The 63,528-nt window shown below is 40.8% G+C and overlaps 4 protein-coding genes across 5 annotated transcripts in view; 3 read left to right on the top strand and 1 right to left on the bottom strand.

Annotated features, from left to right (window-relative positions):
- Positions 1 to 4,059: 4,059 nt before the first annotated feature.
- On the top strand, positions 4,060 to 12,708 carry LOC121318548 (serine-threonine kinase receptor-associated protein-like). 2 transcript variants are annotated; one of them, XM_041255330.1, is made up of 10 exons: positions 4,060 to 4,295; positions 4,408 to 4,587; positions 5,065 to 5,200; positions 5,625 to 5,706; positions 6,512 to 6,584; positions 6,945 to 7,044; positions 8,454 to 8,591; positions 9,405 to 9,541; positions 11,360 to 11,509; positions 12,026 to 12,708. In XM_041255330.1, the coding sequence occupies exons 2-10, from the start codon at positions 4,476 to 4,478 to the stop codon at positions 12,085 to 12,087; spliced, it is 990 nt and encodes a 329-aa protein (XP_041111264.1). In that variant the 5' UTR covers positions 4,060 to 4,295; positions 4,408 to 4,475; the 3' UTR covers positions 12,088 to 12,708. The 2 variants fall into 2 exon arrangements, with proteins under 2 accessions (XP_041111264.1, XP_041111263.1); XM_041255329.1 differs by having other exon boundaries at positions 4,063 to 4,295; positions 4,468 to 4,587.
- Positions 12,709 to 14,042: 1,334 nt separating this feature from the next.
- On the top strand, positions 14,043 to 24,825 carry dera (deoxyribose-phosphate aldolase (putative)). Its single transcript, XM_041255328.1, has 9 exons — positions 14,043 to 14,195; positions 16,675 to 16,772; positions 17,913 to 18,060; positions 18,705 to 18,800; positions 19,869 to 20,003; positions 20,462 to 20,590; positions 22,098 to 22,210; positions 22,583 to 22,732; positions 24,262 to 24,825. Exons 1-9 carry the CDS (start codon positions 14,165 to 14,167, stop codon positions 24,316 to 24,318), a joined length of 957 nt encoding a protein of 318 aa, XP_041111262.1. The 5' UTR covers positions 14,043 to 14,164; the 3' UTR covers positions 24,319 to 24,825.
- A 10,588-nt stretch (positions 24,826 to 35,413) lies between these two features.
- On the bottom strand, positions 35,414 to 49,022 carry slc15a5 (solute carrier family 15 member 5). The gene is made up of 9 exons (XM_041253985.1): positions 48,876 to 49,022; positions 43,290 to 43,512; positions 42,718 to 42,887; positions 41,593 to 41,813; positions 40,679 to 40,865; positions 39,944 to 40,132; positions 38,036 to 38,167; positions 37,138 to 37,246; positions 35,414 to 35,861 (listed from the first exon to the last, which is right to left on the bottom strand). Exons 2-9 carry the CDS (start codon positions 43,502 to 43,504, stop codon positions 35,735 to 35,737), a joined length of 1,350 nt encoding a protein of 449 aa, XP_041109919.1. The 5' UTR covers positions 43,505 to 43,512; positions 48,876 to 49,022; the 3' UTR covers positions 35,414 to 35,734.
- A 13,275-nt stretch (positions 49,023 to 62,297) lies between these two features.
- Positions 62,298 to 63,528, top strand: part of mgst1.1 (microsomal glutathione S-transferase 1.1) — a 2,211-nt gene continuing 980 nt past the window's right edge. Inside the window, exons 1-3 of the mRNA XM_041255326.1 lie at positions 62,298 to 62,455; positions 63,020 to 63,117; positions 63,514 to 63,528. The exon at positions 63,514 to 63,528 is cut by the window's right edge and continues 980 nt beyond it. Coding sequence (XP_041111260.1) covers positions 62,330 to 62,455; positions 63,020 to 63,117; positions 63,514 to 63,528 — 239 coding nt within the window. The 5' untranslated portion in view covers positions 62,298 to 62,329. The remainder of the gene's footprint in view (positions 62,456 to 63,019; positions 63,118 to 63,513) is intronic.

The raw sequence follows: 63,528 nt of genomic DNA, 5'->3' as shown, positions 1-63,528 counted from the left end.
CTGTTTCTGAAAACCCTTGACGACAGGAATATTGTCATCACATCCGTGAACAACAGCTTTCTGATCCCTGTCAGATGGCCGTGCTATTTATTCATAACCTTTCCATCCCAGCATGTACGACACCCTGCTCTAATAATCAGATAGCCTGAGTCATTCCACATTACGATTTACGCCTAGAACAGAACGTTTTGTAGAATGTTGTTTGCTGATTCAGAATTGACTTTCCTCTGTTACCTTTATTACATTTAAATGGCTTTGTTTAGCTCTTGAAATGTAAGGTCCAGTGGATCTTCCTCATGTGTCTGTATATGCAGCAACCGTTCAACCCAGAGAACTCCAGCATGGCTGGATTCAACAGGGCTTTTGGCAGCGCAGACTTGTTGAATAGCTCAAGCAAACTTCCTGATGTGATCTCCCAGTAACCAAAGCAGTGTCAACAAAGATACATAGGCATCACCAAGCTTGATTGATCTGTTCCCTCACCTTCACAGGGGTCGGGTCATTTTATCAGTCAATCTCAGCCACCTATCAAATGTTGCATAACTTTCAGTTGATATCAACTAATTGATTATTTCACTATTGGAGTCAATATTCCTTTTAGAGTCTCTGATATCAGACAATACTATAATTGATATATAAAAAAAGAGTTTGATAGCTGATATCAAGACTTTCTGTTCTGGATATCAAAAATGAGTTGTTCACTTTGAAATCAATATATTTTTTGAAGTAATACTTTACATTAAAAGATATCCGAATATTTATTTTGATTTCAGAAATGCATTTTGCTTTTTAGGTATTAGTAGGTTTCAGGCGTATCATATAATAAACTAGGACTGTATTTTAAAAGTATTTTAAAATGCCAGTATTGGCCAAGGTTATTGACGTTTGACAAAATGTTTAGGACTGATTTAAGGAATACTAAATAGCCCTGTGAATAGGACCCCGTATTAAGAGGGTAGGATTGGATATATTTATAGATTCTCCGATAAACATGGGTGGTCCTGGAGAGCACTTGGCTCCTTATGAAGCATCAACAGTTAATAAAAGTCTTTGACTTTTGTACCCCTGGTATTGCAGTATCCCAAAGTGGCTGCACATTCCCAAAGCAGTGAGAGTCAAACAATATACTGTCAGTGAATCCACCCAATTTCACAAGTATGCAGTAATATGATTGGCTGTAAGTGGGTGCATGTTAGAGTTGCTGTCTAATGTAAGCATGTGTAAACAAATTGCATTCTAATTGGTGGATACGATTCTGGGGCTACTTCTGATTGGCTGGATGGACAATCAGAATCCACTAGAGGCCAATAGCGTACGGGGGGAGCTTGCTTGTAGGGGATGGCAGATGCTTCACTGAAAAAACCATTATTGTGTTAAAAGGCTACACTAAAATAATAAGCATCACATAGCCCCTTTCCTGATCTGTTAATGCACTTGCATTTGATGTGAAACAGCTGCCCCTGCTCAACTCTGCCAAAGACAGCATGTGTGGATTATAACCTTGATACATCCCCTGGAATCCTGGCTATGAGGCTAACAGAGGGAGCTGGGATTTTCTGCATACCTGCATTACATAAAGCTGCCAAAGAAAAACACTAAGCTGTTTAAACACCAGGTTGCTAGCAAGCAGAATGTGAGCATAAACTCGCATGGTATTCAAAGCGATTGCAGCTCACATAATAATTCCATGAAGCTGACCTCGCTCACACCTCTATAGCTACACAGCTCTCTATATATTAAAACACGAAATCTGGTACTTACAGTGGCTCATTGAGGACACAGAGAAAAAATTAAATGTGCTATGTTGAGCTCACAAGATAAATTATCTCAGGATCTCGACATAAAGGTGAAACAACCTAGGAAGTGCAGCACTGTTGAAAGCATGGCTTGCAAACTAAGATTTCTGCACTATCACATGTGTTTCTTTCAAAACTGCACATTGGAGACCTATATAACAAATGGAAGAGAACAACGGGTACGATCTGTGGAATTATTTTGTTAGCTACAATCATTTTCAATTTCATCTGAAGCTACCATAATTTGGTGCCCATATAGCGCCCCTAGTGGTCATTTTAATTCTGTCCTCATTTCAAAACTTCCACCTTGCTCATGAGTACAGAAAACCCTTCAGAATAGTTTAGGGGTCTGTTTTCCCCCCACTTTATACAAACCACCTTACACAAGCTTGTCACCATTTCACATGGAACTAATATCAGCCAATATGATGAAAAACAATCCAGGCTAAAATACTGAGACTATCATAATGATAGTAGCCCCACTCCATAGCTTACCACATGGAAAGGTATGTTTGTGTATAATCTACTACTCCACAAAATCTAGACATACAGTATTCACAACATCTGGAAAAGATGCAAGTGGATAACTGTTGATTTCACAGTGTAACAATTTTACGATTATACTGTATTTACAGTATAACCGTAAATCTCGAAAAACTACTCACTTCTAAATCTTTTGTAGTCATTTTTGTATTACTTTAGTATAAATACATGTTAATTTGGATTCATATGTTGTTTTTTTCTGACTTTATGTGAACGAAAAGACACACATTTGCCCGTTTTCCCATTGGAAATAGTGATATGTTGAAATATCACTGTCCTGGTCACAAAAGCAAAGTCTGTGGGGAATAATAGCCATTTTCTATACTTTTGAGGCATGAGCAATTAGGAAATAACACTTACTACCCAGGAACAAAAATTGTGTTACATAGTGTTTTCAAATCCAATTTATAACTTTGAGAACAGTGACATTCAGTGGTGAAAAAAGTGTATTACAAAGGTGATATTATTAGCAACTCACTAAAGCAGGGATAAGATAAATACTGTTTTAATATTAAAATTATGCTAGTAATGTATTGTTATAATAAAAGGGTGTTTTTAAAAAGTATTTTCAGCTTACATCCACTTAAAATATTCAGATATAGCTTGAACCTCAAACCGCAGTGCATCGCTGATAATGTAAAAAACACCAGGACTGAGTCTGAGAAGCCCTGCTCTAGACAATGAGCTTCAAAAGTGTTCCTGTTTACACAGGTAAGAACAACTTTACTATGATGAATACGATAATGTTCTTTAAGGTAATTGTTTATTTATTAGTTTTAAAATGTTTAGTAAAATGTACCAAGAGTGAGTTTTTGAAAAAGTGAGGGGGATATGTCCCCACGTCCCCTGTGTAAATTGCGTCTATGAGTGGAATGGCCCTACAGGACCGTGAGTGATTGGACACCCCTGCACTAAAGAAAAAGCAGCTTCAAAAATTGTACCAATAGTAATGAGGGTTGCAATCCTTCTGAGGGGTTCCTTATACCAGAATGGATGAGCAGTGGTCTCTGTTGCCTGTCGTATTTGCATACATATGTAACCCAGTGTAGGTCAGTCATAGTGTCATTATAGAAAAAAAGTAAGAGTTAGCACTAGCTATTGAACTCAGCCAACACTAAGGATCAAGTTTCTCTTTGTATTGCTGTGACTGAAGTACACAGCTGTGCACTAGATGGCGCTGTCTCCTACTGCTATAAAGAAAGCTTTGGGTGATGCTTACAGTAGGGCAGACACTTGGAACTGAAGCATTGATCTTGATTTCTGCCAGAACACCTTCACCTTTCTCAAAAACAATAATAATAATAATAATAATAATAATAATAATAATAATAATAATAATAATACTCTTTGATGTTAATAGGTAATATAATTACATTGGGTATAAATTCATCTGGCTATCTAAATTAGATAGTGATTAAAGTATTGTTCATTGGTCTCTTTTACTTCTCTTTCAAAGCGCACCCTCCAGTATGCACTTACAGTCTAAATAATACGGTATTATACAGTAATTGTTTGTTCTGACTTAATGAAATTTGGGTAGCCTGATGTTCACAATAAATCAAAGAATGCAGCATTAAATGTAACACCAATGCACAGTTAACCGCAAAACAAACAGTACACCGGGACGTACAGACATGAGCCGCGTAATGCGTACTTATTTACGCACTAACCACCTATGGCGTCAGTTTTCTCGTGTTTCTGCCCGGACAATAATGTTTGTTTCTTTCCCTTCCTCTGCTGCCCATGCGTCAATGCTTTCCTCCTTTTCACTTCCTGCTGATCCTGAGCTGCTTCTGTGTGTTTCTTCCCAGCCCTGCTCCCCATCGCCTGTGGACACTGCAGCCGGCAGCACAGTGCTGTCCGTTGGGCAAGCCTTCCTACTCCAGTACCCGGGATCCTAAGAACGAGCCGACTAGGTCCTTTTCCCCAATCCTCTCGCCAACTCAAATCTCTCAGGTGAGTCTCCTGCGTCCGATTAAACCGGCACAACACAATGTGATGCCGCGTGTAAATAATTCGATCTGTGCATAACGGTCCCTTCCCCCCCTTTTTTGTCATTTCTTTGCAGGTTGCAGGCCCGGTTTCGTTTTATTTATTTGCCGTTTGTTGTTATTGGTATTGCTTTTAGGAACCATCATGGCAATGAGACAGACCCCGCTGACTTGCTCTGGACACACTAGGCCCGTGGTTGACTTAGCTTTCAGCGGAATCACGCCATACGGTTATTTCTTAATCAGTGCTTGTAAAGGTAGGTCTGTTACAGTAGATGCATCTTACAATACAGTAGTGTCGTTTGGCGTGCCATTGCATTCAATGACGCATCCAGTGTACCCGCATCCTTTCTCTTGCCAGTTAATCACGCCAGCCAAGATTTTTGTTTGTTTGGGTTCCATAAACTTTACAGTAAAATACAAGTATGCGCCAGTGTGTAATTGTATTCTTTTAAATACATGTTATTCAGTTAATTTTGTTTATATTTGTAATGTTTTAACATACTGTGTTTTGTATGCGTTTCCTTATTAAGTGCTGCGTTCGTTTCCTTATTAAGTCCTGCCTTCATTTGAGTTGGGGAAGGGGAAATAGTATACATGTTTCGTTGTTGAGAGTGGTGTTTATTTAAAAATCTGATAGCTGAGTGCAGCACTTATTAAAGGTAATACAGTATTTTCTGTTTTGGGTAACCCTTTTGCATTTTCTATTTTTCCTGCATCATTTCCTACCTAAGATGGCAAACCTATGCTGCGCCAAGGAGACACAGGGGACTGGATTGGAACGTTTCTGGGTCACAAGGGTGCTGTTTGGGGAGCCACCTTAAACAAAGAGGCCACCAAGGCGGCCACTGCTGCTGCAGACTTTACTGCGTGAGTGCTGACCACGATGTACAATTACCATTTTATGTTATTTTAATAGTGGATTATTTTATTAATAGACGAAACCTAAATAGATTAGGTAGCGTATGTAGTCCATACCTATACCTATTATTTCTTAGTTCAAAAACAATTTGCTGAACTACATTGAGCTCTGTTGTGCTTTTGGTCTCACGATACAAATGATTCATACTGCAGTTGTGATGCATCTTGTCAAGAAAGTCATGATTCATTGGTACTCAATGAAATGTGACACCTAGCATACAGTCTGTGTGTCACGGTTAGTTTTCTGTGCACATGCAGTGGATGCAGCTCATGGTAATCTACTTCATGATACTAATTACTATTGTGTTAATAGCCATGGCAGGTATATGTGTTTTACTAACTCAGGTGTATGGTGGTTTTTGTTTTTTTGCAGCAAAGTGTGGGATGCTGTGACAGGGGATGAACTCCTCACTCTAGCCCACAAGCACATCGTCAAATCTGTAAACTTTACTCAGGTACTTGGGTCATTGTGCTGGATCGAAGACTCATTGCAATGCAGCTTGAGCCATTCTAGGTTTTACTATGAGTTTGAATATCAAACAATCAATCGATCATGTTTATTTTATATAGCCCCTTTCGTAGTGGACCACCATCACAAAGCGCTTTACAGGATACAGAAAAACAAAGCAAGTCACAGTGTATACACTCATGTATGCCTAATTTTAAGGTCAAGCATAACCAAGGCCTTTCAAACCCATTCCCATTACTGTCATTTATATAATATTTTTATAATTCTTGTAGTCCTACTGTTATCCTGGCTTGATTTTGAGTGAAGCTGGTTTATTCTTCAAACCCGCTGTTAGTGCTAAAACGACATATGTCTAACCCAGTCATTCTGCCTTAGTAAATGGATAATATGTAATACCACTCTTGATGTGGCTTGCTCGTTAATTCACTGTGCATATCGATTATCTGTTTTAGGACACCAATACATTAGCTAATGCCCCAACCTTTGTTATTCAGTATTTATCCCAGGGATGGAAATAAGACTCCCATTGCATTGCAGTTTGAGCCATTCCTGGTTTTACTAAGAGTTTAATATAACACCTTGTAGTAATAGTGGGTGAAACTGCTATGCAATGTAAGTCTTATTTCCGTCCCTGCAGTTTTTTGTTTTTTTTTTAATTATGATCAGACTAATCTAAATCCATAAAGATTATTGATTACTTGAAAGACAAATGTGCCAGTTTTACTTTTTTAAATCTGCCTTAGTGATGTTTTGCAACTAACATCTTGTAACCCAGCTCTTTCTGTTTGTAGGACAGCAATTACCTTCTAACTGGTGGACATGACAAAGTGTTGCGCATTTATGACTTAAATAAGCCAGAAGCAGGTGAGCCCTTTTACACATGTACAGTAATACAAGGAAGGGGAGGCTGTGATTTGTATTCAAGTTTACATTCTGTCACAGTACAATTAGCTTTTCTATAGCGCTGTTCATGCGGAGCATCCCAGGGCGCATTGCAATAAAAAATTCTATAAAATAAAAAGCCATTGGTCTTTGTGGACCTGTTAAAAATACATTTCATACAGCATTTATTTTATGTTATCCGCTGAGGGATACTGACGTGGAGCAAAATAGGCAAACAAATCCCCCAGCCCCTTGTCGTTCAGCATCTCCTCATCTGTGTCAATGGTTGTCCTGCAGTCTTAACTGAATGTTTCTTTCATGTCTCCATCTGTCTCTCCTCAGAACCTCAGGAGATCAGCGGTCATACCTCAGCCATTAAGAAAGCACTATGGTGCAACAATGACAAGCAGATCCTCTCAGCCGCTGATGATAAAACAGTGTGGTAAGTGAAGATCCCTCCAGCTAAACGTCTCCAGCCCAAAGTGTCATTAGACACCACACGTGAGTGTATTCAGGACAGGGATTACTAATGCCTCTGCTGTTCTTAATGTGCTTTAGGTTTACAGGCTTGCACCACACCCTGCAGTTTCACAAGACACAAGAAATATTTACAAGAGCTGCACAAACTGATTATTTGAATCGAGTTGAGGCTTATGAGGCTCATTGGTGTTGATTGCGCTAATTTACTATTCAGAGTGAAGAAACAGCTGCTTGGATTGTTCTTCTCTAGAGTCTAAGAAAAGCAGCCATCATCACAAACAAGCAGCTGTTTCTTCATTTGTTTCACTTGTAATGGTAAATTAGCCAGTGACCCTCCCCTGATTTCTGTGTCCGAATAATCTGTTTGTACAGTACCAGTTGTTACACATCACAAGTCACCTGGGCTGTACTTTTTTCAGCTTTTATTTGGGCGCATTAGCCAGGAGCCAGAATTTCTGTTGGAGGCATTGTAGTGTATCCAGGTCTTGCTACCTCCTGCAATGCTGCTAGTGTTTTATTTATTTCTTTTTTTTTCCATAACATGCCTCTCATGTCAATCAGAGCACCAGCATTATTTATTATTGCAGGACAGAGCATGACCTGGAGGCACTGCAGCGTTTGTAACAGAAATGACCATTCTCCTAGTGAATTTTCTTAATTTTCTATTTGGATGTTAGTAGTTTGGAGTTTAAATGTTAGCCTTAAAGTGTTAAAGATATCAAGTTTTGGCTGAAACTGTTGCCGAAAATATGTAGGCCAAATACAGCATATGTTTGACTTGGTGTGCAGTGTAGCCCAATATGTTGTGTACAATTGACATCAGTCAGGCCACCTTTTGTTTTTATCGTGTTGTATTCTCCATGTTAGCATGTCACCTGCTTAATTAAATTATAAACTGTCGGAATGCCATTCAGCTGCAGAGTCCCTTCAAAACAGTGACATCACAATGGGCCGCATACCTCTGCCACCTTTTTCCCTCTTGTCAATGAAATTGATAATTGACGGCATAAAGGCTGGCAATGATTCTAAAACAAATATAGCTGGATTTTTAACTTCTATTAATAATAAAGCAGTATGTTATATCAGCACTCCTAGTGCTTAACTTTGTTCCCTTTTGTTACCCACATACACAGCTGTGTGCCGTCCTATAACCCTATAATAACGGTGCACTCATAGCCTTGCACACAAATACATGTTGAAGCAGTGATTTCATGAAATAAGTGAGTCCTTCTCATGATGGCTTTCCTGACGTTACAAACACACCTGATCTGGTAATCTGTTTAAACATGTTTTAATACTGAAGTGTAAATGGAAACTGCCCTCCTGGTTGTAATGGTCATTGTTGGGGGGGGCTCCCTGTTTGTTCTGCAGCCTGTGGGATCGGAGTAGCATGGAGGTGGTAAAGACTCTGCCCTTCGACGCCTCAGTCAGCAGCATGGAGTACATTCCAGACGGGGAGGTGCTCGTCATCTCCTACGGGAAAACTGTGGCATTTTACAACGCGCTCAGGTACGCACTTTACCAAACTAAACCCATAACTGGGACGTTTCACTTAACGTGTCGTTTGTTTGTTCAGGTAGAGTTGCAGGTTTTGCTGTATCTGGTTAAAGATGCTGGGAACCTGTGCATCCCAGTTTTTGTAAATCTTTACTTCCATCCCTTTGGGTTCACAGACTATCATGATGACATCCTAGTTCTTAAATTATTGTAGTTAACAAAATAGGTTAATAGATGTGACCCTGCTATGCTCCTCCATTCACTATATAGACCTAAAAAGGAGCAGTTTTCAAAGAAACACACATTTTACTGAAATGTATCTGCTATTTAAAACATGATATATGGTGCTACTGTAGGTATAAGTAATATCTGTTTGCAAGCCGTGCTTTAGACTTTCTTACATTTGCTGTGTCATCGGTGGGTAAAATTGTTCCCAGCCCTTCATCCACTTCTTTCTTGTCAATAACCAATCAGCTGCTTCAACTATATTGACTGACATGCTTTCAGCCAGTAACATTCTTTGACCCAGAAGACCCTGCTGTGGTGACATGATCCAGGAAGTGGAAGTGCAAGAAGATAACCCAAGAACAAGGCATAGAAACTGAGAACTTCCTTTTAACTTAAAGGAGTAGCAGGGATTATGTTTTAAATTAAAAATGTGTGCTATGACGTGCTTATTTTAAAAGGGCATATTTGAGACCTGTGTAGCTAATGGAAGTGCAAAATGGCTAAGATTTATTAAATTAATTAATTAGCTACACTTCCTTTTAAGGCCTTTCGAGGAGTGGTATTAAAGGTTTTTTTTTTTTTTTAAATCTCTTTCAGCCTGGAGTTGATCAAGACGGTTGACGTCCCGGCTTCAGTGCACTCCGCTTCCCTTCACCCTGAGAAGGATTTCTTTGTTGTTGGAGGAGACGATTTCAAGCTCTACAAATATGACTACAGCACTAAAGAGGAACTTGGTGAGTGAGGGGTCCATTCACTTGATGTTGGAGCTGGTAGATCAAAGTCAGAGATGGAAATAAGACTAGCATTCTGAGCCTTTGCAAGCTTTTAATCCTTTGCAATCCTATTTCTGACCAAGCTCCGACATTTCTCTTTCCTGGCCGACATCATCAAAAAGATGTAAAGCATGGGTCTCTAGTCGTTTTTTCTCAGAAAAAGCAGAGAAAACCTTTCAATGGCCGATTGAGACCGAAAAAAGGGTGTATCTCATAGCGCCATCCACTACTGAGATAACACAGACCTAACAAAGGAGGTAGCTGCTTCAGCATCCAGTGCTCAAAGAATATCACAGACATTTGCAGAGCTTTTTGGAGATTGTATAGTAATAAAATAATGACTTTGATCGCATTATTCAGTAGTTTGATGGTAAAATGAGTGATCAGGAGAGGATTTATCAGTATGCACATCTATAAAGAGGTATGTGAAAAATACAGCGAATGAGGGGTGGGGCTTGGCTGTAGATGCAGTACTGATTGTCCTTTTGCGATGCCTGTTTTGCTCTGAAAAAAAAAAAACAATTTTAAACGGCGCGTCTGAAAATAATTTGGACCTGACAAGCGCTGAATAAATGGATTGCAAAGGGTTAAAATTCAAAAGTAACACAATTATGAACATTTCCAATAGGGGCATGCTGATACTTCTACTCGCAATTGCCTTTGACAATGAATTTATTTAATACCTGCTTGTAAATCCGACTTAAAGTCAATGATAAACATGTGCACAGCACACCCCTACTTATTAATACCATTGTTCTGCACAAGTTATTGATATATGGTGACGTCTGTCTCTAAATTTACGCATGTACTGTGTTCCTTCGATTTGGATTTGGAAAAAAAAAACTAAAGAGGAACTTGGTGAGTGAGGGGTCCATTCACTTGATGTTGGAGCTGGTAGATCAAAGTCAGAGATGGAAATAAGACTAGCATTCTGAGCCTTTGCAAGCTTTTAATCCTTTGCAATCCTATTTCTGACCAAGCTCCGACATTTCTCTTTCCTGGCCGACATCATCAAAAAGATGTAAAGCATGGGTCTCTAGTCGTTTTTTCTCAGAAAAAGCAGAGAAAACCTTTCAATGGCCGATTGAGACCGAAAAAAGGGTGTATCTCATAGCGCCATCCACTACTGAGATAACACAGACCTAACAAAGGAGGTAGCTGCTTCAGCATCCAGTGCTCAAAGAATATCACAGACATTTGCAGAGCTTTTTGGAGATTGTATAGTAATAAAATAATGACTTTGATCGCATTATTCAGTAGTTTGATGGTAAAATGAGTGATCAGGAGAGGATTTATCAGTATGCACATCTATAAAGAGGTATGTGAAAAATACAGCGAATGAGGGGTGGGGCTTGGCTGTAGATGCAGTACTGATTGTCCTTTTGCGATGCCTGTTTTGCTCTGAAAAAAAACAAAACAATTTTAAACGGCGCGTCTGAAAATAATTTGGACCTGACAAACGCTGAATAAATGGATTGCAAAGGGTTAAAATTCAAAAGTAACACAATTATGAACATTTCCAATAGGGGCATGCTGATACTTCTACTCGCAATTGCCTTTGACAATGAATTTATTTAATACCTGCTTGTAAATCCGACTTAAAGTCAATGATAAACATGTGCACAGCACACCCCTACTTATTAATACCATTGTTCTGCACAAGTTATTGATATATGGTGACGTCTGTCTCTAAATTTACGCATGTACTGTGTTCCTTCGATTTGGGTACCTTTTGAATAATGTTTGGTAACTCTGCATTTTTCTTTCGTGTTCTTGAAGAATCCTACAAGGGACACTTCGGCCCAGTTCACTGTGTGCGGTTCAGCCCGGATGGAGAATTGTACGCCAGCGGTTCTGAGGATGGAACACTGAGACTCTGGCAAACTGCAGTTGGCAAAACTTACGGCTTATGGAAATGTGTACTTCCTGGTGAGTCCCTGCCTCTCCCTTCTTGCTTGTAGGGGGTGTCAAACCAGTCTAGCTTCAGAGCATCTCATGCTCAATACACTCTGAAAAGAACAGATTTTATTTTGGAATACTTCTTCTGGTCTGAACCCCCCTGTGTTTTCAGTATGTATTTATGTGAAACTTATCTTGCACGGCAGTTTAACCCTAACCATTTTTAAGGCCTATATTTGACCTGCACGTCACCCTTCAAACCTGTGTCATAATAATAATAATAATAATGGTAATGATAATGAACCTCCTGTGTTGTGCTTCCAGAAAAAGGTAAGCTGTAAACATTAATGTCTGCACATCTTGTCTAACCAATACCTGCATAAAACGGCATCTGATGTATCAGTGCTATTGTTTTTGAAAACCATTTTATTTGTCAGGCCATTAGTAAATGGTTGATAGTCAGCTCCTGTTCTTGTCACTGCTTAGTCCTTTTTAAAGTGATGTTAAAAAGTGTTAGACTGTGTCAATATTTGATTTGTCTTGCAGAGGAGCTGGTTTCTGAGAACTCGGATGCAATTTACAACACTGCTCCTGAAATCAAGGCATGAGCACCAACACACCACATGCACAAGAGGGAAAAACGACAAAAGAATGGACTGCCCTGGTTCCTTTTGGATACGGAGACCAAAACTCGGATTGCACAGTTACGAATCTGAGGCTTGGCAGAGTAGAAACTCCTCCTCACCTCCTCATCTTCAGGCACTTGTGGGAATTTTACTGGCTAACTAAATACCTGGGACGCTGAGAGTGTTTGTCTGAAACAATTAAAAAAAAAAAAAAAAAAAAAAAAAGTAAGGCAAGTAGTAGACCTGTGTTCCCCTGCACAGCTGCCTGCTGCCTTCTCTGTTGGCAACACTGCACCTATTGGATGTATCAGTATTTCTAACGCTGTAGTCATGTTTACTGTTTTTTTTCTTAGTTTTAAAATCTAGAAAGTTGATTTTTTTTTTTTTTTGCTGGTGCTTGCAAGTTTCTAAGAGGCAGGAGGATTTTGTTTTATTGTGATTTACTGGAAAACAACGGAATGAGAGAGAGGCAGGTGTGTTTGTTTTTGTTTTGTTTTTTGGTTCTTAGCTTTTGTTTTACAAGGACTTCTGTTTAACGTCGGCGGTGATTTCTGTTGTCAGAGACAAAAAAAAAAAAAAAAATAATAAAAATGTTTAAATGTTGTGCTTTTTTCATATTTTTCTGGTCTGTTGTGAAATGTCCTTTTTTTCTTTTTTTTTACTTCAAAACACAAAAATAAAAAAAGGATGTGCACAACATCAACCTGTCTGGGTGTTTTTCGAAAGATTCGACAACGATCTGCAGTTCGCAAAACATTTTTAAGGCAGCCGTTGTAAATCAGGTCATTTAATCTCCAGTGGGATGGTGGAGGAAATGCAACGTTACCTTGAAGTCACATGTACTTTCATACTGTACATACTTTAATGCTGACTAATGGGGGTATGCATAAACTGCAACCTTACATTTGAACTGTAAAGTGTTTCTGGCAATTCCCAGGCAGGATACAAGCTGTCCTGTCATTTTGCTAGCTACCACATTCACAATTGACCATTGAGAAGCTGGGAACCAACGCAGAACAAGAAGCTTGATAGCATCCAAACTCAAATTCTATGCGTATTCCTTATTTTTCAATGTCTAAAACACACTTTATGCAGCTTATCTGTAGTGCTCCTTACAGGCTTTTCTTTCACTGCCACACACCTTCAAATGCTATTTTAATATGCTGTGTGGTTTCTGTATCGTCCATTGCAAATGAAGTATGTCCCTAAACCTGGCCCACCAGATCTGGAGTGACCCAGATAATTTTAGGACATTTTATATATATATATATATATATATATATATATATATATATATATATATATATATGCACAGACTGCAGTGCCATCCTCACATGCATATCTGGTGAGTGGGTGTGATCCACTCACCAGATATGCATGTGAGGATGGCATGCATATCCATTGCGTACCATCGCGCCCATGGTAGCTCTGTTACAGAGACAAGTACAATTTGAGATACAGACTTAAATATTGATATTTTGGCAGTTGAAGTTGTTAAACCGTGTTATTCAACAATGACCACAATAAGTGTGTGTGTGTGTTACACCATATATATATATAATCTGTGTGTGTGTGTATGTTATATATATATATATATATATAACACCAACAGGGAGATGCGCCTTTCCTATATATTCGAATACATGTCAGAACAATTTTCTAAACACATGGGACAGAGAGAGCTTACATTTCATTTAAACAACGTTTGTGCTACATAGGCAAGCATTTACATTTTCTAACCGGCTGAACAGTTTCAGATATCGATTCTAAAATCAGCTAGCTATATTTACCACACATGCGTGGTTGCTAGCAATTAATTTACTTTTGCTGGCAAAGCAGAAAGAATAATTTACATTGGTCACTGCGATTACAAAACTAAAGAACGGGATTGGTCAAAGTAAGGGGGTGTTGATGGCGACGGGGAGGGAAATGACGAAAGACCCAGGAAGTACAGCGACTGTCAAACTGAACTTTACTACTGCAGTTACATATTTTCTGTGGTGGCAATTGTGAGCTAAAAATTCACTTTCCTCGCGTCTGTCTGTAAAGCGTCAGCGTCATGTCTGCAAGAAACCCGGGAATGGAACTCGGTAAGGGCCTAAGAGGTTAACAATAGCGATTGCTTTTGAACATTAACACTTATACATGCTGGGTTGCGCTACTGCACTTGAGTTAGAATACCGTACTGAGTCGATATGTAGAGCTGTTTTTGTCTGCTACAGAAATAGTTGAACTTTTGGGCCGAGTTCCATTAAGGTCAGGTGGTGTGCTATCGATAATTTCTATATTAAGTAAATGATTGTTGTTAAAATTGTTTGTATTTACTGTATGCACTTCTGAGTGACCATGCTGCACTATGTATTGGAATGAAAAGGCATTGCACATCAGAATTCATGATTCCAATTTACAGCCATGTAAAAAAAAAAAAACGTGTACAGAATATATTCCCCAAAATTTAAGCTACTGCGAGACCAGCTGGCGGTAATTTACCAGCAAGAATGCATTTCATTTTATAAGATACATTACATAAAACACTCAAAGTGTAAGTAGTACGTTTTTTGGTGAGCAGTCAGACTTTTGAGTTCTTAGGTCCAACACAGAACGTCGGAGATAATGATCCACCCATGATTCAGGATATATAGACCATGGGATTTAACTTTAGGACATTCGAGCTAGACTCCGTACTGAACTGGACAACTTTACACACGAATTACCTAATTATGTTTCTTTAAAAAAAACCAGGACACACGCTGTATTTATGTAAACTGATAACCTTTTTTTTAGACTTAACCTTTGCGGTTAACAAAATAAGAGTAAGTTATCATAACAATATAGTTAAAGAGAAAATTAAAATGATTGTTGGATGATATCAGTTAAAAATGGTCAAAAAAATTAGAAAGTAGCCTGTCCTCAAATGAGGACAATGGCACTTAATGGGTTAACTTAATGCTTCCTGTCCAAAAAAAATTGTAATTTTGAAATATCTTAACTTTAAACTTTATTATTATTACTATTATTATTATTATTATTATTATTATTATTATTATTGTTATTATTATTATCATCATACCAAATTTAAGGTAGTTGTTTTGGTTTTTAAACTGTAAAAACTACACATTATAAAAAAATACAGTTACTTGAAGGGATGTTTTTCAGAATTGATCCATGTAATAGCTGCATTTACCTTGCCTACAAGTAAGTTTTTTTGGCAGTAGTACATGCGTCAGATTCTAGTGAAATTTCATAGAAGAGCATGAAGTTTCTTTTAAAATGTTTTTCACTGGTTATAATGTACCGTGCCACCATATTATAACCAGTGGCTTTTCAGCGCCAGGGTCCTGGGTTCGATTCCAGCCTAGGGGTCTGTCTGTGTGGAGTTTGCATGTTTTCCCTGTGTCTGCATGGGTTTTCTCTGGGTACTCTGGTTTCCTCTCACGGTCCAAAGACATGCTTTTCAGGTTAATTGGTCACAGTTCTGGTCACCTCGCTACAAAAAGGATATTGCTGCTCTAGAAAGAGTGCAAAGAAGAGCGACCAGAATTATTCCGGGTTTAAAAGGCATGTCATATGCAGACAGGCTAAAAGAATTGAATCTATTCAGTCTTGAACAAAGAAGACTACGCGACGACCTGATTCAGGCATTCAAAATTCTAAGAGTTATTGACAATGTCGACCCAAAGAAACAAGGACCAGAGGTCACAAATGGAGATTAGACAAAGGGGCATTCAAAACAGAAAATAGCAGGCATTTTTTACACAGATAATTGTGAGGGTCTGGAACCAACTCTCCAGTAATTTTGTTGAAGCTGACACCCTGGGATCCTTCAAGAAGCTGCTTGATGAGCTTCTGGGATCAATAAGCTACTAACAACCAAACAAGCAAGATAGGCCGAATGGCCTCCTCTCATTTGTAAACTTTCTTATGTTCTAATATCACAACAAAGCACAGTCATTGTCAGGGCGGAGCGGATTTCAGAATTGGGTTCACGCTATCAAGCTGTGAGGATCAGGTACCACAGTGAGACAGCTGGTATTGTACCAATCAGAACTGTCAGAGGGTATGGTATCATAGTATTCCATTGTCCACTAATTCAGAAGTCATTCCATGCATCAAACTTACCAATACAGTATTTTACCTGACTTTCCCTCAACAGTCCCTGTTACAGCCCCAAGAAGTCTGGGGATAAGGAATCAATGGCCTGTTCTCAGAAACCATTAGGGGGTATGAACGTGGCTCATACTTTCAACTCTTTGTTGATAACCAATGTCTCTAAATTTGAATTAACAATGTGTTGCAGGGATGGGAATACGTTTTCGCCCATTCCAGGTTTTACTATAAGCTTGAATAGCAGCAGTGTGTAGGTAACAAGCTCAGGTGTGTCTTATTAAACTTCTAGTAAAACCAGGAATGGATCAAAGCGCTATGCATTGGGAGTCTTGTTCCCACCCCTGTGTTGGGTGGTATTCATGTCTAGCTTCAGTCAGGTTGTATGTGTGTTGAAGTAAGAAGTGTTTGGGGAGTATGTGTGTTGAAGTAAGAAGTGTTCGGGGATGCTGTGCTTCATTCCAGACTTGGCCTGGGTCTCCAGAGTGCGAGTGAATCACCAGGGTGTGCTGAGACGAGCCCAGCAGGTGCAGACGCGGAGGGCAGTGAAGAAAGAGTGGCAGGTGAGGCTGCAAGGAGGTGCATTGTTCTCACATAGGAAACGCACACAGTGTAATCACAGAGCATGGGGAAGCACAGAGAGGTATGGTATAACACATAAAAAAAAAAAACAGGGTGAACTAAGCCTTATAATAGTTTCCCATCGTAAAAGCAAAGCAAAATATAATAAAGCATAGGTAAGCATTGTAAAGCACAGAAAGGTATGGGAACACAAAATAAAAACATTTCAGACATAGGTAAATCATTGTAAACTCATCGTATAACCATGAAAAGAGCAAGGGGAATGTGTAATATGATGTGGTAAACTTTTATAAGGGAACGTAACGGGGTTATAGTGAAAGTGGTCCTCAGTTATGCCAGCAATGTGTGCTGCAAATTGATCCTGATGTATTGAGAAGGGAGTTAAAGACATTGAAGTCTGCTTACTCTGTGCTTACACTCTGCTTTTGTGCAGATCTGATACATCACTATTTTAATGTTGTTTCATTTTGCAATATATTTCTTGTTATATGTCACAAGATGAAAGTAATCATGAGAAGCACACACAAGTGCCTTTGGACTATAAACTTTGAGGGCAGCTGCTATAGTTACTGAAGACACTTTGAAAGGCTGCTGTGGAAACGCATTCACTACCCCACAGTAATGGAGCTTTACACATCATAAAGAAGAGGAGAAATTACGGCTGCACTCACTCGTTTTCAGGCGCAGATGTGGATGAAAAAGTATTTTTTGCTGGAGTAGTTTGTAAGCCTGGCAAATAATTATTTGTTGAACATGACAGAGAACACGTCCATAATGCAAAATTCAACAGGCGACAAATTAACTAATAGAAATAACCTGGGATCATTGTTCAGAATTATTTCAACATATAGTATATCGATCTATCGTATACAGGTATGTAAATAAAATTGCCATTGCGTAGCGGTTTGATGCATTCCTGGTTTCACTATGAGTTTAATCATACACTTATTACCTATACACTGGCTGATCAAGCTTGTATTAAAACCTGAAATGTGTGAAACTACTATGCAATATAAGTCTTATTTCCACCATTGAAATACCCAGGTAGTGTTTATGGAGAAGTTTTGTCTGCAGATGTGTCTTCAGTGATGAGTATTATCACCCTGCTCTGTCTGTCCCAGGCTGCATGGCTGCTGAAGGCAGTGACTTGTATAGACCTGACCACCCTCTCTGGGGACGACACGCCTTCCAATGTGCAGAGGTTGTGTTTCAAAGCAAAGCACCCGATCCGGGACGACCTCATGGAGAGCATGGGCATGCAGGACAAAGGTAACGATCGTCCCAGGGCCACCATGGGGCTCGTGTCTTCATTAAGACAGTTCAGGCTTTTCAAACTGACATCGCAGTGCACTCTGTTACACTTGACCTGTCTCTGGTACTTTTGTAGAGACTTGTACCTTTCACTTTTTTCTTACTTTGAGAAGCAGGACGTCACTTACCAGAATGCATTGGGATGAGAGTTAAAAATTCTGACCCGGTGAGCATGGATTCATAAGTTAAAAGCAGAATTATGTGTTAAACCCTTAAGAAACTAAGTCAAGAAGACAGACACTTTGGCTCATGCTTTCTTCAGTGTTCTGATTAAGAACCACATGTGGGGGTTAGTTTTTATGTGGTCTGGCAGAATTGTGCGTTCAAGGTAATCAAAAGAGATTCTGTCCATCATTAAATGAGTCACTTTATATAATAAATTGGAACATGCCTTGGCATTAGCCCACATAAGTGTAATACAGCCTAGTGAAAGCGTGGAAAAGCATGGGAGAGGCGTGATAAAGTACATTAAAGAACAGTGCAGACCATGGTAAGCTGTAGTAAATGCATAGTATAGCCTTGGGAAAAACGGCAAAATTACTGTGCAAAATCCCTGTGGTAAACTTTTCTAAGGGAATCACTGCAAGCTCTGTGTTTTGCAGGTATAACCTCGGCAGCTGTCTGTGTGTACCCATCGCGAGTGTGTGATGCTGTCAAAGCCTTGCAGGCTGCCAAGTGTAACATTCCTGTTGCCTCAGGTGAGCTCGAACAATCCAAACATTCCCCTGCTTCATGCATCAACCAAACAGGACATTTCACCATGTTATAAACCACTATTTTTTAATTGTTTGTCTAGACATTTTTAAAACTAGAGGAATAGCAGTCAAACATGAAATCTTGTCGTTGGGTTTGGCAGGGTAGAAGCCCAGCCTGTGTAATGTGTGGGGGTGTGTGGGGAATATTGGGGTTGGCAGGGAGGGGGTGAAATTCCTCCCTGCCAGAACACATGTGAATGTGGCTGGGGCCATAATGTAAGAATTGATGTCCAGTTGTTTTTGTTTCAACCGTTTTATTTTATATTTGTTTGTTTGTGTGTTTTGTTTTTGTTGTGTTTTGTGTAATTAAACATGCTCAATAAACTGCAACTTCTTGTGGCCAAGTCTCTCTCCCTGATGGAAACCAGCCTCACCAGTGTCTCTACCATGTCACATGGGGGTGTAGTGGTGGGGTGTCTGCCTGCCTGTATGTCTGCATGTCCCATTAGAGTTTTACATCTACCTGAAGAACCTCTTATCCAATTGTGATAAAACATGCTTAACACTCTTAACAGTCCTTCTTCACCTGTAACCAATTAACACTCAATTTAGAAGTACTAAAAGAAACGTTAGAAATGCAATGTCACTTGTATCGACTAGAAGTCTCTTCCAATGTCTTAATTGTCTTTATCAAGTTTCTTTTAGTATACACTGTCAGAGTGTTATTTATTGATACTCAATAATTGTCCAAGCAAGGGAAACCGAGGGACCGCATTGTTTTATGTTGAGTTAGTGACACGTTTTATTCAATTTAGTTAATGCCTAACAATTTCACATTTCTTAACGGCAGTTACAAGCATCATCACAGCCCTAATAACAACCCTGCATGTACTATACTAAATAACCATAATGCAATACAACGGTTAACGACCCTGCCTGGTACCTTTTATACAGCATGGAGTGCGGCTCCTTGCAAGGTTGCTGGTGTTCACTGTTGTGTTAACGTTGACCCTGCTGACTGTGCTTGTGGATCAGTCTTGTCTGACCGAGCCGGTTCTGTACTGTGTTTAGTGGCGACGGGGTTCCCAGCAGGACAGACTCCGCTGAAGACCCGCTTGGAGGAGGTCCGGATGGCGCTGGAGGACGGAGCCTCCGAGATCGACATTGTCATCAACCGGACCCTGGCTCTCACAGCACAGTGGGAAGGTAAGTAGGTGCATCTCAGTGCTTACATCCCTGTGTGTGCAGGCAGGAGTGCCATCAGACACTGTCTCGTGCTCACAGTCACACTGAGTGGGTTTTATTCAGAAATAAGAACAAGAAGCTTTAAATTCGGTCCCCTCTGAGATTTTACCATGTGCTAGGTCACAGTTGCTGCAGTTGCAGGGGGGCAGAAATTGCAATTGCACACAGCATTGATGGAACTAAGACTTCCGTTGCATAGTGGTTTGATCCATTCCTGGTTTTACTATGAGTTTAATAAGACACACCGGAGCTTGTTCCCTACACTGTGGCTATTCAAGCACGTAGTGAAATCTGGAATGGGTGAGACTGCGATGCAATAGGAATCTTATTTCCACCCTGGATTATCATGATATGTAAGAGCTAGCTCTCTTGTTGCTGCTGTGCTGGGTGTGATGTGTGTTTGGTTGCTCTGTGCCCAGCTCTGTACGATGAGATCCGGCAGTTCCGGGAGGCCTGCGGAGAAGCTCACATGAAGACGATCCTGGCAGTGGGGGAGCTGGGATCCTTCAGCAACATCTACAAAGCCAGCCTGGTGGCCATGATGGCAGGTAACCCCCTTCACCCCTCCTGCACTCGCTTGCCACACCTGAACCGCATGCATTAGAACCACAGTTACCTCCTTTACATGCAGCCGTGTAAACACAGGAAGAGGGTTGTAAACTGGGTTAGGGAACAGGAATAAAAAATCAAATTTGAAGCTAGTTAGTCTTTAACCCTAGATCTGAATTGCAGCTGTTTTGATGAACTCTGCAGTCTGTAAGCTATGCAGTTATGACACTGTTGGCTTATAACAGGAACGGCAACTCTTTTTTAATAAAAGACACTTGCAGTTCCCTTTAGCCTCCACAGCATGGCGCTGTTGCCTCACTCTACCTGTCTGCCCCCTCCTCCCCCTCCCTCTCCCCTCATCCTTGATGAGAAATCCAAGCCGCGACTGTGTGCTTAACTAATAATCACGTCTCAAACCGATTACACTTCCAAATTGTCCCGGGGTCTGATTAAGATCATTATTAAAATGCATCGCTTTTGTCACGCCGCTCCTTTCTTAATCTCCTCTTGTTTCTATGAATTCCGGATGAGATTTCTGAAATTGAATAATAATTTGATCCATTAATCTCTGAAGCTGGCAGTTTTTATTTGGCCCTCCCAGCGCTCTCCCCGGCTGGCAAAATGAATGGAGCTTCATTAGCGCAGCCTACGTTTAATAACCGTTATCCATTATCCTGTAATTAAGACGCCCCGTAAAGAATCAGCAGGACAGTGGAAGTAAAAGAAAAGGAACCCTGTAGAACATTGCTTTAATGAACTGGAAACGGTTCATCTTGTTCTGTTCAGTAATGAGGTGCCAAGCAGCTATTAAACTTGCTGCCTGAACAGAGAGAGACTGATTTTTATACGTCTCCAGTTTGTGGTAAATCTATTAAAGGCACAATTCCATCTTCTATTTTTATCGGAAAGCTGATTAACCTTCATTTCATTTGACTACTACTTCGTCTGAAATGAACTACATTGGTGATTAACAGCAATGTGACTGCTGTTCGCTAATTGACCCACATATGCTTTTCTGGTGAATGCAGTTGATTACCGGTGTAAACTAATATCATTTCCCTCCAAAATTTGTTCCCTCAGGGGAACGAATATTTGCAGGTATAATGCTATTAAATGTGGGCAATGTTGTCATGTATTATTGTGGGTGAGACTGGACCTGTCAGAGTGGAGGTTAGGGTTTTGTGTTAAGGTTTTTTTAAGGCTTAAAGTAAGGTTTTAGTTCAAAATGTATGGATATAGACTTATTTTTTTGTATCGTATCTTTACATATAAGGGGGTACATATATTTGAAAGGTGAACCAGTATTCTTGAATATTGGTTCCTAGGAGGAACGAATATTCTCTGACAATAGCTGTAGGTGATCTACTCCTATAGTGAATGACTGTCCTGTATGTGAAATACATGATAGAATATGATATTGCCACCAAACGTGAGAGCAGCAAAAAAAATATGAATATATAATTTTTTTGAAGCAGTTGATTTATGTGTCTTGTTTTGATCTTCCAGGTTCGGACTTCATTAAGACATCGACTGGGAAGGAAGGGGTTAACGCTACATTCCCCGTTGCCATAGTGATGGTACGAGCCATTCGAGAGTACTTCTGGAAGACCGGCGTCAAGGTAGGACAGCAAGCACGCGGGGTACTTGCCTTTCTCTTTTTCTGTCCCACACCCTCTCTAGCCCTTGTCTTTCTCCCTTTCCCTCTGTGTCCCACTCTTTCAGATGGAGTTTAAACCTCCCTCCCTCTCTCACCCTTCCCCTCTCTCACACCCCCTCTGTTCTCTCTCCCAGGTGAGGTTTATGTTGGCAGGGGGGTGTCCACAGTGTGAAGGACTGGCCGTGCTGCCCCTCTCTCCCTCTCTCAAACCCCCTCTTTGCTCTCTCTTGTGTGGGGTTCATGCCGGGGGTATCCGCAGTGTGAAGGACTCTCTGGCCTGGCTGTCCCTCTCCCCCTCAATCCGTCTCGCACACCCTCTCTCCATCTCTCTCAGGTGGGGTTCAAGCCGGCAGGTGGTATCCGCAGTGCGAAGGACTCTCTGCTCTGGCTGTCCCTGATCAAGGAGGAGCTGGGTGAGGAGTGGCTGAGCCCCGCACTGTTCCGCCTGGGAGCCAGCAGCCTGCTGAGTGACATTGAGAGGCAGGTCAGTCTGGAGCCAGCCTTACACTCACTCACTCACACTCGCACTCACGGTTTTTTGTTTCTTCTTCACCTCCATTCATCTATAAAGCTCTTTCTTTTTCTGCCAGCTTGGTAGAATATTTGTCTCTAATTTAATTGACACTGGAAACCAAGCTGGTCAGCGGCCAGGTGTGTCTGTTTCTGTTTAATGCTCTAAACCTTTAAACTTCAGTGTTGAACATGTTTGCAACTTTTAAACTGCATACTGGGAGTATTTGTAAGCAGTCAGAAAAGCTATCGTAAGAAGCCTTCCAGCACTTGTTATAAATAAGTCCCTGTGTAAATTGTGAAATATAAAAATAAATGTATTTATTTTTTGTATTTCACAATTTTATATATTGTATTTCATACCAAAAAAATCACATTACTGAAACTGTACAGCTCTGCTCTGTGCCTGTGTTTAATATTCACCATGCACATAATGCTGTGCAGTGGTTGTCATGTAACTATATGTAGTCTAGGCGGGAAATTAAAGTACCACACTCTGTAAACAAGAAAATGGATGTCTCTAAAAAGGCTAACAATGTGTCTGCAGCAGATCATGTAAAGCAGCATCCAGCAGGAGTTTACACAGTTATGGAGGGAAGCTCTTCTCTGTGTCCTGCAACGATCACTACTGAGAATCGGCTGTTGACTGGTGTTTAGAGTCAAGTATTCACTGAAAGACAAAGGTGGAAATCCAGGGCAGTACTGCGACTGCTTTGCTTGCAAAGAAACAAAAAATGTCTGATGAAAACCATGAAGAATGAAACACATTCAATTTTGACCTGACAGAGGTGTTTGTTTGCGCAAATATCCCTCTTGAAAAATTGGACAACCAAAAGTTACGTAAATGCTTCAGACTGAGCGTAACAAATGGTGGAGTGATTCCTTCATCAGCCCAGCTGAGAAACGAATACTTATCTAAAGTTGCCAAGTATCACAAGCAGGAGATTGTGGAATTGGTAAAACAGTCTGGTTGTTGTCAGTGGTCACACTGACGAGTTGACTGATGCCCAAGATCAGTATGGGTTACACATTGTATTTGTTTTACAAGACCTAAATGGTGAACATGCACCTGACATACTAGAACTGAAAGCTGTTCTTGCAGATACACTTTACCTACATGCTGTTAATTACAACACCGTTTCACAAGCTATTGTAAAGTGCTTGAATAACTTTGACATTGATTTTGATGATGTCAGTGCATTTATCTCTATATTTGATGTTTAAAAAAATAAATAAAAATATAATAATTTATAAAATAGTTCCATGCACATTTTGCGAAATACAATACTTTACACATGACACTGCCTAGAATTAAGAAAATGTCTGCGATTTTCACAGGGCCTTAATTATAAACTACTGTAAATGTCTGTTTGTAAGATTGTATGCATGCAGCATTGACTTGCACATCCCCTTCAGTCGCCATGTGCACAACTGTACCATGTTAAGTTTCTTGTATGTATTGTTGGACAGCAGCAAAGTGCTTTCCTGTTCCCCTCTCTGCAGATCTTTCATTACGTGACTGGAAGATATGCAGCGTACCACGAGCTTCCAATGGCATAGTTGAGGAGCCAGGCCCCCTCCATGCACCTGCCCTTCCACACACGGCTACAGTGCTTCTGGAAAGCAAGCTGCTCTGTTACACTCCCAAGTGTAATTGACGAGTGGGGAGCCGACTGGACTACGCAGTCGAAAACGTCCGGTTCAATGTCAAGCTGTCTCTTCTAACTAATTTGCCTGTAACATATTAATAAATGTCCCCATTGGCAAGCATTCTCCTCTGATAGAACTAGACACAGGTTGAAAAATAATACATTCATGGCAAAGTGAGTATTCCCGTATAAAAGTTTGCCACTGTATTTTTGCAGTGTACCCCCATGCTCTTGCATGGTCATACTATGGATTTATCATAGTTTGCCATTTTTATTAATATGCTTTACAATACCTCCCTGCTTTACAATGCTCATCTGTGCTTTGACCATGTTTTCACTGTGCTTCATTACACTGTTCTTTTCACTATGTTTTTATAGGCTGCAGCCAAAATAAATGATTACATTTTGTTTCTGTGAAGAAATATTGATTTAAAATGTATCAAATGGCAAAAGTACAGCTTGTGCTGTGATCTTTTTCAAAGAAAAAATGATTTAGCGCTTAATGTGAACATTGCTGCTTCCGGGGCATTGCGTACTTGCTTCTGTCATCCAGGTCGACCCTACTTCTTCAAAAAGCAGTGTGAAGTGGTGTAGCTGCCCTGCAGAGCACTGGTAGACCATGCCAGTGTGAAAGAGGCTTTAATTGTTTATCTCTGGTTTGGTAGCTGTACTGGCTGTTTGTCCTTTCTCACAAAATGGTGCAGAGAACAACTTGGAGTAAATAGCTTTACTAATTTAGCCCTAAATGTCATGTCTTTGTAACCCTGAATAGAGAATCATTCTCTCTTCAAGTGAATGTGAATTCTTTTCAATAATCAGTTTTGTAGGAATGAAGAGACAGGAATCTGTTTTAGAATCTGGGAGCTGTATTTTCAAAGCGTTTACTCCAGTCGTTGACGAACTGCTGTATTTTGGAATGAAGTTATACACCAATGTGTTTTGTATCTCGTTTCTAAAGATTTTTTTTCTCCTTTCCAAAAAAGTTGAAGTTAATTAAAGATGACCCTTAATATCCCAGATTGGGTAAAAAAAAAAAACTTTAACAAAGAAATTGAGCAGCTGTTCAAACGGTTTCTTCTTAGAATAAATTTGAGAGCGACTCAAGTTATCACGAGGCGGAAACTGGCTATTTGGATGAGCAGATCCAACCTGTCAGTATGTTTTAAACTCTGTTGGCATCAGATTTATTTGTGGGACATATATGTCTGTGGAAGTGGTGTGGGTAATTCAATGACCAGGAGACAGACAGGTGTAATTGAAAACACCACACAGGTGCCCAGTTTTATTTCAGGGGCGCGTTGGGTTTCTTTAGCCTGAAGAGGGCGCTGTTGGTCCGTGGTCTGCTTACCAACTATGGTAAACAGAACCACGGGAATACCAAGCAATTGGTGCTTCAAAACAATACTGCAAAAATCGAAGGCTCAAAGAAACAGGGAAAATAAAACAGTAACAAAACTACAAAGAAAAGGTGCTGCACCTTGCAGCAATATCCCGGTCGCCGCTGCCCGTGCAACCCGGATCACCATCCTACGCTGCCGGCTACCTAGCCTGCTCAGCTATACTTATTCAGGGATCTGCCCAAGGGTTCCCCTCCCTCGCTGTCTCGCTCTGAACCTCCGTTCCGTTCGGTCGTGGACCAGCGTTTCCGCGCACTCTGCGCGTTTAAAAGGGCAGACCTGAGGAAACAACAGAGCGTTAATTTATAGGGCTAACAATCTCCTAAGACGCGCCTCTCAGCCATTCAGAGAGGGGGAAAGTCCACACACCCACTTTCCCACCTCCCCGTGTCACTGCCATGACTCGCAGGCAGTTGGTGGACGACTGCCACCCTCTTCCTGCAGCCCTGTGAACGCGCCAGCACAGATCTCTCCCTGTTACAATGTCCCTTGTACCTTTTTACAGGGTTAAAAAAAGGATGTTTTTCACTCAATTGCAGTATCAAGAGGCAGTCCAAGACTGTGGAAGTTACCTGAAATAGAGAACTTAGGTGTTCAATTCTACTTTTGTTAATATAGCAGCAGTTTTGTCTCCTTCATTAAAGACCGGAGTTAAGGCTTTGAAAAATAAGAAGCCTCATGTAATGTGATGTTTTTGTTTGACAGTTTTACTGACAAACAAAATGTATTAGATTGGACATAACACATTCATTGTTTGATATGGTTATGTTTACTTGATTTTCATTTTTAGAAGCCATTATTAATACAAACACTAAATGCATTAGATGCTCCTCAGAACACTCTGCAGATATCTAAAATCTCTGCAGATTATTATTATTTATTTTTTTTTTTTTACAGATTTGGACAGCCTCTAATGATATCTCTCCAGAATAATTTAAATACCTCACAGGCCTTGTGGCGATGCAAGGTGGCCCTAACAACACTTTAAATTGTTTTGCAGCATGTAAAATAGTGAAACCTCTCAATAAACAAAATGCACCCTTTCTCTGGATACATTAACTGCACTGCCTTCACTGGAGAACCTTGTCTTTGCGTTGTAAGAGCAGACGCTTTAATCCCTTAAGAAGCCTTAAATATTAATCGCCGGCTGTTAATTACTGAACCTCACTTAAGTTTATTAAGGTCTGGATTATCTGTCTGCCACTGCTGTGTTATTAATTACACTCCTGCAGTCTTAGGTTAGACCACACGAAAGAGCTGTGGAAATTCTATAGAGCAGGCTTGATATTCATAATGTTTGTGATCTCGCTGGTCATTATTGATGGAGAATCCCTGTTGTTAATAAGCTGAAATAGTAGTTTCAAACTTTCAAACTTTGGCTTTAACAGTGTTTTTGTGGGAGTTGACATACTTGGCAAATGGCGGACAAAGACCAACCCTGCAGGTGTTTGCCTGATCTCACTAGGCGCCTTTCCGGTAGGGTCCGTTGTAGCGCAATGAGGAGAAACAGTCCCTGATAGTTTTGCCTCCCAAACCCACAGAAGTGCCAGAGCCATTGCCGCACTCCCTCTGGAATCCCCAGCTAGGATGAGCCACTTCACACAGCCAGGAACCTGCACTCATCTGACAGTATGACGCCCTGCACACCACGTTCGCAGCTGTGCCTTTACCAGGGGAGACTTCTGGGACACCAAGCATCACATGGTACTGTTCTGTGTAGGACTGAGGGAAAGGCTGTGTTTTTCAAACTACACCAGCTGCCTTGAATTCTTGTGTTGACAGATAAATATGCTTATTATATTTATAGTCCAATAGAGCTACTTTATATCTTTCTCGTGGGGCATCTTTAATAGAAAAGTCATCAGGAAAGGAAAGGATCTTGGATTAACTGGGGGTTAAGTGAGTTTAAATGATGTGATTCAATGGCTCATAAATGTAGCCTTCATTTAGCTACTCTGTTTTACTTTTTAATTAAATATCAAAGGCATTGCCCTTGACGCTTCGGATTGGTGAAAGAATGAATGGATTCCTTACATACTTGTACTGTTAGTATACTGATGGAAACAAACTGGTATGTTTGTGTGCATTTCAAATAGGGCTTAATGCCCCATGTACAATATTACCATAGCATTGGAATGTGTAATAAAGCACGGTAAAGCATAATTTAAAACATGGTAAACTGGTAAATCCATAGTATAACCATGGGGAAAGTATGGGAAAACGTAGTAATTACCTTGCAGCTTTACTGTGATAAACTTTTAAAGGGATTCAACAGTATGATACCAGTACAGGATAAAGAAATGCTGACTGATCTATCCTATGTTACACGCGTCTATGGCTGAGAACTAGACAATGAACACAGAATTTGAATTATTGCAATAAGAACCACTCTGTGCAAAGGTAAACCACGATTTTAAATGCATTTGTCACCACTGAGTAGCAGTATGCCTGGTCCCTCTTTTCTTGTGGTGAGGTTTTTTTTTTTTTTTTTTTTTTTTTTTTTTTTTGTACTTCAATTGAGCGTGCAAGTACAATGCTATAGATAGATAGATATGCAATGAACCACTTCCTGTGCAGTACACCACGTGGTTTGATTCCAGCAAGACCACTGGAGGGCATCTGAAGCACAGGAAGTGATTCTATACCAGGAAGTAAGCTGCACATGTTATTGCTATTGGTTGTCTTTGAGATATTGTAAAACAAGAACATTAAAAGAAAATGGGTAATTTCAACAGTAGTTCTACAGTACATTATTTCTGGTCAGGTGCACGCTCTCAGTTGCCATGGTGCTGGTCTCAAAGATTACTGGGTAGAACAGAGCTGTTAATGGTTTTTGAATACAGTACTGTATTACTTTGTGTTAAAATATTTGTAATCATGCTTCTCTGCTGGGTAAAGTTTAAAAAAAAACCTAGGAACTCCTGACCCAAATACAGAAGAAAAGGCATCTGAAGCAAGAGCAGCAGCATCTGCCAATGAAAAGGCCACCGAACGACCACATTAAAGAGAACATATTATAATGTGTATGACCCTTCAACACGAGCCAAAATAGCCAGGTACTGTACTGGATTTTGATATGCCAATAAATTATTTTTGTTTTTTTAAACACTGATTGTGATTTTGAGTCATGTAATCTAGCAGGCCAAAAGCACAAACAGTTGTTGCTACAAAAATGTGCCTTGAGGGCCATTAGCAAAATTAAGTTGCCGCAAAAAACTGTCCAAGTTACATTCCCAGAAATTAACACCAGGGGGCAGTATGGGGCTGAGGAGTTGGGATAGCTCCACAGAGGAATAGGGGATACTTTTTTTTTTTTTTTTTGTATTTAATTCTTTAGGAGCTAAAGCTCGCCAAGATCAAGTCCTTTCTGTTGTAGCAACTCGATTACAGGAGCATGACGGAGACATCAGGCTAAACACTTGGTTCTAACAATGATCTCAGCACAGTGTATAACTCAGTACAAGCAGAACAATAACACCAGTCAGGGCCAGCTGGCAGCAGAGTCTGAAAGAGCTTTGTCTTCAGTCTGGGTTTATGATTCTGATTGACATCACCATAGCAATCATCCTCCCTTAAAGGATATGCTGTTTATATCAGAGTTATGGCAATCTGCTGCTGTATAACCAGTACCTGAAATGTTGCTTTCCTGCCTCTGGGTTTTGCACAATAACCCATGCAAATCTTGCATCACTCCCAGAGCATCGCACACATGTTGCTCTCTCCTGCCTTGCACTCTGTGTGTATGTGTGTGTGTGTCTGTCTGTCTGTCTCAGTGTGTGTGTGTGTGTGTGTGTGTGTGTGTCTGTGTGTGTGTGTGTGTGTGTGTCTGTCTGTCTGTCTGTCTGTGTCTGTGTGTGTGTGTGTGTGTCTGTCTGTCTATCTCAGTCTGTGTGTGTGTGTGTGTGTGTCTGTCTGTCTGTCTCACTCTGTGTGTGTGTGTGTGTGTGTGTCTGTCTGTCTGTCTCAGTCTGTGTGTGTGTCTCTGTCTATCTCAGTCTGTGTGTGTGTGTGTGTGTGTCTGTCTGTCTGTCTCAGTCTGTATGTGTGTGTGACTGTGTCTCAGTCTGTGTGTGTGTGTGTGTTTGTGTGTGTCTGTTTGTCTCAGTCTGTGTGTGTGTGTCTGTCTGTGTGTGTGTGTGTGTGTGTCTGTGTGTGTGTGTGTGTGTGTCTCTGTCTGTGTGTGTGTGTCTGTCTGTCTCAGTCTGTGTGTGTGTGTGTGGTGCAGCATTCCTCACTGTGCTGCTTGCTTTTTTGTTGTTTGAATCCTGTTTAGTAGGTTACAGTCTCACTGGTCCCTATGTGCTGGGATTAGTCTGGTCCTAGCCTGGGCAACACCACAAACAATCCAATGTTCCACTGATGTGTCAAAACACTGTCCAAAATGTACCACCATCCCTACAAGGGGAAATATCATGTTACACAAAGTAGCAGTTATTAAGCAGATATTTGGAAAAATACTGTCCAATTAATGTCACAAATCTGAATTATTCACACATTTTTCAGGGAATCTTTTATAAGGATCGTTTTTTGTTTTTTTTAAAGTGATTATAAACCCTATCTCAGGTTTGACAATGGAGAATAAACTCCTAACCTATAAAAAGGGGGTTTCATGAAATGCAATCTCGATCAAATTCACCAAAACAGGATTTAAAAGGTTCCTTAGAGGTTTGTGACTAAAGCTCAAAATTAGGTACAGTAATTATTTTAGTAGCAGTGCCACAACCATTACCAAATGATTGTGGACTCAGACAATTTGCTAAGAATGCCTTTATCCCTGAGCTGGTCCAGTACTTTTCAATGTGACACCTGTGAGAAGTGTTATTGCAGGAACTGCAGACTGTAAAATGAGAATCGCCAGACACAGTGTGCTGCACGGTTCTATCTGAATACAGGGCAGTATTTGCTCAAGAAGCACAAACCCCCCCCCCCAAAAAAAACTATGTATTCCAGTGCACTCAGAATTGGAACAGTTTTGAATGTTCTAGATATTTTCATGTGTTTTTTATACAGAAAACAGACACCTCCGTGCATTAGTATTCTTAGTATTAGTGCTGCACTATAATAAAGACCCAAATAAATCAAGTTTCTTCACAATGGGACAAGTGGCTTCATAGATATACAGAAAAATATATGTGTAAGATCGACCAACTGACAGACAAATCGAAAAACTGATAAATGCAGGTCTTCTTCATATTTCTTCACATTTTTAACTGTATCATGAACTTGTACTAAGAGTGTCCTGAGCAAATACTGATACTAAAGAGGTTTAAACCTGATTTCTTTAGTGAGTTTGCAGTGAAAACTAACTCCAGGGATGGCAATAAGACTTTCATTGCAGAACACTTTGATCCATTCCTGGTGTTACTATGGGTTTAGTAAGACACACCCAGGGCTTAGGTCGGCCAGGGTTTCCTTGGCTCACTGTCCTTCAGCGGCCCCTGTGGTCTGGCCAGTTGCCGGCAGGCTTGCCTGTAAACTGCCCAGAGCTGCATTGTCCTCCAATGCCATAGCATTGAGGTGGCTGCATGGCGAGCCTGCAGAGTGAAAAGAAGCAGACGGCTGACGGCACACGTTTCAGAGGACGCATGTGTCTGTCTTCATCTCTCCTGAATCAGCGCAGGGGTGGCAGCGGTCAGCTGAGCCAAAAAAATAATTAACTAATCCAAAGTGAGGAGAAAATGATAAAAAAAAAACAATTTGCGACTACTAAATGAAAAAAATAGCACTTGTAAAAGTAACTTAGCATGTGTCAGTCAGCTGTAAGTTTTCTTTTTGAACAATTATTAAAATAGGCTTAAAGCGTAAATATAGCGTCGTACGTCCCCACATGTTGCTACAACTGTTTAAATAACATACCTGTAATTTTTCTTTTCATTTTTTAACATCCTGACTAGTTTTTACATTTATATCTTTAAAGTCTGTTTCAAAACTCTTTTCAAAATGTCCGCTCTAGTGCACTGGGGTTTGAGATCTGTCCTCTAAATCACTGCAGGAAGAGTAAAAAGTTGTCAGGACGTTAACAATGAAAAGAAGAATTAAAACAGTTATTTAAATATGTGGGAACTTGGGAGCGTGTAGCGCTATGTTTTTCGGGGGAACAATACCGCACCCCCCACCCCCCATCAGCCCTATCTCGCAATGGATATTGGATGGAGCAGGTCTCTTTATGTAAATACATAGGTCTCAAGTTTCATCAACTGGAACGCTAGTCTGGAGTATTTGATGCAGCTGACCTAAGTGATTCATCTGACCTAAATTATTAAAATGACATTTCGAACCAATAAAAGAAAAAGAAAACAACAACATTGGCTGATTTAAAATGATATCATTTGCAGCTTGAATTAAGAACCCATCAATGACATACATGTTGATAATGACAAGCTTGAGTTTTTTTACATCATTCAGACACTGATCTTGCATAGTTTTATTTAGCGGGTCTGCAGGTTTTAATGTCAGTTGGGTCTGACCTGTGAAATGCGGGTCACTTGAGTGAGCTGGGCATTCAGTAAGACGGACAGGATAATTACCAAGTTTCCGATGGTAATCACTTCCTGCCATCCAATCCATGTAAACAGGCAGATCATAAATCTCATTATTTAGATCATTAAAACAGACGGAGACAAACTAAAGAGGTAGTCCTGCATTGTTGCACGTTAGATTTTCCTATCCTTGGGCCCTTTATTCTTTTTAATCAGTGGTGGAATTTAATTATATGTTTTATATTTTATTTATACAGAATACTAATGGACTGCAACTGTGCACCCGTCCAATTGAAACCACACACTTCACAATTACCTCACAGTCACCTGACCTGAGATTAGTCCAGTACCAGTTTCTGAGGTTGCCTGTTCAGCTGGTGAAAATGCATCCTGAAGTGTTAAACTTAAACTTAATAATGAAGGTGTTTTATTTACCCAGCCCCTGGTTTGGCACAGGGCTCTGTGCTGCTCAATGCAGTAAACAGGATTGGAACAGGATCCTGCACTGGAATGGACTGAAAGAGTCACAATGAATACCCTGTTCGTTATGCTTCTATTGGTTGTGTTTTATTGATCTAAAAGCAAATATCTTAAGCCATTATAAAGTTTTCCAGAACACAACAAAGAGTGATAAAGTGCAGTGAAAGCATGGCAGAGCATAGATAAGCATTGTTAAGCACAGAGAGTATATGGTAAGGCTTTTTTTTTTTTTTTAAAGCAGGGCAAACTATGATAAATGCATGGTATTTCAATGGAAAAGCTGCAAAAATACCTTGTGAATTTACTGTGGTAAACTTTTATAAGAGGTTTGTGACATCAGTGTGTTTGATCACTCAATGGAGCTGAGGGTTGCATCTATAATTGTACAATGAGCATGTATATGCACTACTGTATTGGTATCTGTTTTTTAGATGCGAGTTACCAACAAAAGTGGTAGTTAAAAAAAGCAGGCACTGCATCAGAAGAGTCTGGACAGTCCTAGGAGCAAGGTGGGGATTTTTAGGGTTTATATTATTTTTTACTGTTTTTCAGGTTAAATTTAGAAATTTTAAAAAGCATGTTTAAACAGGCTTTACTTGCACACACAGACACGCAATCACACAGACACATGAGCACACAGAGACTTGTTTACATGAGTTGTGGGGTTGCGTGTCTGGAGCCAGCTATATTGGGACACCCCTTTCCCAGGCTCCTAGCAATGAGCAGCATTGAACTGTATTTTGGGGTATTCCATTATCATGCTGATCTATCAAGTTTTTTGATTTGGCCTTTAAAAAACAGCTTGACATTTCACAGAATTATGGAAACAGTTTCTGGTTCTATTCCCATCTGAGGACATAGCGACACACACACATCACATCGTTCTGCATTTTGAGGACCTAGCTTACAACCTGGGGACAAATATTGATGTTTTTAATCACACACACAGATAGACAGACATACAGACAGATACATGCATGTCCACACAGACACATGCACACACGGGCACATTTTTTATATACTTGTGTAACAGCCCTGTACGGTTATTTATTTAGAATGAGGTTTCCCCCTCCGCCCCTGTGCAGTTTATCTTGTGTTTTGTATTATGATTTATTTATTTGCTTATTGTTTATATATATATATATATATATATATATATATATATATATATATATATATATATATATGGTGAGATGCCGTGTGTTTTGTTTTTTAAAAACTTTGTGTTAATGTGTGGCTGTTGGCTAGTGCGTTGTTAAACTAGCCGGAAGTCACACATAATTAATAAACTTGTGCAGATGGTGGCCGAGGGGTAATAGAGTAATTACCAGCTAGTTAAACCCCGCAGCTACGGTATATAAGTCTGCAGCTCTCCCTGCTCTGAGAGCGAGAGCGATTAATTTAAAAATAAAGACTAAGGAACAGTGAAGGCACCTGCCCTGCCCTGCCCAGCCTAACCTTAGTTTCAGTTTTGTGTTTGTGATTATTTTTGTTCACCATTTTCTTTTCTGTGCTGTTTGTTTTTGTTAAACCTTTTTATTTATTTAAGTAAAAACGACGTGTGCAGCGTCTTTTCAACTGCAGTTACCTGGTTTGTTTTTGTTCCTGCATCTGGTCTGATGTCACCACTTGACGTCATCCTGTCACAACTTGTTTAAACAAGTATTCTTCATTTATAATTGTTACAAGAGATTAATGTCATGTTAATTAGTTGGCACTTGGGTTTCAGTTTTTAAAATTACATTTGGGGGTTCAAGTCTGCCTTTTATCAGGTTCACTAAAATCAGGACACCCAACACCTGATTAATCCTTGTACACAAACACACACTCTTGAGTCCCCAAGGCAAGTCAAGATGCGCTGATGTGTCGGTGTGTCTGCCCTTGCGCTCCAGGATTACTCGGATTTCTCCTGGAAGAGCCCCTTCCTGTCTGAGTTGCTATGTTTGTGCAGCCACTTCGCCCGCTCCCATCAGTGACAATGGGGAGGAGGAGGAGGAGGGCTTTGTGTTGACTACCAGTCCCTGTGCTCAGTCCTCCGAGGCCTGATCATCATCCCCACTCTTCTGTGGGGCAAATGAAGGAGCCACATTGAGTCCGGCACTGCAAGTTGATCTAATGGCACTACAGTGACAACACAAACGACAAAACTGTTCCTAACCATTTCTAAAGCTGCAACAGATTGTTAACAAGCTAGTTAACACTTCAGCTAGTTGCCAACTGTTAATAAAAAAGTGTTAATGAAAGTAAACCTTGACAGCCTTTTCACATAGACCGCAGATGAATATTTAAAACTGAAAGGAGCAGAGGCCGATAATCCACAGCTTGTTGGAAGTATTTATTTGTTTATTACAATTGAACATACAGAATATTATTCACTTTGGATACATATACTAAACAGACAATACAATATACATGGTAGTTATATTTAGAATGCCTCTGATGCAATAATATATTCATATTCATAAATATGCAAACTACAGGTATTAATATGTAAAAAAATATAAATATGTCTCTCTCTCTCTCTCTCTCTCTCTCTCTCTCTCTCTCTCTCTCTCTATATATATATATATATATATATATATTATATATGTTTTTGCTCAAAAGAGCCAACTTCTCAACGTTTCAGTATGTTTAACATACCGCTGTCAAGGGAAAGTGTTTTTGAAAACAAACAGTGGAGGTCCTTTTGATGCCCTGGTAACTACACACACTTATTTCTATTGAAATGTTTGTTATGTCATTTTCTACATAGTTAATGATGTAAAAATCCTTTCTATTTACACATTCAGGCATCGTGGTATTGAGTCTATTTATCCATTTATTTTCATTTATTCTTCTGTATTGTACATTATTTAATTGTATTTCTTCTAAAACTACAAATTGTAGGCCATTCATATGCATATAGAAAAACTATTACAAATATTTCTTAGAAATAAGTATGCAACACCAGCATTACTGGTTTATAAGAAGGTTACAAAGCCGTCTCCATAGAAGAGAATGTGTCATAGAACTTGAGAGACTTCTCGTGTTCTAGAAGCTTCTCGGCGAGAACACTGCCTATCACACCTCGATCCATTTCTAGGCTCAAAGTACTGTATCTGCCAATGAAATCAACAGGAAAATCAACAGGTTAACACAAGTGTTTGTTTGTATTGTCCTTTTATCATGGCCTATGTTTTCAAAGCTATAACGAGAGACTTGTACTCAAGCTACAGTTATGCTAACTTAATGCATTGTGAGTAGGGTCTCTTATTATTTGAAGCAATGTCATCTTGTGCAGTCTTATTAGAAATCACAAACTGAAGATTGCACTCAGGAACTGCCATTACACTTAGAAACAAGGGTACTTTAACTTTAGTATTGTGATGTATGTTCTGTGCACAAGGAGACATCTATACACAGGATATGATGCAACGGAACTCTGACAAATCCTTAAGAGTGATTGGCTCATTTCTCATCTGTGATTTAAAGTACCAACCGCTATGGTCAAAAGTGTTGCTTAACCCTCTATATGTAATAAACTAATGTTGCTTTATAGATGAAACCTGCTGAATAATGCTACTTTAACAGTTTAAATTACACACTGCTTTGTAGTTTTCCATATACTTAACGAAAAAAAGACAAATTGAAAAATGTGACAATTCAAAATCTAACATGAAATGCAGTACTTCTATTATGGTTTCCGTTAAACGTTTGCGATATCATTATGTTAATTATGTCTCAATCTTAAAATTCAAGGATATACAAAACTTTTCGCCATAGCTGTATCCTCGATATAGAAAGGATAACACAGGCGCTCCTCGACTTGTGACGCTTCGACTTACGACGCAAGGCACTTAAAACTTTTTTGCATTATTACCCTGCTTCGACTTTACGGTATTGATATGGTATTTACCACACGGCGAGACTCGAGCCATGCATCATGAGTCCGAACCGCAGTACGGTCATGGTCGCCTTGACTCAGTCACTTAGCGTTTTTTTTTTTTTATGCATGTAACTGTTTTGGTTTTTTTTAGAATGTATTTGTCCTTAACAATGTCTGATAAGAGCAATAGACTCAAAACGAAACCTGAGCTGTGGACTCTGTCACATGATGAGGGTCTTAAATTCAGGCGATCGTAGTTCCGGCTAGGAGTATCGCACACATACATTGAATGCGTCATTGGAAAGCCCCTAGTCTGTATCTTTAAACAAGCCAGTAATATGTGCATATCCATCGGTGCGCCAGAGCTCTGAGGTCAACGGGCTGAGTGTAAACATTTACATAAATAACAATATAACTGGTACATATTGGAAAATATGCTTTGACTTACAACCTGACTTTCAGGAACCAATTGTGTCATAAGTGTGAGGACTGCCTGTATATGCATTTACCGGTGTGAAATCTTCCAGAACACCAATGCGTTTGTGAGCATCAGCGAGGCTAACAGGAAAAAGAATCCCTCCAGGTGCCCCTCGCTCAGGTTTGCTGGGAAGCAGTTACCTGAAACAAGAGAGCCGAGAGTCAGGCATCTTCAGGACATACAAGGCATGCACACTGCTTATAGCTGAGGAGCCACGTGATTCTTCAGAGCACATGAGGCATGCATACTGCTTATAGCTGAGGAGCCACGTGTTTCCTCAGAGCACACAAGGCATGCATAGTGCTTATTGTTGAGGAACCACGTGATTCTTCAGAGCATGAGGCATGCACACTGTTTATAGCTGAGGAGCCACGTCATTCTTCAGAGCACGAGGCATGCACACTGCTTATAGCTCAGGAGCCACGTCATTCTTCAGAGCACACAAGGCATGCATAGTGCTTATGGCTGAGGATCTACGTGATTCTTCAGAGCACGAGGCACGCACACTGCTTATAACTGAGGAGCCACGTGATTCTTCTGAGCACACGAGGCATGCAGACTGCTTATAACTCGAGAGCAGATATTAGCAGGCTACTGGCCTCTGGAGGACAAAGGTTTATACAGAATCTTTTGTGGTTTAAATATTTCAAATGCTTTGTCATTGACATTCTGAGTGTGAGAGCCACACTCTCAGTGACATTAAAACTGTAGCTGCTGCTAATAGGATCCAATGGTCACGTGACTTATAGTTTCATGTTTATAAGAGTTCAGATGGGACGAAACCCCTAGTGACTTCACAATAAAGATCCTACATATTTTATTTCAACAGGAATGAAAGGGTAAGTAGGTTTTCATTTGAAAACAGCGTGCATGGTAAGAGATCTTTAAATAAAAACAAGAAATGATCCGGAGCCTCGGTCTCTGCCTACCTCCTGATACCAGATAGACCAGCTGAATAAGGAACGCCCCCAGAAAGCAGCCGCCCCCATAGGAGAGAGCCAGGAAGTGCATAGAGATCCCTCGGATACTGCTCGGAGCCAGGCAAAAGGTTACCAGTGAGCCTACGAGAAAGAGAGAGGGAGAAAGAGGGGGCAGGTGATGAAAAAGGAGATGTTTGAGACCTCCCGGTAGAAACATGAATTCCTCTGCACTCTATTCGAAAAGCTTTTATTTAAAGGACGGTTCCTTTTTTTTCAAAGGCTGTTGTATTAGGCTGGAAACACAGCAGGGCTGAAGCTAATGAGCAGCTCCTGAATTCAGTCAAAGTTTCCTTCTGTTAAACTAATGGTAATAAACTGCTATGCACTCAATGGAATTTGCCCTTACTACGGTACAACCTCAAAGTTACAAACAACAAACTTACATGCTGGAAGTATGCAATCACTGCAATGCAACCAGATAGGCGCTCCTATAAGCAGCGTGCTGGTCATGAAGAAGGCAAAACTACTGTACCAACAAATGTTTCCACACAGTAGTGAGGCAGATTTCAAATCAAGAACAGGCAATTTTACTATAAACATTTTAGTTTTAAGTAAAGCTATATATTTTTTTCAAGCTAAAGGAGGCTGAGCGACTGATTAAGTTGCACGAATGCATTTTGTTTAAAATAAAATAAAAACAAGCGTTACGTTAACCCATGCTTTCCTGGACGTTTAAATCTGGGTTTTTGCTACAGTTGCAATTTCAGTGGTAAATTAACTTTAGCCTTTTCCCATTTATATTACTATTTTAAAGATACCATAACAACACGAGTGTTGCATCATTGTGTTGTATCCTTGTATTATTCACCAGATTAAGGGTGTAGATAGCAGGTGTACACATTTTATTAAAGAGTGTGACAGAGATCAAATGATTCTTGGTGTTAGATCTCCCTCCTGACCTGTGAAGGCACTATGTAAAAGGAACAGAGTACCCTTAATCAAATGGCATGACAATGTATTCCTTAGGGTAGGTGAAGTCGGTCATTTAGGAAGGGGGCTGAGCTACGGCATCCAAGCTCAATGACTCGGACGGGAGACAACATGGCATCCGATTATAGGAGGAGCGGATGCGCTCGTTAACCTAAAGGCCATGAGGGATGGTATAAATAGGGGGCACAGTGTAAGTGATCTGTTCCTTAGTAAATAATTAGCGTTTTAAACCTACAAGGAGTCTGTGTTGCCGTATTGTGAACTGTGAGTTTTATCTTGTGTTAGTGTTTGCTAACTGTTGTCTGTTTTTTAATAGACTACCAGTAGCACGATTCGGAGCTGTAGCAAAAGCCAGCATAAACCTGGACATCACTTTCATGGAGAACTGTAATACACCACTAGCACTTATTTACTATCACTAAGAACTGAGTTTGTGTTTTGTGTTTAGTGTTGGTGTGTTAAACTGAACTTTTGATTGTGGGTCAAACCCGTGGGATTATTACAAACTAAGTGATACACGCCGTTGTACGCACTTCCATCATTTATTATTTACAGGTGTTAACACAGACTTCACAAAAAACTTAACAGAAAATGTAAATAAGTCTGTGCCAAGGTGTTATGAGCTGAGGGGCTGCTCTTCCGTTCATATATTTATGTAAATAAGAGCCGGTGCCATATAGAGATCTGCCACTTTGGAAGAAGTTTCTTTTAGTTTGCCCAGTAATACAATGCTGTGCGTTCAATGGAACTGGCCCTTTCTGATATAGAGGAACTGTGGCTAATCTAGCTTACATTACACATTTTAAACCAACAGGCTCCTGATGACATGACTCCACTTGGCTGTGCCTTTATAGGTGATCCACTGGAGACCCTTAGCTACTCTCAAAGAAAATGCGCAGAGCAAGGGATTATAAAAAGCATTCTTACAGGCCGGGGTGACCAGTGCTTCTGCCATCCCCAGTAAGATGTACTGGGGCGCCAGCTGGAGGCAGGGCATGGAGGACACGTGGAGGACCTTGCCAGACAGGGCCTGCTCCACCGTTGGGTAGCGCTTCCTCTGGAGCTCCGAGATCCCAGCCACCACCGCTGAAAAAACAGCGCACAGGTGACCCGCAACTGGACCAGAGCAGAGAGGAGAACAGAGGAATATACAGTTAGGAAACACTGAAGTGCCTCTCCATATGAAATCAGTTAAGCAGGTCGACAGAGAAAACTAAGAATTGTAGGCATCATGCATTGTTTTCTGCAACTTTTGGGCCAAAAATACACTTCGAAGTTACTGAATTTTCTGGATGGCACAAAAGAAATCTTACTGAGGACCATGATTGGAGAATACATCAGGTAAATTATCCCACTAGATAAAACTATGACCTGCATTTTTGAGGTTATCCATTCATGATCCAACCGGCAAGCCAACTCAATCACTTCATTATACCCAGGAGCTCCACAGTGGATGTGAGCTTACCAGGTGTCTGGCCATTAGGAGGCACTGTAGTGTGGAGAGGTCACTCAATCTTGGATGATTTGTGTCTTCCTAACCCTCAGGAGTAAACAGAAACAATGCAATGCTGCCCAGAGAAGATCAATAACTTGGCACAGCCAGGATGCAAACCCGGGCTCCCCTGATTGAATGACACCCTGCACACAATGCTTTTAACTTACTGATCAGTGCTGTGGGGGACAGCGAGGCTCTCCGGAATGAGAAAAAGCAGGTGGAGACGCACTCCAGGAAGGGGGCCAGCACCAGGAGAGGCAGGATGCTGATCACGTTCATGGCAGCGATGGGGAGCAGAAAGCCATTCAGATTCAGGTTGGAGTTCATGGTCTGGATGTAGTAGCCTGAAGGAATCTACACATTGAGAACACAGCGATGTAATACTCTGCATTGCTTTGCTAAAGAGACCATTGTGAAACCGTAAACTATCAGATCGTCACTGAAAATCAGATTTAAACAATCATCCATAACATCAAAATGCTCCATCAGAATTCTAAATAAAAACAATAAGAAGCTAAGTCAAGCAGACAAACGTTTTGGCTAATGCTGCCTTCAGTGTACACTAAAGCTGAGGGATCACTTTCAGGAACAGTGGCTTGAAACCTAGACCAGCAAACCTAGTTTGAGGCAACTTCGCTGTATCAAACCCCAAGTCTCCCCCAGTGTGCCATGCAGTGGCTTGAAACCTCATCTCCTGAAACCAAGTTCCAAGCCACAAAATAACTTCACATTCCCTCAGGTTTAGTTTGACTTCTTGGTTTCTTATACCATTTAAAGAAATGCTGTGTTAATGTTTTTTTTTTTTTTTTTTTTTTTTAATTTTCACAAGAAGACTGGCAGTCGAGCACTGAAAATGAACAGTTACTATGAACAACAGCCCAAAGTTTTGCGCATCTCTTGGTCTAAGTTGTTTTTAAACAAGAAGGAGAGAAACTTTAACTACAGTGTACACTTCAATGTAAAAAGAAGAAAACTGAGCACAACACATATAATACACAGTTCATATCACTGCTCAATTAGGAGAAGCAAGGCATTGCAAAGGAGAATAGAAGGAGTGTCCCGGGACTGGAAGGAACCTCACCTGGGTGATGGAGGCGCGGTATAAAAGCTGAAATGCGAAGAAGGGAAACAGCTTGACCAGGGTCTTGACATTCTCCACGTGAGCCTCGCTGTACCCTCCTCCATTGTGCTCCTTGGCCCGGTCCAGCCAGCTGCTCACCTCTCCGCTCAGGTGCCGGTAACGTATGCAGCACATTTTCAGGGAGTTCAGGAACACCCCGAAGGTGGCCAGCAAGGAACCCACTGGAAGAGAAGCCTTGAGTGTTAAAGCAGTCCAAATCTGCGGATAACGAAAGTCCTCAGCAATCGTAGAATTTGTAGTCTCGCGCGGAATTCGCAGTCTTCGACAGATTTGGCATATTCTGCAGCTGCATCGTCATCATAATGATCATAAACAGACGGCTAAAGTGACCTGAAATATAGAACTTAGTTGTTCAGTTCTAGTTTTGTTAAATTAGTTGCTGTTTTGTCTCTTTCAAAAAGTAGGAGTTCATTAAAGACTGAAGTTAAGGCTTTGAAAATGTGGCCCAATAAGAAGTTTCATGTGAAGTTTCTAAAGTTTTTACTGACAAAAATTGTTAGGGTTACAGGTGATGTGTCATGGTGAGACTGTGTATTAAAAACAAAAGTGCTTTTCTACTAGCGATTTTAAAGTGTGCAGGACTGCTATGGGATATTGTCTTATATTAATATGGAGACTGAATGATTATCCATTTTACCTCTGAGCATTCTTGCAGTAGGTAGTTTGTTCTTCTTTGTTATGTAATGGAAGGTGTGAGATCTGAAGGTGGCTCCTTATATATAGTTTTATAAATGGTCTAGATAAAGCCAACCCAAGACAATTTAGCACAGGTAGAAGAAAAAGTGGGCATGAATGGAAGCTAAGCAGAGTTTAGAACAGAAGGTAGGAAGCGCTTTATTACACACAGAGAATTATGAGTGCATGGAATAGCCTACCAGGGGAAGTAGTAGGATTTAAAACACTGGGAATATTTAAAAAAAGACAAGATTCTATACTTTTAAATTAGTCCTCCCAGTAGAGGAGAATGGTGTGCTAACCTTGGTGGGCCGAAGAGCTTTTTCTTGTTCTTATAATGTCGACGCTAGGGAGCAATTCAGAGTAGTTATCTGAGAATCTAGCCCTTACCTTTCTTTGGTTGGTAAATGAGTTTGTTGCGCGCCATGTGGATAGTGATGAGAGCGAGCAGCACTGAGGTGAAAGGGATGAGGAAGCCCAGGTTTTTAGCCACAGACTGCTGGATGTAGGCTATGCCCACAAACACAACCACCGAGTTCAAGTTCACCAGCCAATAAAACCTGCAAGAAATATACAAAGAAGGTTCCTTCGTTAGTCAGACCTTATAAATGTTTACCACGTCATTTTGCAGTTTTTCCACACTTTTCACATGGTTATGCTACACATTTACTGTGGTTTGCCATGTTTTTTAATATGTTTTACTATACTCCTCTGGGATTTTACAATGCTTATGTATGCTTTACATTGCTTTCACCTTGCTGCTTTTTTCCTATAGTAAACTTTTATAAGGGCAGAGCCACCAGAAAGCTTCAAGAAGAGATTAGTGTGCTGTGGTAAACAAGTTAAAATACAGTGTGACGGAATGGAGTTCATTAAAGCTCATGTTTTAGTGTGAAATGAAAGGTGATGGTGGGAGAGCTCAGGTGTACATGCCGGAGTGGAGACAGCGCTTGTGGACTGACCAGTTGAAGAAGGACAGGAGCTGCCGCTGGCTGCAGTCCTGCAGGCTGTAGGCGCTCAGCGGGCAGAGGATGGCTCGGATCCCACCAATCCCCAGCGAAGCCGACAGGAGCCCCCCGTAGAAGAGCAGCGTCTGCTCCCTGCGTGCCAGGCTGTGCACAATGTGGTGAGTGTCAATGTAGAAATCCTCGAAGGGGAACGCCACGACGGGGAGCATCGCCGTGCCTGCGGAGGAGACTGCAGGGTTAGACAGAGTTCATATTATTCATGGAAACTGTATTTACCAGACATGAGTTGTCTTCATGTGAAAAGGGATTTTGTCTGCATATGCAAACAAGGGGGTTTACAAAAGGAACCAAGTTGTGGTTTCACATTTAAGGTGACTGGGAAGTGAGAGTACGTCTGTCTGAAGGAAGTGCACTTCACAAGGACACGCGGCTTGCTTACTAGAAGCAATACATCTTTTGATAACTATGCTGAGAAAATAGAAAGTAGAATGTAGACATAGGAGGTAAGTTTAACACACCTTGCATGCTTGTTTGTCTGTATAAATTGGGAGTCACACAAGCACTCAGAGAGACAGGCATCTGAGAGCTTCCATTCTCCTCCCGAAACATCTTGCAGGGGTATGCCCAATGTGACTCCAAATAGGAAGATAATATTGCTGACTACCTAACTACTGTTTAAACCTAGTCACCATTTTAGCATGTCTAATGTTAATCTCTTCTTTTGCATGTGTGCTTTGAGACTTGGAATCAATAAAAGTAATGCTGTTTATATTTATTTATTTATACAGGAATTTAATCCATTGAGACCTAGACCTCATTTACAAGGGGGTCCTTTCAACAAACATATATAATAAAACAACACAATAGCACATGTGGTACTGACATAATCATTTTAAGAGTCAAAAGCAAAGGACATTCACCCAAACGGATGCAGATCCTTAATCAGGATCAAAACATTTACATGGCACCCTAAACAATTTAGAGAGATCATTTTAAAACATTTAAAAGAGAGACAATCAAATGTACTCCTTGTATCATGGTTTAAAGAGTTAAATGTTTTTGGAAGCTGATAGGCAAAGAACATTTTACCCAAACATGTGCCAACCCTTGAAATGACCAGTTTGGCAGAATCACTGGAACGCAGATTATAGTTGGTGAGGGGCAGCTCTCCCCTGGTTCACCTGAACCAGCCTCGGCTTTCTCTGACTAGTTGCCTAAATAGAGTGCCAAGCGATCCTAGTGCAGCACCACCTTCCGACTGGGGAAGGGCAACTGGACCCAGTAGACCACCTCACCTACCTGCTCCAGGACCAAGCAAGGGCCAACCCTGGGGCTGTTAAGTTTGGGGCAGCAGCCCCATCTCCTCTTGGGACCATAGACATACTTGTTCTCCAGGCTGGAAGGCTCTCCCTTTCTCATGCACATCATAATTGCGCTTCTGGCACATTCCGGCTGCCTGGGGCTGGTGTCTGGCGAACTGATGTACGGTGTCCAGCCGGTCCTAAAGCTAGTGGATGTATTCTGGCTCATGATGGGGGTGTTCCTGCTCTGGCGGCTGACTGAAGAGTAGCTCAGTGCGTGTTTGGTGCTCCTTACCTAACATGAGAAGCTCTGGTGTGCAGCCGGTCGACTCCTGCACTGCGCTGTGATAGGAGAGTAGGAGAAGTGGAAGCTGTAGGTCCCAGCTCTTCTGGTGCGTGCTGGTGGTGATGGCAAGCAGTGCACCCAAGGTCCTGTTGAAATGCTCCACCAACCCATCGCTCTGTGGGTGCAGGGGGCTGGTACGTGTCTTCCTGATCCCTAACCGCTGGCAGACTTCAGCAAATACTCGGCTCTCAAAGTTTCGACCCTGATCGAGTGCAGATCCTGGGGTATGCCGAAATGCATAAAGAAGCCTTCTATTAAAGCGTTAGCAACGGTGGTTGCTTCTTGGATAGGGAGCGCATATGCTTTGGGCCATTTGCTGAAGTAATCCATCGCCACCAATATGTACTTGAGTGGCAGGGGACCCAGCACATCGATGGCGACTCGTTCCATAGGAGTTCCGGACTGGTGTTGCTGTAGGGGGGCATGGGACTGTTCCAGGGGGTCTTTCCTGGCGGCGCACAGGTCGCAGCCATGGCAGCAGTCCTCCACATTGCGGTGGCTCTGTCCCCAGTATTAGCTCTGCCGTAGCTGTCACAGCTTCTTGTGCACTATAAAGTGTCCCGTGCCAGGGGTGCCGTACCAGGGGTGCCGTGCACAGCGGACAAGACCTGGTTCTGGCTAGGACGGAGATGGAGCCGGCCACCATATCCAGGGACTCATCAATATGGGCCAGTGGATAAGAGTCTTTTTTTGTGACGTTGTTGAGGTGGCAGTAGTCGGCGCAAAACCTCCACCATCCGTCTTTTTTTTTAACCAGCACAACTGGGGATACCCAAGGACTGCTGGAGGGCTCGATCACATCAGCGGCCAGCATCTCATTTTAGATCCGGTCTGCAACTCCCTGGCGGGCTAAGACAAGGCAATGTGGAGGTTGATGAATGGGTCTGGTATTCCCTGTATCGATCGAGTGCTGCACAAGGTGAGTGCGTCCTGTCTGTTCTGGCTGGGAGGCGAAGATGTCTGGAAATTCTGTTAATAGCTGCAGTAGCTGGTCACACTGACTGCTGTCTAGCAGCTCTGTTCCAGGACGCTCTCCATCGCAGACTTGTTCCTGGGGACAAGCGCTGGTCACAGTTTCAGAGGTAGACGAGGTGGCGACAGGCACTTGAAGGGGGGTTTCACCAGGACTCGGGCGGTACTGACCGATGTAGCCGTATTGCAGGTCTAGCAACGAGCCTACACACTGGAGAAAATCCAGACCGAGGATACAGGGGTCTTGGACAGGGGCTATCCATACCTCATTGTGGTACTTGCAGCCTGCATGCTCAATCTCCAGACGGCCTCTTTCTTCTATTGGGGGAGCTCACCACCGGGGTGACGGTTACCCCGGTCTTCCAGTCAGTGCGGGCCATTTCCTAGAGCCTGTCGTGTCTCAACCTGGGTTTGTGGTCACAGTGCAGAGATACAGCGACTGGGAGAGGTGGTGGCATTATTTTGACAGGTGGCAGGCTCTCTCTGTGTTGGGCTGCCAGTTGCTCCATTCGTTGCAGCATGGTCTCACAGCGAGCTTGGACCTCCAGAAGTGAGGGTTCCAGGTTGGTGGACTCATATCCTGACTCGGTTACGAGGCGGTGGCAGTCCCCAAGGCCTCTGGGTTGTTGTCTTGGCAGAGCCCTGTTCTGGCTCTGCAGCCACAGAGAGTTCCAGGTGGAGCTTTTGGGGAAGCAGCATGAAGTTGGGTCGGGGAGGCAGAACGTCCCGCAGTGGAGTAAACTCTTCACTGTGCCGGTGGGTGTGGGGGAGCGTGACGTCAATCTGTTGCCCCAGCGGCTTGTAAAGAATAGCGAGGTATGGTAAAGCATATAAATAAACATGCAAACTATGGTAAATGCACAGTATAACCATGGGGAAATCATGGTAAAACTGCAATAATACCAGGGTAAACTTTCACAAACTCCACCTCATAAAAGTTTACAAAAATGTTATTTAAAGGTTTTCTACACAAATCATTATTTATCATTTTATTATTATATATATATATATATATATATATATATATATATATATATATATATATATATATATATATATATAATTGTCTATAAGATACAAGCTGCCTTCCACCATTTATGTGGTGGGTATTTGCTTGTGTTGTACAGCACCCTATACAATATTCCATTTATACTCATGCAGACAAAACAGCATGTAATATTGGCACATACTGGCACACATTGACACATACTGACAATTCCTGGTCAACCTGGCAAAGGCACAACACTGATAAAAGTACACAGAAAAGTGAGCATGTTATTGAAAAGAGTATCTTAATTCTAATGAAAACGTGGTTTGTCATTACTATTGTAGTAACATGATCTATTTATCGATCTATCTATCAGGCGTCAACATTTGCCGCCAGAAAAAATATTTTTTTATTTTATAAAATCTAAAAAAAGGTCTAGCATGCGTGGTATTTGAAACTATAACCTTCAGTTTGCAAACATGTTGTGTTATACTGTCATCAGTGCTACACGATTAGTTGAGAAAATATGCAGTATTTTGAAAGACAAAGTCAGCAATCTGAGAACTCTCCGGACTTATTTTTCACATTCTGAGATTCTGATCTTGATCTCTTTTGGTTTCCTGTCAGTGTAACGCTCATTGTGGTCCCTATTGCCACAAGGAAATACGGTTTCCTCTCAATACTAGTTGATGAGAGTAATGCAATTTGTGGTCCCCACTGGATAAAAAAGAACATTCATTTCTGAGAATTAGCTACGCTGAAGGATAGCCTATATATTTGGTAAAAGTAAAACATAAATAAATAAATACATTAATAAATATTGAAATAAATGAATACATAAATCAATACATAGACGTTTATTTCTTTCTTTATCTATTGTGATATTTATTAATTTCTTTTTCACTATCTGATATAAACACTGCCATTTAATAATGTATAAAATTAAAATAAATACTCAACAGTTCTCGTTCAATGATATATTAGTGAAGATTTTTGTACATAAAGGTCATCATACTTTCATATATTTTTACTTTCAAATTAAAAAAAAATATATTGTAATGACCCAGACAATTGCTTTGTTGCAGGACTTCTTGTCTGTTCAGTTTGTCTCATCTGTCTTTTATATGCTACATGTATTGCAAGGGGAACAGGTCACACTGTTACTTAGCATGGGAAGGGGGAGTGAGTGAATGGGCGGGGAGAATGTGTGTTGATGTTTTCGGGGGTTGCAGAGCATGGATGTGACTTGTTGATAAGCTGGACAGTGGAGGTAACCAATGAGAAGTTATATAAGGGGGTGCAAAGACTAAAACACAGGGTTATTATTTTGGTGCAGTGAAATCCAGGCGCCTGACTGGAATTCTCTGTAGTTTCAAATAAAACAAGCATTTTGAGAATTCAACACTGTCTCCCTGAGTACTACTTCTAAACTACTACTAAACATGAAAGCATTACAATATAAACGGATCAAGCTTATTAGGATAATTTGCAAAATCAGATGAAAGCTTTCAGTACAATCAGGATAATATATAATCGTTATTTACAAAATCTTGTCTCGTTACTTGTTAAAAACTGTAACTTTGCTGCTATACTACTTCCAAATGTTGTGAAATAGAAGTACAAACTTTGTGGCGTGAAATTATGGGCGTCGGCATTACAAGCTGCCTTGGAAGCATGTCTTAGGTAAAAATTCCCACACATGGTTTATAAAAAAAAAAATGTTGCTATGAGTGGCACTTTCATTGAACATACATACTTTTGCATACATAAATTTACCCCTTAGCGGTCCATTTATTCAGCGCTTGTCAGGCGCGTCAAGTCAAATTTATTTTCACACGCACTGTTTATTTTACACACGCTGTTTAAATTTTTTTCAGAGTAAAACAGGCTTAAAAGGCCCCGCACAGCAAAGGGCACTCAGTAATGCATCTCCAGCCAAGCCCCACCCCTTGTTCGCTATATTTTTCACATACCTCTTCATAATTGTGCATACTGATAAATCCCCTCCTGATCACTCGTTTTATCGCCAAACGTCCCAAAAATGCGATCTCAAAAACCTCTGCTAATGTCTGTGATATGCTTTGAGTGCTGGTTGCGGAAGCAGCTAGCTTCTTTGTTTGGGTCCGTGTTATCTCTGTGGTGCCGGGGCTATGTGTAATGTTCAGATACGCCCTGGCTTTTCTCGGCTCCTATCGGTCTCACTCGGCCACCGTTTTCTCAGCTTTTTCCAGCGAAAAAACGACTAGAGACCTGTGCTTGTTGTCTTTGAACTCTGACACGAACAACAGAAATGCTGTAAGGTACGACGACCATGCTGAATTCCCTTATATATATATATATATATATATATATATATATATATATATATATATATATATATATATATATATATATATATATTATGGCATATTTGGGACCCTAACCAGTATACTTTCACTGAGGTTGATGTACTATGTTACACAGATTCAATCTAAACCAATGTCAAACAGGGTAAAGTTGTCTACTATTTACATGATAACCTATGGCCAAACGGATAATACATGCCTTATGTATACGGATGAACAATTTTGCTATTCCGGTAATGGTATTACACATAAACCACAATTGGAAACGGTTGCCCCAGTTAGTTTCTACTAACTTGGCTTGTGTTTTTCAGGCAAAATAAAAGCAGATCAAACTTGCATAAAAAACACAAGCCAAGTTAGAAGAAATAATTGGGGCAACCTTGACCCCCACCGCTTTTACAGTTCTGCCTATTTGCTTTGTGCTGGGCAAGGTTGCCCCAATGGTTTCTTGAAACTTGGCTTGTGTTTTTCATATCTCCACTTTAAATGGCTGGGCACTTTTGATAACTTGGCTTTTTTTCACATTTCCAATGCGTTTTTGTTTCAGATATGTTGAGACAGGGCGGAGACCTGGCACACTGGGATAATGTGAGTTTTGTGTCTGCTTTGCACAGCGACAATGTCATTTTTTAATTGGATAATTGTTGAATTGTTTTATTGTTTTATTGAGCCAGTTTCAGAACGTGGGTCTAGTTAAATTAACTACACCTGCCTGCAATTAGCAGGCAGAGATATAAGCAGGGCTGAAAGGTGTGGTTTCTGTCTATGTTAAGGCGTAAATGAAGTCTGGGTGGTCAGACCTGGCAAGGTATGTGTTTTGGTACTGGTAAACATCTGAGCTGTCTGCTTCGGTTATAGAAGAACTTGAAAGGTTTAGTTGGTACTCCTGGGCGGAGTTAGGTCTTATTTTTTTGTGTGTAAATAAATATAGGCCCTGCTCTGTTAAAAACCTACCTGTGGTTCTGAGTGCTGTTCCTTTTACAGGACAGTGTGAAAAGGTCCTGCTAGTGACAAAGCAATCCCTGGTATATACACTGTTACATACATTGCAAGTTCTGCTCGTGGAGTGAGTCAAAAAAGAAGCAGGGACAATAAACAAGTCTGTTAACCTGGGGTGAGTCATCCATGTGTATTCAATAGAAATACAGATGGCAACACTACCAATTATCTTGTCCATCTATTCTTGAAAAATAGATGTGTACTGTGTGTACGCAGGTAGAAGGGGAGGCTGGTAATTGGTTCTACCTGCATACACACAGTACACATAGAACCAATTACCAGCCTCCCCTGCTAACTGCATACACACAGTACACACAGAACCAATTACCAGCCTCCCCTTCTACCTGCATACACACAGTACACATAAAGGGGAGGCTTTGTAATTGGTTCTATGTGTACTGTGTGTATGCAAGTAGAAGCGGAGGCTGGTCATTGGTCATGTATTTTCTTTGATATGCAAGTATGTTGCAATGAAAAGCACTTGAGAGAATGACAGCACGGTGCTGTTTTTGTAGGTGAGTTTAGAGTAACATATAAAGTGGGGCTCATCAGCGTTTATTCTTGATGATAATCAAATGCCTGAAACTGATGAATTGTGATGAGCATTCCAGCCTCGGGCTCTCTGAATAGCAATACATGAAAAACAGTACGTGCTGAATTGTAAAATATTTAAAAATATTCTATTTTTACCATCGGTGAATTATCAAACACAAAAACATAAGTAAATGTAAAAAGAAGACTTATGAAATGTCCTCTTCAACCAGCTGCTAGGTTCCTAAATGCAGTGTAACAGGTAGTGCTTTAACGAGGCAATCCTTTGCTGTATTTAAGTAACAAAGATGTACCTATATTTACACAATTCTTTCAGAAATTGGAATTTTCAAGGGGAACTACCAATTACATGGAAATTGGATACATTTCATGGAATTTATGATTTTATATATTAGTTTCTTGACTTTTTTTAAACGTCACTGTTGACCAATGGCATTTAGACACTGATTAAACAACTTCTACATCTTCCTCATTTTGCATAGGTTCTCTGTCAAACTACATTATTTAAAATTGCTGGCCATAGTGGCACGTGGCTGTTGAGCAGATGAAAGAAATAAAGTTGAGGTGGTTTTATGTCAGTTTCTGATGTATGATACACACACACACTTTAATTACCACACTGTCCATAGCTGACAAGGCCCATTATCAGGGATGTTATCTGGGTAATTCTGTAGCTGAAAGGAAATGTATATTAGCCCCGACCTTGCAGGCCACAGCACTGTATTCTTCTGCACGACAGCTCTTTGGGGCCCCTTATGAGACACAGACTCTGTAAGAAGAACTCTGTTAACATATCTCAAAAGAAGCTCCCTTTAGCCAAATGCATTTAAGTGAAAGCACTTCAGAATAGGCCGTTTGTGTCTCTAATCAGCAGTTTCCTCAGTGTTTTTGGCCTGAGGCAAGCCTATCAACCTGCGTGCACAGTGGAAACAGCTATCGCTACCCTGCGGTTGGGCACATAATAGTAAATTATCATGATCTGTGAGAAGGATTCCTGCAGGTTCTAAAAGCACCACACTGGCTGCCGTGGATCTGTGCGAGTATACAGGAGAGAGTTCCCCTGCTTCTTTCATGACAGCTGGTGCTTATCTGTGAAGCTATTTGTGCTAGGTCTATACACTCGGATGAAACATTCATTTGGAGAGCTGCTTACTGAAACGGACAAAGTCAACTATCAGATAACAATTCCCTCTAACCAGAGGATTATTGCTATTATAAACTGCTAAACAGTAACTTTGAACCTCAGCTCTCTAATTTTACAGGTGTATTTCATTCTTCACACATGTGTCCCACAGATGCATATGATGACAACTTTTACAAGGAAAAAAGGTTTCAAATTTACTGATGCGTTGGATCGGCTCATCCAAATTGTCAGATTCCTCCTCATGATACTTGAGTCGCTCTCAAACAAGAAACCATTTGAACAAGTGCTCAATTCCTTGTGTACCTGAAGGGGTTAAAGCTAGATTTTTTTATCTGAATGTTTCACAGCCATCTAAATTTCACTCTTCAGACATATTAGATATAATTCCACAAAATCTATAATATAACCCTATTACATTAACATTATTAATTTTAATTGAACTAGTCAAATTCTGTCGACTTTTTTCCTAGAAAACAGTAATTATTATTGAAACTTAAATTTCATAAAAACCAAATAATAATTAAATAAAATACAGTGCCTTACTTATATGTTTGCATGTAATCTATCTAACAGTAGTTAATTCCATTGGATCAAAACTATATGTTTCTTATGCGGGTTTTATTCAGCCCTTAGAACTAAGATTATAAAACAACATTTGAATATTTTCACACAGTTCTGTTATCACAACGGTATGAACCCATTCACACTGTATCAGGACCAAGGTGATGTGCAATGTTCGATTCCCATCCATTGTGATGCATTGCTAGCTAGAGAATGTCCAGGTTATACACTGGGATTGTAATGTGGTGCCCCCAGGCTTGCCTGACTGTGAGGGTTCAGTGTCCAGTGTAGTGGTTTAAAACCTCCCAAAAAGTAAAAGGTTGAAGGCTCTCAATATACAGAAGACAAAAGCTTAAAAAACTAAAATCAACTAAATCTGTAATGGTTTGTATAAAGTATAAGGCTTCTTGATTAAACAGTAAGTTATTTTACTGTAACACAGCTTTTAATATCAACTTTGCAAATAATCAAAGTGTCTGTGCATTCTGATAAGGTTCTATGCATTCTGATAAGGTTCTATGCATTCTGATAAGGATCTATGCATCCTGATAAGGTTCTACTAGATTTGTTTTTAAAAATATAAAGTAGCGATGTTATATTCATGAAAATAAACCAATGCAATCCAAGGTCATTGCAAATAAAAAGCGCTGTGTGTTTTTAACATTGTGCTGGGGTGCTATACTCTGCAGTGGGTATCATTCTTAGTTATTAATGCACTCCTCTGATTGTGTTATTAGTCTTTTGTTTCCAATTCTGAATGTAATGATGTTTTATGTTAATGTCGCGGCTGCCTGCCTAAAGGAGGAAAGCCTTGTAAATTACATGTTTTATCCAAATCTATGAATACATTTAAATAGCAAGTCAATAAATAAACTTGCTGCTTTCGCACAAGGGCTAGCTGAATGTGTCACACCTGGGTATTCAGAATCACACAGAGATCTGGGGCATCGACAAGGCTCTACTAAACAAACCAGAATCACACAGAGACCACCAACAAGGCTCTATTAAACAATCCAGAATCACACAGAGATCATCGACAAGGCTCTACTAAACAATTTAGAATCACACAGAGATCATCGACAAGGCTCTATTAAACAATCCAGGATCACACAGAGATCATCGACAAGGCTCTATCAAACAATCCAGAATCACACAGAGATCATCGACAAGGCTCTATTAAACAATCCAGGATCACACAGAGATCTGGGGCAATGACAAGGTGGTATTAAAGAACAGGTAGCATCACATTTCATTCTCTCTTTTTTAATGATGTGTGCAATCATTCTGAGTGAATTTACTGTATTCAAACATTTTTTTTGTGTTAATCCTAAAATTCTAGGTGATGCTAAACCTTTGCCTAGAGCTGCATACTGAATAAAGAAAGAGCAGACACCTACCTATGAAATGCAGTAATGCACATATATACAGAACCTTGGTCCTCCCGAGACGGGATTCAGCAACCCAGCCCACCAATACTGGGGTGAGGGTGCAGGCCCCGATAAACACTAGGTTGACTGCGGCCGCCTGGACGTTATTGTAGCCCAACTTGAGCGTGCAGAAGAGGATCATATTGCAGACGATCCCAAAGAAGGTGAAACGCTCACAAAGCTCCACGAGCAGGACACACACTACCCCCTGCAGCCTCCTCCTGGGGGGAGCCCTCCTCCTGGCTCTCCGGGGTTGTGTAGTGCCCTGCTTCGGGAAGCTTTTCTCCTGGAGGTCTGTGAGGTCTATCACTGCCATGGCTGCATGTGAGGGGAGGAGAGGCTCGTCTCGTTATCAGCCCAGGCAGGCCTCTAATCTGAATTCCACATGGGAGCTCTAGCATTCTTGGCTGCTTCTCACACCTCTCTGTGGGTACGCTGCTCAGCACGCTTCATGGCACATCAATATTTGCACTGGCAGGAAGGGGTTGTGGGTTTAACCTCTTCAGTTTGCTGTCTTCTGATTCCAGTGAAGTGTGGTGGTTTGCATTTGAAGATGTACACTGTGCTGTAGGATTCAGCCATCACCTCAGTATAATAACTCATGTAACACTCCTTGACCAACGTTTGAAGTAAAAGTCTTTCTCAATGTGTTCATTACATTTCAATAAGACTCAAATTCCAGGAATGCCCTCCCTTTTTTAGGAAGGCTTGTGAGTTGAGTTTGCCTCCTGATCGCAATCGATCAGACACTGCCTGTCGGATAAATCTTATTGAATTTTAAAATCTGTCTCTGTGATGCATTCCATTGTTATTTCCCTTTTTCTGGCCATTTGTTCCTCTGCTCTTTCTTGAAAATGGTTTGCCGAGTTGATTTAATCAATCTGGCTGACTAAGTAGCACTCAGCTGTATATAATGGTGTCGGTCTGCACAATAAATAACATGCGGGAGACAGGAAGCCAGGAGAGACGCAATGAAGATGGTTTTTATTTCTCACGGAGCTAAAAAAAAAAAAAAAAAACAAATCAACTAGAATGTATTTAAAAAAAAAACTACCAAATAAATATACTGATGCTGCAGTGATATTACTGCTAATTTTGGCCAGTAACCTGTTCAGATTTCTAGTTCTAAATATTTTTGTGTGCAGTGCAAGGTTGTTTATTCAACAGGGGAAGCATGTTGGAGTTGCACTGTGTGCTGAAGCTCATACGTGAATCACAGCCTGTGTGACCCCAATATGCTTCCCCACAATCAACCTTGAAGATGTCTTTCAAAACACTTTTCTTTGGTAATGGTTTACATGAAGTGTCTGAAATTACTGTGTATTTACATAGTAGTTACTTAGTAAATTCATGTGCACTGATACAGTTACAATGTTATTATGCATACTTACAATGTACTTAATGTGTACACATTTTTGCATGATATAACCCTAACCCTTTTCTGATAAAATTGTGTATTTACAAATATCATGCAAAAATAGTTACACGTAAGTACATTGTAAGTATGTATAAGTGCACATGAATTTACTAAGTAACTGCTATGTAAATACACGGTACAGTTGACACCACCGAATCGGGATACTGAATTGGGATTTCTGCTTAAATGGATGCAACTCTAATAGACAGTTCTTCCCAATGCTATTTATGCCATTTAATTGGGGTGTCAGTTAATTTAATTGGGATACAGTATTTTTAAACAATGAACGGAGACCGCTTTTCAGAGCAAGACAGGTTTGCGTAACACAGTGCGGTGAGTTCATGATGACACTGTGACTTGCGTAAACCACATTGAACTCTTGAAGGAGCTGGAGTCTCCTATGGTTTCTTAGGTTGCTGTTGCAAAGAAAGTTGGCGTGTCAACGTAGCAGGTGCCCTGCCTTATGATAAGATGCGATTTCATTCACTTTAATTTCATCTAACATAAGAAAAAAACAAAACAGCGATTCATTTTGTTTAGGAATTACGAAAAACAATTGACTCGTATTTTAAATTATGTTTTTAACATGTAATCATAATTTGATGGGAGTTCATTCTTTTTCTTTTCATTTAGAATAAAAAAAAGTGTGACCAAAAGTCGTTTCAAATGCCTCTCGTTTAACTGGGACAGCCGCTTATTCAGGATATTTTTTGTTCTCCTTATAAAGCATTACCGCCTGTAATTAGAGACACTTAATATAAAGTGTTACCAAACCCTGATATTAGTGTTTATTCTGTCCATTTAACCTGTTCAGATTTCTAATTCTGGATATTTTAAAATGCACACACACCTGGATAACCTCATTAAGTTGGCACATCCACCTTATTTTCAAGAGGGACACAATACTGACCAATGTCTTCAAATATATTGAGTGCATTGTCCGGTTTTGGTAAACAGGGAAGCTTTATAGCTAGCGTTTCTGATTTGGAGGTTTTAACAGATAAAGGCCAGTGTCTATCCTGGATTTTTTAAGGTAAGGGTGAAAACAATACAACCTGAGTTCACATGGTAAATTATAATTTGTTTGATTTATTTATTTAACCTTTGAGATTAAAATCTCTTCTTTTCAAGGGCGACCTGGTCACAAATTTAAGTGAACACAACAGCTACAAACAAGTTCATCAAATTACAAAAAAAGCAATTTAAGAGCACCGGTTAAAACAAAAACATATCTTGGCTACACAGATGTCAATTTTTTTTGTAAAATGTAAACTCCTTTAAAGGTATCAAAACATTAAGTTTCAGTTCTAGAACTACAACCACCCAACAGCAGCAGCATGAAAAGGAAAGGAGAGAAACACAATAAAATGAAACTGGCCCAACTTCATGGGCCAGAGATGCTTTCAAAGCTTTGGGTCTGCAAAATGTTAATGGCTTACAAAGTGAGTCCTGACCCCCGCGGTGCCCTACTTAGAGTCAATAGCCCTGTGCTGAACCCTGTGTCAGTTAATTAGCTCCAGCACATCTCTGTTAGGAGACAAAGCAAAGGAGCACAACATTCAGTGTGTTTATAAGGGGCAGCCAGCAGCCGTGAAGCATGGAATTCAGGGCAAGCAGCATTACTGGTTAGAAATTCAGCAAGTACAGTCAGGAGCAGACTGCTCCGAGGGGTGGTCTTTTGAAAAAAGAACAACTTTTTTTTTTGGTACCCAATTATTTTCCCCCCCGACTTTGCCCAACATTTCTGAAAGAATCCGGCCCTATTTCTGAGAGATTTGGTTCACAAACCGAAAAATATGAACCAACACTGACATCCTGTATTTGTTTATTGAAGATAATTTATGGTAAGACGATGCGATGTTCAGAAACTTTTGTTATTAATATGCGATGTGCCAATTTTGCACAAGTATAGTTTAACTGTCATCTATGAAGGATTGGTTAGCATGAATGAGGTCATTGTTTTTAACATTGTGCCTCATTGGATTTATTATTCTATTAATCGACGTCCTAGACGCGAAAAATGTTGCCTAATTACCCCCCCCCCCCCCCCCCCCCCCCCCCACCCCCCCCCCCTCCCCCCCCCCCCACACCTTACCCACACCATACACCCCCCCCCCCCCCTCCCCCCCCCCCCCACGCACACACACACACACACACACACACACACACACTGCAGCAATGCCCCACACAGCTCAGGACAACTGAAGTTTTAGTGGATGTCCTCCGATCCCACAACAGAGCCAGCTTCCTCTGTCCACCTGAGCTCACTAGGTGCCTGACCAGTTGTGTCTGCTGTAGCGCAACGAGAAGAAACAGTCCCTGACGGTTTTGCCTCCCTAACCCATAGGAGTGCCAAAACCAAAGCCAATCCGGAATCCCCAGCAAAGACAACTTCACACAGCCAGGACAGGAACCTGTGCTGCCCTGACTGTATGACACCCTGCACATCACGCAGCCATGCCTTTACCAGGGGAGACCCTTGAAAACCCCTGTGCTCCCCAGACTGTGTGACTTCCCCTGCACTCCATGAGGTTATACCTTTACCAGGGGAGACCCTTGAGGACCCCTGCGCTGCCCAGACAGTGTGACTCCCCCTGCACTCCAGGCGGTCATGTCTTTACCAGGGGAGACCTTTTAAGACACCTACACTCCCCAGACAGTGTGACTCCATACGGTCATGCCTTTACCAAAATGCAAAAAAAAAAGGCTAAAGATCTCATAAAAAATGTAAAAAGAACAAATCCATATAACTAATGAAGAAATAACTTTAGCCCAGCTTGCACTTGCTCATTTCAATGATGCTACCTCCTTGGCTACCAGGAGAATCACTGTATTCTGACCCCGTCTGTTTGTTGAATATGAAGATAGCATTCGTGGAATGAGGACACACAGGTGACTTTTCAAAAGAATAAAAACATGACATATTACTGTATTATAAATTATAAAAAAAAACCGAACTGATATTAAACTTTTTTTAAATTGTTGTTTTTTATTATTATTATTATTTAGTATTGAGCTGTATGTCCTATGCACAGGAGTACACACAGGATATGATGCACAGAAATTTTAACAAATCCTTAATGGTGATTGGTTGATTTATCATAAACCATTTATATTAATCTGAAACTATATTATTGGGCACCACTGTTCAGTATATGGTGCATTTAACAGCTTCCTTCCCTCCTGCCCTGAGATCTGAGATATTCTAATTCTGTGCATCAATGTTACTGTGTGTGCTGTGCAGTGGACTTTGTGTCCTGACAGATTAGTGCCTTCGCTTCTTCGTGAGATATGAGTTAAGAGTTGGAGCCTGGGTGATAAACCTTTTTTCTCCACTGTGCTGCTTTCACAGAACACCACGAATTAAAATACGAGGGCTGAGGTCACTTTCTGAGAACTGTTTACCTTGTCTTCAAAATTAGATATTTCATAAAAGTACAGCGTTTAACCCACTGGCAGCAGAGCTGGACACTTCTAAGGCTGGCAATCCCTCAAACTAGTGTTTCGAATAGAAGTCTTTGTCAATGTCTTCAACAGTGAAATTGGGTCTGTTTCTTATACCATCTCTTAACGGTTCCATTCAGATAACTGAGTGTGCACATGCAGGTGTGAAAAAATCAGTTATCGCTAACCACTCTTAATCGAGTATGCAGAGCAGAGGAAATGTATGGAACAGGCAATGATGTGTGATGTACCCCCATGACGGATTCGCTCCCCTGTTAGTGAGATGAGCTTAAAATCTCTAAAACCAAGAATGCAGCTCTTTTGCACAGCGGATAAGACACTCGCTTGAGTTGCATGGGGTCGCCAGTTTGCGCCTAGCATCTATCCTGTTACATGTAGAATTCCTGAACAAAAGTATGAAAAGTCAGTGAGTAAACGGTGGAAATCATATATGCAGAGAAAGCTAGAATTGGGTAAAGTTGGAAAATCAGGTAGCGATAACAACGAGTAGGAACAAGCAGGCTGAAAAGCTGAGATGTGTGTTTGTGATGAACCTTCTTCAGGTGTTTAAAGATACGGACGGCAGTTTGATTGAACAATGCTGCAAGTCGAGTTTCTTTTCATGCAATCTATCCATTAGTCTCTGGATTCATTTTAATGGATGGCACGGATTGTATTTATAAATGGTACCCAGCAGTTTTTATGGTCCTGAGATGGTGGGATGTATTGAGACGTATAAAGAGTGTTAAAAAAAAAGAGTGCTAACACACTGACACACTTTCCCACTCTGTTTTAAGGAAGTGAGCGAGGAGTGTGTCATTCAGACAGTGCAAGAGTAAACCACCCTTGGAAATGATTTTACACACCAAGGATTGTGAAGCCAGTCATGAACCTTAAAAAACACAACATTTATAATAGACTTCAAACATTTTTTACTTGAACCCAGGCCTCCTGAGGTGAAAGACATTTGAAGCTAAGCCCCCAGATTTGAACCCCAGCCTCCAGAGGTGAGAGGCATGATTGAGAGTTTAATGAACTAGCCTCTGGAACCTAGATCCACTGTTTCCCAGTCCGCAGGGAAGCAATGCTTTCAGTACAAACATGACAAAAGAGTAGCAAAATGAAAAGCACTAAACTGCCACTGCACCCCAGGCTGTGTGTGTTTTCAATTAACATGTAATCATACGGTCTATTTTTATTGAAAAAGAAAACTGAAGTGAGGTACCCCGTCGAGAGGAGGCATTTCATTTCCAAGCGAGTCCCAGGGGGATGTGGTGTGTACTACGATACGCAACGGACAGGCTCACTGGGCTTTCAAATCAGAGGCTGATAAATAACAACAGGTGTCTTTGTGATCTGGGAGGAATACTATGACAAGTCCTCTGCTTCCGAGACAAGAGGGAAGAAATCCAACAGTCTTTCAAACAGGCCTCCTGTTCCTGTCCTGCGGGGATTAAAGGTCAGCTGCGTGTGTTCTGTTTGAAAACTCAAGAGATGGGAAACAAGGCACTGATAAGGGTATGCACGCCAGTGACTATACGCTATCCTTCAACATGAAATGCTAGATGAATGCAGAACAGCTTCTTGCGTTCCTTCTCCAATATGTTGTATAGATAACTGTCCCATCATCTTCAAAACCATGCAGAATATTAACATTTTCTAGCTTTGACCAAGCAATCTGTATCAATAGCAACCCCCCCCCCCCCCCCCCCCCCCCCCCCCCCCCCCCCCCCCCCTGCTGCGTGTTGAAGAATAATCTTGATTCTAGGGATATTTCAGCAGTAACTGCAGTACAGGGAGCATCGATTACGCAAGGAGAACACAGACTCTAGAGAGGACAAATAGTTTAAAAGACTAATGTATTTGTTTCAGCCCTAGTTATAATTCCACCAGCACTCATATTCTCATTATAAGGAGGAACACAAATTGCATATGGCTTCCAACCTCAGGATTATACAGGGAGATCACTAAGGGTGAAGTCATCTAAGGGTGGAGTCAACAACAGCCCAGTATGGCAAGTGATATTTTATAGTGGTATTGAGCAAATTCAACCAACTGCCTTAATTGTGTAAAATAATAATAATAATAATAATAATAATAATAATAATAATAATCATCCTGGATTGCAAACATCATAAAAATAACAGGACAGTATATGTGTGTGTGTGTGTGTGTGTGTGTGTTTGTGTGTGTGTTAAAATGTTATTTATTTGTGTTTCTTTTGTGGAATCGTTTCACCAAATTTACTGTAGGGCTCAACAATGTACCATGTGTGCTTTTCCACCCTCAGCCCCCACGCTAATGAAATTAAAAGCGCCGTGTTTATACATCACAGCCGAGCGCAAGGGGCTGATTGAATGTATGAGAGGGGACTGGAGAAATCCACGAGCCTGCCGGCCTGACATATGACATAAAGAAACATGCAGGAATAACTGCAGTCAGATTTATATGAATAATAATGACAGCCTCTTCTTACTACCGCATTTGTTGCGTCTGACACACACATTATTCCTAAACACATCAGTCACTATACAGACAGAACAGGCAGGGAGTGATGGAGCATTGAGCGTTGATGAAAACATTTGTTTGGGTTAAAGATTAAAATTGGGCCAAGTGGGAAGAATTTATAGCGTGCTGACCAAAATAAAAAAAATAAAAATAAAAATGTGCTTACTCTTGCTAGCATCACGCCCCCTTCAGGACATACTGCATCTGCAGCGACTTCGCTGAAAACATTAATCAGTTTAAAATAAGTAGTGACATTCGTCGAAAATCCGGAGAAATAAAAGGGGCTGCTCTGAGGTACAAAAAACGGTATCTCCGAACGTAAGTTTTTTTTTTTTTTTAATTTAAAATTTCTTTACAAATCCTGTATTCATCCAATAAGAAACGTTGATAATATTACTACTATATACCATTGACAACCAATTCATTTTGTGCTTCTGTTGCAGTAATGTTGTGTCCTGATGTATCTAACTTTTCCCAGGACACCTCTACTTCACATATTTCCAAATGCTTCACAGGCCTGAGGCTCGTGCAGGCCTGTGCCCCTACAGCTAAACCTGCGAGGGATGCAAACCACCTGGACGCTGTTGAAGTAGAGTACTGACCTATAAATCTGCACTTCTACAATACAGTATTAAACTCACACCAAGGAATTAGCGCTGCTGTAAAATGGAACACGATAGCGTGAAGCTGTGTGTATCTTTAATGAAACAGACCCTGAGGATGCATGACTCAGCACTGTGGATGGAATGGTGTAATGGAATGCAACTGAGTTAAAAGTTACCAGCTATGTTCCTTATCTCGTTGTAAGCGATTTAGCCCAGCCTCTAATCGCACCGCCTGTGTCTCTGCTCTCGTTGCTCCATGCCCCTCCCCTCTCTTTGGTAACGCCCTGTCTCTGCTCTCATTGCTCCATGCCCCTCCCCTCTCTTTGGTAACGCCCTGTCTCTGCTCTTGTTGCTCCATGCCCCACCCCTCTCTTGGGTAACACCCTGTCTCTGCTGTTCTCTTCTCTGCCCAGGAGAAGGTTAAGATGGCGGAAGTCTCTCACATGATTGACAGCGAGGTCTTCTTGGCGTTTTCCACGTACGCCACGATCGTGGTTCTGAAGATGCTGCTGATGGGACCCATGACGGGGTACTACAGGATGACAAGGAAGGTGGGCAAAAAACAAACAGACGAGAGTAAAGCGAGCAGCCACTGAATGTGGGAGTGACATGCTTCCCTATGCTTTACCATGCTCTCAGTGTGCTTTGTACTTTGACTATGGGAAACTTTTATAAGGGCAACCCTTGATTGAAGTGTAAATCTTGGAAATGGTGTCTCGGTATTTGAAACGCACTTGGGTAAAATAAATGTGTCCGTATTTGGACTGTCACTGCTCTCCAGTGAAATGTATCTGGTTTTCTTCAGTTTTAGAAGGTGTTTCTTAACTAAATGATCCAATCTTCAATATTTCTAGTCTCTTCATTTATGTTAAAATAACAACTTCAGTTACAATTGTAATTGTCATTTTGAGTTAATTATAATTGTAATTGAACCTCGGCACTCCTTTGTAATTGTAATAATACTGTATAATTGATCAACGGCACACCTTTCCAAGCTGAATCATTCAGTTTCATGTTGTGTTTTACATTGAGAGATCGGTTTGATGTTCCTAGATGTCAATGCCTGTAGGGCAGTTTCTTTCACCCGATCCACTCTCTGATTGTTTATTCTCCAGGCCTTTTCGAACCTGGAAGACACGGTTTTACATGGAAAAAATGAAGAAGACAAGAAGAAATTCCTCCGGACTGATCCGGATGTGGAGCGTGTCAGAAGGTGGGGATCCCTTCAGTGTTCCCCATCATTTCAATGCAGATCCTGCCAGTCAGGCATATGTTACGCTCGGGCCCCACTCACAGTGAGCACCCCTGTATTTCACACTGATTACAGATCTAATGGAATGCTTCTTTACATAACCCTGCCTGCCTGTCATCAGATAACAGCCTAATTAATTGTGATAAAACTTGATGACTCTACCACAGGTTAAATAGCTCAGTGTTGTGGTATATTGAGGACTGTGTCTGTATGAATGTCACACGCACACTTGTCCATGTACATTAGGGGGGTAACGATTCATAGTGTATCGATGAATTGCCATGCATTGTTTGTCGTGATACAAGACCAAAAGCACAACACCAATGTTGTGTATCACTGTCTCTTCCTGTGGTTTAGGTGCCACCAGAATGA

Source organism: Polyodon spathula, chromosome 7 (assembly GCF_017654505.1).
Source record: "Polyodon spathula isolate WHYD16114869_AA chromosome 7, ASM1765450v1, whole genome shotgun sequence".
NCBI classification, from domain to species: Eukaryota; Metazoa; Chordata; class Actinopteri; order Acipenseriformes; family Polyodontidae; genus Polyodon; species Polyodon spathula.
This window is presented reverse-complemented; position numbering and strand designations above follow the sequence as displayed.

Coding starts and splice junctions, on each gene's coding strand:
- LOC121318548 (XM_041255330.1), top strand. CDS start 4,476: ATGGCAATGAGACAGACCCCGCTGACTTGCTCTGGACACACTAGGCCC. Junction 7,045..8,453: donor GCTGATGATAAAACAGTGTG/GTAAGTGAAGAT, acceptor TTTGTTCTGCAG/CCTGTGGGATCGGAGTAGCA. Junction 11,510..12,025: donor ATGGAAATGTGTACTTCCTG/GTGAGTCCCTGC, acceptor TTTGTCTTGCAG/AGGAGCTGGTTTCTGAGAAC.
- dera (XM_041255328.1), top strand. CDS start 14,165: ATGTCTGCAAGAAACCCGGGAATGGAACTCG. Junction 18,061..18,704: donor CATGGGCATGCAGGACAAAG/GTAACGATCGTC, acceptor TGTGTTTTGCAG/GTATAACCTCGGCAGCTGTC. Junction 22,211..22,582: donor TCTGGAAGACCGGCGTCAAG/GTAGGACAGCAA, acceptor CATCTCTCTCAG/GTGGGGTTCAAGCCGGCAGG.
- slc15a5 (XM_041253985.1), bottom strand. CDS start 43,504: ATGCTCCCCGTCGTGGCGTTCCCCTTCGAGGATTTCTACATTGACACT. Junction 40,133..40,678: donor GTCCCCCACAGCACTGATCA/GTAAGTTAAAAG, acceptor GCTCTGGTCCAG/TTGCGGGTCACCTGTGCGCT. Junction 35,862..37,137: donor TTCTGGAAGATTTCACACCG/GTAAATGCATAT, acceptor TTTCATTGGCAG/ATACAGTACTTTGAGCCTAG.